The following is a 69,167-nucleotide window of genomic DNA, read 5'->3' as shown; positions in this document are numbered from 1 at the left end:
TGCTCAAGGCTAGCACTCTACCACTTGAACCACAGTGCCACTTCCAGTTTTCTAGTGGTTAATTGGAGATAAGAGTCTCACGGACTTTCCTGCTTGGGCTGGCTTTGAACCACGATCCTCAAATCTCAGCCTCCTGAGTTATTAGGATTATAGGCATGAATCACCAGTGCCTAGCTTGCTATTGATTTTGAAACAGTCTCACTGTATATTTGAGGCCAGCCTAGAACTTAGTGTATAGCCCAGGCTGACCTTGATCTTGTGATCCTTTTGTGATTCTTCTGTTTCAGCCACCCAAGTACTGGGATTAGTAGTTGGTGCTTCAATTAATGGTGTGACTATTTGTGTGTGTGTGTGTGTGTGTGTGTGTGTGTGTGTGTATGAGAGGGGGAGGAGAGAGTAAGAGCGTGTACTGGGGCTTGATCTCGGGGTTCTTGCTTAGTCTTTTTCACTCTAGGCTGGTGATTTACCACTTGAGCCACACCTCTGCTTCTTAAGTGAAGTTCTGCTTGTCCAATAGGTGCCATCCTAGCACCTCAAATACTGCTCAGGGTGTTTTGTTAGAAGTTGCACTTCTGCAGAATGTTAACAGAGAACAGTTATAACGTTTTTAAGGGAAAAAAAAGAACAGGTATTTCAAGAAAATTTATCAAAATCTACTAAAATAAATAAGAATGTAGAATACTGGCTCATGCCACTTGAAAGCCTGAGATCTAAGAATCCCAGTTCAAAGCCTGACTGGGTAGACAAATCCAAGAGACATTTACTTCCAATTAATCTGTGAGAAGCCAGAAGTGAAGTGGTAGAATGCCAGCCTTGAGGGGAAGAAAAAAAGCTAAGCAAGAGCATAAGACCCTGATTTCAAGCCTTAGTATCCACATAACCCCCTCCCCCCAATAACTTGTAAGTTATCCTCTAAGAGCTCATCTGCAAACAACTCCAGAGGAGAGCCAGTCTGTAGATAACAAAAAGCTTAAAATAGCAATGGTTATAATTTTGAACAATTTAGCAATTGGCAAGACAGTCTAGTGATTTCCATTGCATACAGCATTTTAGGATAGTAATTATGATCTAACAGCATTAGACAGTACCATCAAATGTTCTTTGCTATATTTCCGAAGATACATTTAAAATTTCAGTGTAAGAATGTTCTTGTTTACAGTGACCAACGTCTACCCCTTTTATTACCCAGCACTACAAGGACTGCGATGTTTGGGCATGTCTAAGTATCTCTGCTTAAAGATGAGTCATGGGCTGGGAGTGTGGCTTAGGGCTAGAGGGCTTTCTTAGCATGCATGAAGCCCTGGATTTGATTCATCAGTACCACATAAACAGAAAAAAGCTTGACACTACGGCTCATGTGGTAGAGTGCTAGCCTTGAGCAAAAGAAGCCCAGGGACAGTGCCTAGGCCCTGAGATCAAGCCCCAGGACTATCAAAATAAAAATGAGTCATGATAGCCATTAGGAGCCCGTGTACACAGGCTAACACTACTAATCAATTTTAATTTGAAGGGCAGCAGCTTTATAAAGCACTTTCCTAAGAACATCCAAAGGAGCTGGAAAGAGCATTACAGCTACACAGAGCCTTTTATATGTTCATTTAACATCTACTCTGTGTGTGTGTGTGTGTGTGTGAGAGAGAGAGAGAGAGAGACAGAGAGAGACAGAGAGAGACAGAGAGAGACAGAGACAGAGAGAGAGAGAGAGAGAGAGAGAGAGAAAGAGAGAGTGTGTTCTGGGGCTTGAACTGAGGGCCTGGGCACTGTCCCTTAGCTTTATTGTTCAAGGCTAAGACTTAACCATTTGAACCACAACTCCACTTCCAGCTGTTAGCTTGTAAATTGGAAATAAGAATCCCATGGGTCTTTCTGTCTGAGTTGGCTTCAGATTGTAAATCTCAGATCTCATCATCTTGAGTAGCTAGGATAACAGATATGAGCCACTGGTGCCTGGCTAGCTTTTACTTTTGAAGTGAAATTCAGAATATCTGTTTTTATAGATTAATAGGTATAGAGTTCTGACAAACAAAACAATGCCTTTAGCTCTCCTACAAGTTTAATGGACAGTGCCAGTTGCCCAAAAAGATGTATGAGAAATATTTCCTGATATACACTGTACATTTCATACACACACACACACACTTCACATATGTGTGTGTGTGTAAAATGAAACAATCATTTAGTCAGAGCAAATAGTAGATGGATGTGTGTGTGTGTGTGTGTGTGTGTGTGTGTGTGTGTGTTTGCTTGAACTCAGGTGAGTTCTGTTGCTCAAGATTGGCACTCTGCCACCTGAACTGCAGCTCCACTGTTGGCTTTTTGGTAGTTAATTGAGCAAGAGTCTCCTGGACTCTTAGCTAGGATTACAGGTGTGAGCCACTGGCACTTTGGCTTGTGCAATATTTTTAAGGAAGTCTTGCTGCTATAAACACAGATTCAAGTTAAGAGTCTTAACTTAGGTTAAGACTCAGAAAGAAAAAAACATGTTGTACATTGAAAAGAGACTAAGCATTTTTAGGTTTAAAATTGGAAGAATTAGGCCTATAATTAGCTTTTCAGAAGGCTGAGATCTGAGGATCAAGGTTGGAAGCCAGCCCACCTTGAGCAAAAAAGCTAACGGAGAGCATGAGGCTCTGAGTTCAAGACCCAGAATCGGCACACACACACACACACACACACACACACACACACACACACACACACACACACACACACACACACACACACATACACTTTAGGGAAGAGGATTTATCTCCCTCTTGGATAAGGGAACTATTTTGTTTCTGTCTAGAGTTGGAGCTTTTGTATTAGGAGGTAGTAGAGAGTTAACACCAAGCTCTTTTGGATTGGTCATCTTTTGCATTCCTGGGGGTACTCTGTGTTCTGGACCTGGGAGACTGCAAAGGGCTGTGGTTTGTGGTGGTGGGCAGTCCCAGGCTGACTGGTCTGAATGGTTATGGAAGGATGAATCTTTGAGATAATTAAGCAGTATGTCAGGAATCTGCCCCACCCACACAACACCCCAGAACCTGAAGTCTCTCAAAGCAGTGGTAGAGGTCATTTTCTTTTGATTTTTTTTAAAAAAAGATAACTTATAATTATGCAAGTATGCATGCATGTGCTTTCTTTTTTAAGAAAATAGAATGGTACAGATAAAGCAAATTCTCTTTCTTCCCTCTACGCCTGTTCCTGTTTTTAGCTGGAGTGTATACACAGGCACATTCTGCTCACCACAAAGGCTTATCCTCATTCCCACGGCAAACCCAAATCAGTGCTGCAGGCTTGCCTGACTTCATTATTCTGCCACCCATCTTTGGCCAGTGGCCAATTCCTCCCCAGCCCAATCCTATAAAAAAAAAAATCTGGAGGAGAAACGCTCTGTTGTGGGCCCAAAATTCCTCTCTATGATGCTGTGGCGACCAGCTAGGCATTTGTCCGGAGTTTCCGGCAGTCTTTGTGTCAGGCTTGTGGGTCAGCGGAGGGGGTGAAACTTCTCACAGACATGATTTGGCGAGGCTGCTCTGGACTACGTCCTCCTGGAATAAGGACCTCTGAGCTTGGTTAAGGAGCAAGAATAGTAATACATACCTCGCTGCATTATTTTGAGAATAATGAGATACTATCTATGAAAGCTGTGTATAGGAAGAAAAATTCAGAAGAGATATTTTGGCCCTGTTCCAGTGGCTCATGCCTGTAATCCTAGTCACTCTGGAGGCTGAGATCTACCAGCCCGGACAGAAAAATACATAAAACTCTTTTATCTCCAATTGAGCAGCAAAAAGCTGGAAGTGGAGGTATGGCTCAAGTGATAGAGCATCAGCCTTGAGAGAAAAGGGAGAGCATGAGGCCCTAAGTTCAATCAAATTCTTGTACTGACATTCAAAAAAGTTCCAATAGTTTCCTTGAGAAGGATTTTATTTAGTCTTTATTCTTTCAAGGATTGATTGTTAGGCTAAGGAAAATGATGTAACAGCAAAGATATTCCATTTCCCAGACAAAAATGGCACGGTGGGATTACATATACTTCTGCTGGCTATGTGGTCACAGTAGGGCCTGAGTTCTGAGAGACACGATCATAGAGAGATTGCAGCCTTGGGAGTACAACGTGTGTGAGTGGGAGTTTGATTTTCAGACCACATGCAATTGCATCAAATGACTAGCCTCTGGACAGAGTTCAAGCCTGGGGATATGTGTGATCGTGTTTGGGTCAGATTCCAGGCCTGGCTGGGCAGCAATGTCAGGGAATGTCCTGACCAGTTCCTGCTTAGTTGGCAAGCAAAGGAGAGGAACCTTGTCATTAAACTCATGAGCAAGAAACTGCAACTCCATGGCGTTCTGTCAACGCTGGTGGTCACCAGTACTTTTCCCTTCCTTTCGTTTCTCAGAGTCACAGTCTCCAATTTTTTTTCCTGGTCGGTTGTGGGGCTTGAACTCAAGGCCTGGGTGCTGTCCTTGATCTCTCTTTTTTTTTTTTTTTTGGGTCCGGTCGTGGGGCCTGAACTCTGGGCCTGGGCGCTGTCCCTCAGCTCTTCAGCTCAAGGCTAACACTCTACCATGTGAGCCACAGCGCCACTTCCGGCTTTTTTCTTTTTGCTTATGTGGTGCTGAGGAATCGAACCCAGGGCCTCATGCATGCAAGGCAAGCGCTCTACCACCGAGCCACCTTCCCAGCCCTCCCTGATCTCTTTTGCTCAAGCCTAGCCACAGTGACTTCCAGATTCAGTCTTTTTTTCCTGGGTAAAGCACCTGGTCACCAAATGTCAAAGGACATTTAAGGGTCAAGATAGAGAGAGGGGCTCTCTCTCTTTCACAGAAGTGTTTGTTTTTGCTTTTATGTGTTTGTTTATTCATTCTTGCAGGGCTGGGATTGAACTCAGGGTGAGTGTTCTCCCTCTGGGCCACACCCACAGCCCATCTAGATCTTACTAACCAGTACAGCCACGAGGTTGTTTATTAATCTCCTAGGACACAAGATAAAGAAATCACTATGTATATTGTCATTTTTTTATTAATTTTTTTTCAGATTCAGAGGATCTTTTTACTGTCAGAAATGTGAAGCCGGGGACTTAGTGTGTTATTAAATCATTGTAGTAAGCAGTCACTTGGGCTCTGTGTGTGTGTGTGTGTGTGTGTGTGTGTATGTTTGCATGTGCATGTGCACGTACGTGCCAATCTGGGCTTGGACTCAGGGCTTCAGGCTTTTGGACCTGCCCCTTAGCATTTTTTTTTTCATTCAAGGCTGTCACTCTACCACTTGAGCCACATCTCCACTTCTGGCTTTTTGCCAATAAATTAGCAATAAATGAGAGTCTCATGGACTTTGTTGCCTATGCTGGCTTTGAATTGTGATCCTTACATCTCAACCTGGGCAAAAATGTGAGCTGAGAGCCACTGGTGCCCAGACTCATGACTTTTTTTTTTTTTTAAGATTCCTAAAACTTCTAGAAAGAACAACCAAGTCACCTGACTAGAACTTAATAACACTGGCACTACAAGAAAATAGACCAATTAATGCCTTGAAGATTCAAGTGCATTGTGTAAGTTTGGGACTTAAATGTTTCCCAAGGGTTCATATATGGAAGCCTTGATCCCCAGCTGCTGGCCCTGCTAGGCGGTGGTAAAACCTGGAAGAAGCAGGAAGTTAGGTCAGCAATGCGGCCTGAATGGTTCAGGTTGAAGAGTGAAAAATGGCTAAAGGAGAGAGTTATTTACTTTGAGCTATTAGAGAGGGGAAGTAATACATAATATATTTTACCATGACAGACTATTTGAGAAAGAATAGTAGTGGGAATAAATATCAGTTACTGAAAAAAGTTGGGGGATCTGGCCCCTCCTTGGTTTCCCTTTGCTTTTTGGCTGCCATGAAGTGAGCAACTTTGCTCTTCTATGATGCTCTATCTCTCCACAAGCCCTAAAGCGATAGAACTGACTATGGACTGGACTCCTCTGAATTGTGAGCCAAAATAAGTTGGTTAGCTCAGATATTTTGTCATAGCAATGGAAACATACCATGATTTTTCATCTAGAATTCTATATCTATGCAAACTATCACACTGGCCTCATATATTCTTTCAGAAAGCTACTGCAGGATATATCCCATCAAGACAAGGGAATAAAGCAAGAAAGGGAGAGGATCCAAGAGTCAAGAGAGCCAAGAGAGGAGGGAGACAAAGGGAATTTCCAAGATGACAGCAAAAGATAGAGATTGTAGTCTCCCTGAATTCCAGGATGACTGCAAGCAGGTCTAGAGAACTAGGGGTTCTGATGAAAGCTACATGGAAGGTTCTAGAGAGAATTCTTTATGTGTATTTAGACAAGGAGAGTGAGATAGTCTGTGCTTGGCTATGTGGATATTTATAGTGAGAGATTGTATGAGAATGCGAGACTAATTGGAATAAAGATTAGGTACTTGAAAAAATTAAGCAAAAAAGCTGGGCACTTTTGGCTCATGCCTGTAATCCTAGCTACTCAGGAGGCTGAGATCGGAAGGTCATTGTTCATTTTTGCTAACTAGCAAAAAGCCTGAAGTGGAGGTGCAGCTCAAGCGATAAAGCACCAACCAGCCTTGAGTGAAAAAGCCAAGTAAAAACATGAGGCCTATAGTTCAAGCCCCTAGGACTGATACACTAACAAAAAAAATTAAATTAAATTAAAATTTAAAAAACAAAGCAGAGTCAGGAGCCAGTGGTTAATGTCTGTAATCCTAGCTACTCAGGAGGCTGAGATCTGAGGATCACTGTTCAAAACAAGCCTGGGCAGGAAAGTACGTGAGACTCTTATCTCCAATAAACCACCAGAAAACCAGAAGTGGCGCTGTGGTATTCCACTAGCCCTGAGCTGAAGAGCTGAGGGACAGAGCCCAGGCCCAGAGTTCAAGCCCCGTGACTGACAGAAAAAAAAAAAGAACAAAATAAACAAATTTAAAAAATCAAGCAGAAGCACCAAGGGAGAAAAAAGCTAAAAAGCAAATGAACAAACTTAATTATAGCACCCAATAACTCATTGTTCTAACCATTTAGATTCCATTTTAACTAAACACATTGCTAAGCAATATTGAGCAGATATGAGTGAAAAGAAAGAAGAACGGCATAGAACTAACTATTTATCTTTTTGTGAGGAGAGGTCAACTGATTGCTTCTGAATTTGGGAAATCCCAAATTGTAGTTTGTTCTATTTAGAAGTATGGAGGTAAATACTGGGTGAAAATGCTGGAAAGGGATGTTGCAAGTGTTTGCCATTGGGAAGAGGTGGGGGAGGTAGAATTAGTCATTTGTTGTTGAAATCATGGTTAGTACCATTCAACATCTTCCTCTGGGTCCTTCAGATCATTGCAACTCTCACATGTGAGCCAATGGGGTAGAGTAAGCAGAAGAGACAGCAGACAGGCCTGATGACCACTATTGCCAGTCACAAGGGAAATGTTATTAAGGGAATGAGTTATTCCTCCTTCATTCTGTGTACACTAGCATGTCACGATGCTGACTGCAAGTGAGGCCAAGCAGACTGGGCTACAAAGGCCTATTCCCTTCAACACAGACCGGTTGGCAGGAAGAATTGCCAGAGTTAGCAAGAAATTCTACCCTGTAATCCTTCCTACTCAGGAGGCTGAGATCTGAGGATTTGAAGCCAGCCTGGGCAGAAATGTCCCTGAGATTCTTACCTGCAATTAATTACCAAAAAGCTAGAAGTGAAGGTATGACTCAAGTGATAGAGTGCCAATCTTGAGCAAGTAAAACTGAGCAAGAGCATGAGGTCCTGAGTTCAAGGCCCACTACTATTGGCACAAAAAGGGGAGTGTGGAAGAAGAAATTCTGGGCTGTGTCATTGACAATACTCAAATTTATATGCAATCCAAACCTCTACCTCCCTCTTTCCCTTCTTTTGCCACCACGTGTCCAGGAATTAGCCTCAACAGCGACCTTTTGGAGTAGTAATACGTCATTTTAGGTGTGAGAAAACTTTCCCTTCTGTTTGTATAATTTCCTTTCTGTTGCAACTCCCCCTTGATTGTTCTTGTCCAGGTTCTGTACAGGTCACTGCCCTGTTTTAGTTAAAATTAAGCAAAAGTAGACTTAGATCTTATAAATGACAACTGGAATTTTAGTGATATATTTCCCGCTATCTGTGAATTTTTATTCTAATTTATCTAAGCTGAGACAAGAACTTTTTCTGTTTCTACGTTTGACCTTAGTCAAAAGGAGAGTTCTTAGCAAAATAAAGATTAATAAACTTTGCCAGAGAACCACACACACATCCAGGTACAGAGAACAAAAAAAGGGTTATTGCCGGGAAAGCGGGCTGGCAAGACTCCTTCTCACAAGGGAGGAATGAGAAGAAGCACCCGCTATTGTCTGGGGTGACCTATATAACCTAGGAGGTTTAGGAGGGGCTAGAAGGGGCTAGGAGGCAGAGACCCTGGCATGGCTGTGTGAGCCAGGGGCTTCATCATGGCAGACTAGGATTTATGGCTGCTGTCCAAATAGTAGATAAGGGGTCCTGCAGCTGTCCAGACCTGAAGGTCTCTCTAAGGGGCTCTTGCTGCCTTATATGGTGGTAGCTGCCCAGAGAAGTGCCATCCCAAGGTAAAGGGGGTTGGAAGTTGATTATTTACTGCCTTTACTAAATGGGCCTAGTGCTGCCTAGGAAGGGAGCATGCTAAGCTGTGGAGAAGGGAAGGAGTGGACTAAGCTATGGGAAGGGACTCAGTTCACTAACAAGAGTAGTGATTGTTCTACTTTTATTTGAAAAGAAATGGTGCTAGCAATCAATTGTTGGATACTGGTAAGAATAAGAATGAAAATGAAGATCTAGAATGAATGTCCAAAGCCAGCCTGTGCAGATAAATCTAAGAGACTATTGTCTCCAATTAACCAACTAGAAATAGAAAGTGCAGGTTTTGGCCCAACCTTGAGGGAAAAAGTCAAGTACAAGAGGCTCTGGGCTGGGAATGTGGCTTAGTGGTAGAGTACTTGCCTAGTATGCATGAAGCCCAGGGTTCAATTCCTCAGTACCACATAAACAGAAAAATCTGGAAGTGATGCTGTGGCTTAAATGGTAGAGTGCTAGTCTTGAGCAATACAGGCTCAGGGGACAGTGCCCAGACCCTGAGTTCAAGCCCCAGGACTGGCCAAAAAAAAAAGAGAGGCCCTGAATTCAAGTTCCAGTATTGGCATATCAATCAATCAAGCAAGCAAGCAAGCAATCTCATAAATTTGAACTTTTTAAAATGTAAGTAAAAATATTAAAAAATTTAAATGTTAAAACCAAAGAAATGCCGGGCGCTGGTGGCTCACGCCTGTAATCCTAGCTACTCAGGAGGCTGAGATCTGAGGATCGCGGTTCAAAGCCAGCCCGGGCAGGAGAGACCGTGAGACTCCTATCTCCAATAAACCACCAGAAAACCGGAAGTGGCGCTGTAGCTCAAGTGGTAGAGCGCTCGCCTTGAGCTGAAGAGCTGAGGGACAGCGCCCAGGCCCAGAGTTCAAGCCCCACGACCGACAAAAAAAAAAAAAAAACCAAAGAAATATAGTGAATATCCATTTTTCTATTACTCAGCTTTAAAAATAAGATATTAGAAATAAGTTTCTGTTCTCCAATTCAGTTTCCCTACTTCCCCATATATAACTACTTTCCTGAATTTAGGGCTTATTATTTATTTACATCTTTTAAAATTTATTACATATGTGTGCACCCATAAATAATATATAGTTTTTGCATGTTGTTTGATAGCTAACACATGGAAGCAACTCAAGTGTTCATCAGAGGAATGGTAAAGGCCAGTGGTATGTGACTATCACGGGATGTTACCCTGCTTTTAAAAGGAACGAAAGGGCTGGGAAGGTGGCTCAGTGGTAGAGTGCTTGCCTAGTATGCATGAAGCCCTGGGCTCGATTCCTCAATACCACATAAAAAGAAAAGGGCAGAAGTAGTGCTGTGCTCAGGTGGTAGGGCACATCTGCTGGACACTTGAGTTGCTTCCATGTGTTAGCTATCATAAATAGTGCTACTGTGAACATGGCTATGAGAATAGTTCTTTGAGGTATTGCCTCAAAAAGTGAAATATACCCCCAAAAGTGAAATTACTTGATTATGGGGTAAGTATAAGATTTTTTTTGGGGGGGGGTTGGGTTGTGGGGCCTGAACTCTGAGCCTGGGTGCTGTCCTTCAGCTCTTCAGCTCAAGGCTAGCGCTCTACTACTTGAGCCACAGTGCCATTTCCGGCTTTTTTCTTTTTTCTTATGTGGTGCTGAGGAATCGAACCCAGGGCCTCATGCATGCAAGGCAAGCGCTCTACCACTGAGCCACCTTCCCAGCCCCAAAGATTTTTGAAGAATGGCCATACAATTTTCCATAGTGACCCTTTTTTACCTTTTGCCATCAAGAGCACACAAAGAAGCTAAGTGCTTGGTAGCTCACACCTGAAATCTTAGCTATTCAAGAGGCTGAGATGATATAATCATTAAAAGCCTTTACAAAAGCTGGGCACTGATGGCTCACGCTATAATTCTATCTACTCAGGAGGCTGAGATCTGAGGATCGCATTACAAAGCCAGCACAGGGAAAAAGTCTCTGAGACTCTTATCTCCAATTAATCACCAGAAAACTGGAAGTGGTACTGTGGCTCAAAGTAGTAGAATGCTAGCCAAGCAGAAGTGCTCAGGGACAGTGTCCAGGCCCTGAGTTCAAGCCCCATGACCTACAAAAAGGTAAAAAATAAAAAACAAATTTTAAAAGCCTTTATATAGGCTGGGAAGGTGGCTCAGTGGTAGAGCGCTTGCTTTACCTGCATGAGGCCCCTGGGTTCGATTCCTCAGCACCACATAAGCAGAAAAAGCCGGAAGTGGCACTGTGGTTCAAGTGCTAGCCTTGAGCTGAAGAGATGAGGGACAACACCCAGGCCCAGAGTTCAGGCCCCATGATAGAAAAAAAAAAATTGTAGAGGCTTTGAACCAGCCAAAGGAGAAAAATGTGGAGATGACAGCCAAGATTTAAAAAAAAAAAGCCTTTACACAGAAACTATTACATAGTAAAATACTAATATTAATAGAAATACAGGAAAATTTGATAGAAAGGCAAACACAGGAACTTCTCAGACTGAGAAAGTGACAGTTTTACATGGCATTTTTAACAATGATGTGAAATATGCTGTTAAAATGTTCACATTTTAGTCTGGCACTGGTTATTCACACCTTTAATCCTAGCTACTTAGAAGGTTGAGATTTCAGGATCATGGTTCAAAGCCAGCCAGGTAGACAAATCAGAGAGACTTTTATTTCCAATAAACCAGCAACAAGCTGGAGGTATGGCTCAAGTGATAAGGCCCAGCCTTGAGGGAAAAAGCCAAGTGAGATTACAAGGTCCTGAGTTCAAGCCCAGTGCTGGCACAAAATGTACACATTTTTGTTGTTGTTGTTGTTGATTATGAGTCTTGAACTCAGGGCCAGAGTGCTATACCTGAGCTCTTTTGCTCAAGGCTAGCACTTTACCTCTTGAGCCACAGTGCCACTTCTGGTTTTTTGGTGGTTTATTGGAGATAAGAGTCTCATAGATTTTGCTGCCTGAGCTGGCTCAGATCTCAGCCTCTTGAGTAGCTATGATTACAGGCATGAGCTATCAATGCCCAGGTCACATTTTTTTTGATGGTCCCCCATATGAATATTTTTAATCTTTTTTTTTTTTTTTGTCAGTTGTGGTGTTTGAACTCTGGGCCTGGGCGCTGTCCCTGAGCTCTTCAGCTCAAGGCAACCAGTCTACCACTTGAGCCACAGCTCCACTTCTGGTTTTCTAGTGGTTAACTGGAGCTAAGAGACTCACGGGGCAGGTGGTGGTGGCTCACTCCTGTAATCCTAGCTACTCAGGAGGCTGAGATTTGAGGATCACGGTTCAAAGCCAGCCCTGGCAGGAAAGTCCATGAGACTCTTATCTCCAATAAACCACTCAGAAAACTGGAAGTGGCGAAATGGCTCAAGTGGTAGAGTGCTCGCCTTGAGCTGAAGAGCTGAGGGACAGCACCCAAGCCCAGAGTTCAAGCCCCATGACTGACAAAAAAAAAGAGTTGCATGGGCTGGCTTTCAATGGTGATCCTCATATCTAAGCCTCCAGAGTAGCTAGGATTACAGGTGTGAACCACCAGCAACCGGCTTTTCATCTTTTTAATTGATGGATATATCTAGAAAAGAATAAAAATAAGACCTAATGAGAGAATTACATGTCACTTAACAAGAAGGAACTATGATAAAGAATGTGTGGCCAATTCAGGCCATAATCACTATTTGGGGACACCAAATGTTTAGACCCAGAATTAATCTAGGAAACAGATGAAAGTGACATTGCAATTTAGACATTGTTTATGATACAAAGAAAGTTGCTTCCCTTAAAAGCACACAGTAAGAACTCTTGGGTAGCAGAAGCGGCTGGCTGCATGGCAGTGAAAGAGGGGTGACAGTGAAGATGGAGTTAGTGCTGGAGTTGCAGCCGGATGGGGTGCAGGCAGCAGATCTCCCCAGAAGGTCAGTGGAATTCCTAGAGACCATGAGGCAGTGCCCAGTTGCAGGGCCTCAGCCTCACCGCTGCCTTGGTGGCCACACAGCTACTCCTAGGGCAGTGGAAGCATCTTGGCTGTTACTGTGCTTGTTTATAAATGCTTCCTGCCGATCTGCAACATCAGTGATGCCACTGGCATTATGGGCTACATAGCCATCTTTTTAACCCTCTATGACCTTACTTTATTATTCAAGATCAAGCCAGAAGGAACTAAGGACATTGGCCTCTCCCTCTCTCTCTTTCCCTCTCCCTCCCCCTTCATCTCTGTGCATGAACTGAGGCTTGAACTCAGGCACTCTCCCTTAGCTGGCACTCTACCACTTGAGCTACAGTCTACTTCTGGATTTTTTTTGGCTAAGTGGACATAAGAGTCTCATCGACTTTTCTTAGTGGGTTGACTCTGAACTACAATTCTCATCTCTCAGCCTCCTGAGTAACTAGGATTACAGGTGTGAGCCACCAGTGCCTGGTGACATGTCTCTCTTCTACAGCTTCTACTACAAAGTTCCTGAGTGGGACATTGCAGCCAAGTGTGCACACTACATGGCATCTGCCATTGGGCTGTGGTGTCTGTGTGTGCGTTTGTACATATGTGTGCGCACGTGTGCATGCAAGCACTTTGAGTCAGTAGCAGATCTCAGTGGAAATCAATGAAGAGGGCAGCATGGAGAACACCAATAAGCAGTTCTCCAATCACACGTCAATGAGTTCTGAATCTACCCTGGTGGAAGAAGCTGAGGCCTCCCTATGGCAGAACAGACAGACCTGAAGATGGTGGTCTACAGTCCCTGGCAGAGGCCCCACCTCACATATGGACAATTACTGGATTGGCTTCCTCACTTGGTAGCTTAGCAGTATTGTCATTTGCTGGTATAAGACATCACCTGCGTCCTGGGCTGGGAATAGTCAGGAGGAGCATCAGTGGGGAGCCTACCCCACTCCTGGCTGCCCACAAAGACTTCTCAGGTGGGAAAGACACCAGAGAGTGTGGGGGCCATCGAAGATTTCTCCAGGTGTGTCTGGGTTGGGGAGAGATGTGGTAGAAAACCATCTTTTTATTTATTTATTTTTTTTTGTCGGTCCTGGTGCTTGAACTCTGGGCCTGGGCGTTGTCCCTCAGCTCTTCAACTCAAGGCGAGCGCTCTACCACTTGAGCTACAGCGCCACTAGAAAACCATCTTTTTAAAAGAATTGCTTTTTTCTTGCGCCAGTTCTACGACTTGTTCTCAGGGTTTTGTGTTTTTGCTTGGCTTTTTTTGCTCAAGGCAAAAGTTCTACCGTTTTAAGCCACAGCTTCACTTCCAGCTTTTTGGTGGTTGAATGGAGATAAAGAGTCTCATGAACTTTTCTGCCCGAACTGGCTTCAAACTGTGATCCTCAGATCTCAACCTCCTCAATAGCTAAGATTATAGGCATGAGCCACTGGCACCTGGCATAGAAAACTACTCTTTTTAAATTTTTAAAATTTCTTTTGTTACTGTAATGGTAATATACAAAGGGATTACACTACATAAGTCAGGTAATAAGTACATTTCTTTGTGGGCAATGTCACCCCTTCCCTCACTCTCTCCCAGTTAGAAAACCATTCCTGATGAATATAGTTTAAAATCTTTTTTACTATGAAATACAGGAGTTGCTCCCTTCCCCATTCCTTTTCCTTTCCCTCTCTTCCTTCCTTTTTCCCCCCTTCCCTCTTCAAGACTCCAGCCTGGTGCACATAGTGTGTAAGACCTGAAGAACTCAGACTGGTGCCACAGATAATTACCAAGGGGTTGAATTGCTTTCCCTCCTCTGTCTGGGACATAGGGTGGCTGTTGTGTCTGATTGTCTCCTCCAGCACAAGGTTGGTTGAAGCAAGTGGATCTCAGTGACTTTCTCAACAAGGGAAGCCCTGGGGCTGCAGACTTAATTGACAACACGTTTTGAGACAAACACAGAATCAGCTGATTCTTCCAGGCGGATCACCTGACCACAAGCCAGGCTGTCCAAAGTGAATCACCAGCAGCAAAACACACCATCCTGTTCGTTCATCCAGGGCCTGCTCTCTCGTCTCTGAAATTTTTTATTTTATTTTAAAATACAATTTATGTTCATGTTCAAAAATTCTTTCTAGCCGGGTGCCAGTGGCTTATGCCTGTAATCCTAGCTACTCAGGAGGCTGAATTCTGAGCATCACGGTTCAAAGCCAGCCTGGGCAGGAAAGGCCATGAGACTCCAATTAACCACTTAGAAAACTGGAAGTGGCGCTGTGGCTCAAGTGGTAGAGTGCTCACCTTGAGCTGAAGAGCTGAAGGACAGCGCCCAGGCCCAGAGTTCAAGCCCCACAACTGACAAAAAAAAAAAAAAAAAAAATTCATTCCAATGTTTGAATTCTTCCTTTGAGAATACTATTTTTTTTGGGGGGTGTGGGGGGGGAGTCCGGTCGTGGGGCCTGAACTCTGGGCTTGGGCGCTGTCCCTCAGCTCTTCAGCTTAAGGCTAGCGCTCTACCACTTGAGCCACAGCGCCACTTTTGGCTTTTTTCTTTTTGCTTATGTGGTGCTGAGGAATCGAACCCAGGGCCCCAGGCATGCAAGGCGAGGACTCTACCACTGAGCCACCTTCCCACCCCCGAGAATACTTTTTAAAAGCTAAGAAATCAACTACAGAGATCAGCTTGATAGGTTCCTGAAACCTCTAGACCCAGAGACACAATATACCTTACATATTTTATAGCCAGATGCAAATGGGTCTATAAGCCTTATTATATAAGAGGATAGGATCTAGAGGATTGTAGTCCAGGCCAACAATATCACTATCTATCTATCTATCTATCTATCTATCTATCTATCATACATACATTCATACATACATACATACATACATTTTATGTTATCAATGCAAGATATAAATTAACATACTACTTTCATTACCTCATTCACTATAACGCACAGTAAGATGTGGCTAAATTATGCAGTTGGAGTAGGCAGAGCAGTCTTTCAGCAAATTGTGGTACAGGCATAAATTGAAGTAAAGTGTTTAGTGGAATAAATAACTCATATGGGGGCTAGGAATGTGGCTTAGTGGTAGAGTGCTAGCCTTAAGCAAAAGCAGCTCAGGACAGTACCCAGGCACTGAATTCAAGCCCCAGGACTGGGGGAAAAACTCATAAAAAATAACTTAGAAGTCATGATCCAACTTTCTCTTATGTCTTCAGCTCATTCAGTGAAAGAAAAATATCTACATTTTTAAAACCTGACTGATCTGCAGTGGAATAGGCATTGGATTGTTCTGTTGCTTTTACCTCATTGTTTCTATACAAGAGAGGTTCTCTTTCTAGGTCCTGTCAGTCCGTTCTTTTATTTCCCTCATGCTAATAACTAATGATCTTATCATTGGTGTGGGTGGGGGGGGGGGGGAACTAGGGCTTAAACTCTGGGCCTCACATTCTTACTTGGCCTTTTTGCTCAAGGTGAGTGTTCTATCCCTTGAGCAACAGTTCCACTTATGTCTTTATGGAAGTTAATTGGGGATAAGAGTCTTGACTTTCCTGTGGTACAGTGGCCTGTGATCCTCAGATCTCAGTCTCCTGACTGGCTAGGATTACAGGCGTGAGCCACCAGCACCTGGCTAAGTAACACCTCCTTGAAAGCAGTTGTCTTGTGTCCTGAGTTGGTTTACTGGTGTTCATCTATATATCCCTGAGGAGCCAGGCGCTGGTGGCTCATGCCTGTAATCCTAGTACTCTGGAGGCTGAATTCTGAGGATCACAGTTCAAAGCCAGCCAAGGCAGGAAAGTCTGTGAGACTCTTATCTCCAATTAACCACTAGAAAACCAGAAGTGGCACTGTGGCTCAAATGGTAGAGTGCTTGCCTTGAGCTGAAGAGTTGAGGGACAGCACCCAGGCCCAGAGTTTAAACCCTGTGACTGACAAAAGAGAAAAAAAAAATCCCAGAGGAAATGCTCGAAGTTCACACTCTGGATCAGGTACCATAAAACTGCTGGCTTGGCATAAGACCAACATTAAATAAAAATCATATCAATGAATGTGTAGACACAAATTGTGCCAAGGGGGTCTTGGGCAAAGGGGAGAGGGTAATTCAGGGTTATAGGAATGCATAAAGGTGGAAACTGCCTGCGAGGAGTGGAAGAATGTCCTTGGGGACACTTTACAGGCTGTGATTGATTTGACTTGCGCTAGGTTTTAGGGGCTGAGGCACATATAATTACAGTAGTTCCTCTCTGTTGAGGTGGGGTGGGGAGACTGGGAGTATCTGTAGACTCACAAGTCACTTCCGTGGTGTGTTATTTATGCTTGCAATGTCTATACGGTCAGCACTTTAATTCATTTCTACATTACCTATATCTAATATGAACAATAGGTAGTTATCTGGATTGTTCCAGGCATAAAAATAAGTCTGAACGTGTAAAATACAGCAACAATGTAATGTTTTGTTTTGTTTTTCACTTGAACCACATCACTGCTTCCAGCTTTTGGTTGGTTCATTGGAGGCACTAAGTCTCCTGGATTTGACTGCCTAGGCAAATGCTTAGATCCCCGCGTCCAGAGCAGCGAGGATTGCAGGCGTGAGCGGCCAGCGTCTGCTGCGGTCAAGGTTCTGATGACCATTGGGGGTAGGGAGGGACTCTGGGGCTCACTGAGGAGCGGGCTGTGGAGGGTCGCGCGTGGGGAGTGGGACTCCCCAAGGCAGCTGCGAAGGCGGCCATGCTGCAGGAAGAAGTGCGGAGTGGCGCTGTGGCAGTCTTTGCTCTCTTCGGTCCCCAGTGCCCCCCGGACGGGGTTTAGCTGACAGCGGGCGGGAACGGTGGTCCCTCCAGGGTGGCCTCGGTTGCGCCCCCTCCCCTCCAGGACCCCATTTCCTCCGGCTTCGGGCCGTGCTTGGCGCGGGCCTCGGCGGGCTGCCCCGGTGGGTGTCCGCGGGAGGGCGGAAGCCGTCCGGGCTGCGCTGGCCGGTGGCCTCTCCCCTCCCTCTGCCCCCCCCCCCGCCCGGCCCGGCCCGCCGATCGCGCGCGCCCAGCGCGTGAGTGGAAGTCGGCGGAGCCGGCGGTATGGGCGGACGCGGTGCGGGGGGCGCAGCGGCGTCCATCGCCCCCGCTCACCCGGGGTCTGGGTAGAAAGGGGTGGAAGAGGAGAGACAGTGCAGAGAGCGCAGAGACTCGGAGGACGCCGGTGGACGTTTCATCTGTGACCCCGTCGGGGCCGGGGAAGAGCAGGTGCAGAGGCCGTAGGGGCGGCGCGCCCAAGCTGGCGGGATGGAGGAGTCCCGGGCTGGAGGGACCCAAGGTCCGGGACTGAGGACCAGCACGGGCGGTCACCTCCCCCCCGGCCGGGAGCCAGGCCCCCGCCGACCCCCGAGGGTGGCCCCGCCCCGGGCCGGGAGGGCGCCCCGAGGGGGGGCGGAGCTGTCGCCGCCCTCCCTCCCCCAACCCCGCGGCTCTTTCTTAAGCCCAGAGTCGGCGTCCTTAGCCCTTAGCCGAGGGCCACTCGTCCCTGGCTCTGGTCTCCTCCCCGCGGCGCGATGCCCTCATTGCTGAAGTACGTGTGCAAGCTGAAGACCGTGCTGATCTTGTTCTGCACCCCCATCCTGTTGCTGCCACTCATCTTGGTGGTCCCAGGAAAGGTCAGTCGCGCTCAGGACGGCCGGGTGGAACCCTGGCGCCCCACGACGTCCAGTAACGGGTCCTCAATGTCCAGTAACGGGCGTGGAGCAGGAACGCACGGATGCGCGGTGGGACGGCTCCCGCGGGGGCCCTGAGCACTCCGCGGCTGCGGGCCTGGCTGGGAATCCTGGGGTGCGGGGTGCACTGTCCCGGGGCTCACAGTCTCAGCATGTAAGAACGGTCCTGGCAAGCACGGAGATCTAGACGTGTGCCCCGAGCGTTACCACTCAGACCCCAGGCACAGATCAAGCTCTGACTGGGCCTCTTCCCCAGCCCCGTGCCCGCCTCCCACACCAGGTCAGGGACATGCAGGGAAAGGTGATCACCTGTGGCGATCCTGAGTCTCAGTTTCTCCAGCTAGAATCCTCCTTTCTTTCCAACTCAGAAACGAGCTGAAGCACATAAGAATTCAAACTCAGGATTCTATTCCTGTGTCGGGCTGAAAGGCTGGTATGGCTGGATCTGAGCTGCCGGCTGACGGGAGATGGTACATGTTCCCAGAGCTCACGCCTTGGGTGGCAAGATCCTGGCTTGCCATGCCCTGGCCTCCTGGCTCCTGGGAGGGAGGAGAGAATGAATGGCTTTGGCTGCTGGGCTGGGGCAGACTGGACACTCTGGCCTGGACTGTGCTGTGCTGTATACAGCCAGTTTGGCAAGGCCTGAGCCTTTGAAGTCTTTTGTGGCTGCTGGCTGCTGGCTGCTCCTTGCTCACTCCTGCGTTCAACCTCTTTCACCCTCCGCCCAGACAGGAAACCTCAGATCATACCTCCTTTCCCCAGGCAGGTTTGGGGAACAGAGAAACCCTTGAAGGGGACATTCTGAGAGCAGTCCTGCAAGAGAGGGCTACACTGGCATGCCAGGAAGCCAGCCTTTGAGATGACCAGACTTTACCATTCACACGGTCTCAGGATTCTTGCCAGGACCCAAGCGCTCTAATCTATACATGGGATGATCTGTACATGGGTTGAGACTTGGGGATGGGAGGGGTTCTCTGATGAGCTGAGCTGAGCAGAGTTCCCAGCAGGTCCAGTGGGGGTGCTTCTTCATCACCCTGAGATTTGAATCTGTCCTGTCATTGGGAGGGAGCCAGGTGAGAGCTGTGATTTCAGCTCCCCTGGCAGGGAACAATGTACCTTGTAATCATTAAAGTCATTTGGTTGACCTTTCTGCTCCCAGTGTAACTGAGACCCCTGCTCTTTCCCTGACACACATGTGTATGTGTACACACAAGAACTAGGTTACCAACCCAGATTATTAAGCTTCCCTGGGAATGATGAGGGTCAAGAGAGGGAAGAGAAGATCCAATGAGAGTCTTCCCAGAGACAATGCTCCAGCACTTTCCCCCAGAGTTCAGAGTAGTTAAGGACCCTGGTCCTTAACTTTCTGGGTTTCCCCGTCCCCCTTGTACTTCTGTTTTGGTCAGTACTGATGATCTCCCAGTCTCCTAAATTCCTTGCATGGAGAAGGAAAATCCAGAGGTGTACAGCAGAGTCAGGGAAGTCAACAGGAATGTGGCAGCCAGTTTGTCATTGTCACCAAGGATGGGAGTTTAAGGATACTGCCTACCCTCCATACTGTCCTGGCCATGCCTCTCCAGGCTTTTTTTCTTTTTTTTTTTCCTTTTTTTTTTGTTGGTCATGGGCTTGAACTCTGGGCCTGAGCTCTTCAGTTCAAGGCGAGCACTCTACCAGTTGAGCCACAGAGCCACTTCCAGCTTTCTGGTGGTTTATTGGCGATAAGAGTCTTATGGACTTTCCTGCCCAGGCTGGCTTTGAACCATGGTCCTCAGAATTCAGCCTCCTGAGTAGCTAGGATTACAGGCATGAGCCACCAGTGCCACGCCAGATGTTTTTCTTTACCTCCATCTATCCTACTTGTGATCTGGCCTCATCTCGCTTAACCTTTACTACCCTATCTCTAGTTCTCTCTTTCTCTTAAAATCATTAAAATAGAATAAGTGATAAATTCATTGTGTTATTTATTTTCTTAAATTGTAAACATGTGTGTGTGTATGTGTGTGTGTGTTGTGTGTGTGTGTGTGTGCGTGTGTGTGCCAGTACTGGGGCTTGAACTCAGGGCCTCATGTTCTTGCTCAGCTTCTCCACTCTTTAAGGCTAGTACTCTACCACTTGAGCCACAGCTCCCTTTCTGGATTTTTTTCTGGTTAATTGAAGAGTCTTATGACTTCTCTGCTGGGCTGGTTTTGAACTGTGACCCTCAGATCTTAGCCTCCTGAGTGCCTAGGATGACAGGTTTGAGCCACCAGCAGCAGGCTACTTAATTTTTATTTAAAAGTTGCTGATAGCTGGGTGCCAGTGGCTCACGCCTGTCTCCAATTAGCTGCTCAGAAAATCAGAAGTGGCACCCACGTTGTGGTTCAAGCGGTAGAGCATTAGCCTTGAGCTGAAGAGCTCAGGGACAGCTCCCTGGCCCAGAGTTCAAGCCCCACGACCAGCAACAACAAAAAAAGTTGCTCAAGACTTTGTGAGTTCCTCAAAATCTTCAAATTATAGACTATCACATGAATTAGCTCAGAGCAGAGCTAAGGACGGCAGCAGGAAAGGTAACTTATCAATGATATTATTGCATAGACACAGATTGATTTTCAGTAGTACTATTCAAAAATTCTCTCCAGTGCACTCTTATTCCCTGGAGGGGATCTCCCACTTCCCATCAGCTGATCTCCATGGCGTACCACAGCGACTTTGTGCCAGCAGCCATCCTAGGGGTAGAAGGAAAAGTTTCTCTCTGTCCTCAGAAGGTTTGTAGGTAAGAACTGTTCATAGATGAGGAAGAAGAAAGCTGAACAAGTCTATTATGGGATGGGAACAACCAGATTATAATTATCCAGGAGCACAGCACAAAGCTGAAGCTTCTATGCCGTTTTTCAAAGGAAAGATGTTGAGGAGTGGGGGGGGAATAGCAAAGCCTCTTTTTTATATGCGTGTGTGCCTGTACTGGGGCTTGAACTTGGGGCCTGGGTATTCTCCCACAGCAATTTCCACTCAAAGCTGGTGCTCTACCATTTGAATCACAGCTTCACTTCTAGCTTTTTGCTGAGTATTTGGAAATAAGAGTCTTGTGACTTTTCTGCTGGGTTGGCTTCAAACGACCACCTTCATATCTTAGCTCCCTGAGAGTACCTAGGGTTTCAGACATGAACCATTGGCTGGTGAAGAATGTACATCTTGTCACACTTTTTTTTTTTTTTTGTCAGTCGTGGGGCTTGAACTCTGGGCCTGGGCGCTGTCTCTGAGCTCTTCAGCTCAAGGCTAGTGTTCACTCAAGCCACAGAGCCACTTCTGGTTTTCTGAGTAGTTTATTGGAGATAAGAGTCTTATGGAGTTTCCTCCCTGGGCTGGCTTTGAACTGTGATCCTCAGAGCTCAGCCTCCTGAGTAGCTAGGATTACAGGCGTGAGCCACCAACACCCAGCCCCATGTCGTACTGTCTTATGCGTTCTCTATGGTAGTGATAAACAGGGCCAGGGGATAGTGACCAGGAATGGTTTTCTCAGCACAGTAATCCAAGCTGAACTCAGACAATGCCAGCTGATTTTTCATTTTTATTTTTTGTCAATCGTGGGGCTTGAACTTGGGGCTTGTATATGAGCTCTTTCACTCAAGGCTGGTGCTCTACCACTTTGAGCCTCAGCTTTACTTCCAGGTTTCTGGTGGTTAATTGGAGATTAGAGTCTCACAGAGTTTTCTGCTCACACTGGCTTTGAACTGCAATCAGACCACCAGCACCTGGACAGCTGATTGTTAAGTGCTGGCTGTATGTTGGGACTATGCTGGATGTCGAGGACAGGAGACTCTACAAATGCTATTCGTACCCTCTGGTGGCACACTGGCAGTGGTGGTGGAGGGAGACAGTCCAGGAAACAGTGACAATTCGTTGTGTTCATAGCTAGGGCACTCTGAGGACAGTCACAGACCAGACTGGGAGGAAAGGGAGGAGAGCAAAGAGGACTCTGAGCCAAGGCTTACCTCCCAGGCTAGGTAAGAGGAGACTGTGACAGGGAAGTACTTTGGAGCCACTGGGACCCTGAGTGGGAGTGGGCCAAGAGCACTGGGCTGCAGGGGCCAGCAGGGTCTGGTCTATGGTGCAGGGTCTTGCAATTACTGCAAAGGCAATGAATTTGGTCCTAAAGGCAATGCAGCATCCTTCCTTCCTTTCTTCCTTCCTTCCTTCCTTTCTTCCTTCCTTCCTTCCTTTCCTTTCTTTCCTTCCTTCCTTCCTTTTTTTGTCAGTGGTGGGGCCTGCATTCTGGGCCTGGGCTCAAGGTTAGCACTCTACCACTTGCACCACAGCACCACTTCCGGCTTTTTCTGCTTATGTGGTGCTGAGGAATTGAGCCTAGGGCCTCATACATGCAAGGCAAGCACTCTACTACTGAGCCACCTTCCCAGCCCAATGGCAGGATTCTTAAATTAGGAGTGGTATGATCAGATTTGCAGAATAGAAAGAGAGAAGTTGACTTGGGAGGATGGAAGCAAAAGATCAAATTAGAAGACAGTTACTAGGATTCAGGCAAGAGAAGATACAACGGCCTTGGGGGGTTATCAGCATACAAATTCTCTACAAATGTGAAGGTCTTAATTGGCTTTATTTAATTGTATCATTACAAGAGTTTGAATTCAGGTACTTGGGCTTGGAGTCAGGTCCAGGGTACTGTCCTTTAGCTCAAGGCTAGTGCTCTACCACTTGAGCTACAGCTCTACTTCTAGCCTTTCGCTAGTTAATTGGAGATGAGATGCGCAGGCTGGCTATGAAACACAACCCTCCTGTGTAGCTAGGATTACAGATATGAGCCACCAGAGCCTGGCAAATGGTTCTCTGTCTGCCTGTTTTCTTTCCTTCCTTCCTTCCTTCCTTCCTTCCTTCCTTCCTTCCTTCCTTCCTTCCTTCCTTCCTTCCTTCCTTCCTCCCTCCCTCCCTCCCTCCCTCTCTTCTTCCTTCCTCCCTCCCTTCTTTCCTTCCCTCCTTCCTTCCTTCCTTCCTTCTTTCCCTCCTTCCTTCCTTCCCTCCTTTCTTCTTCTCTCTCTTTCTCTGTCTCTTTCTTCTTTTTTCCTTCCTTCTCTCCTTCCTTCTTTCAAGGTTGGCACTCTACCACTTGAACTCTATTTCTTGGCTTTACTTTTGGCTCTAGATTTCAGCAACATATCCTGCTATTTAGTTTCCATAATTATTTCAATAATCTGAATACAATAAGTTTGTAGACAAAATGGCAGGAAAATAAAATAAAACCAAAAAAACCCCAAAATGAATTGGTCATTTAGAGGAGGCATTCCTTTTAAGGTGGGGACATGGAGCCAGGAAAATGGAAAAATACTGGTTAACTTCAGGGATACTCTTTCATAAGAACTAAAGCAGGAAGATCATCATTGTGATTGGGATTGAAGCTGGTCTGTTTAGACAATGTGATTCTTAATGTTTTTTCCTAATTTCTCCAGAAGGCCAGATAACAACTCACATTGGGTATGGTGACAGGGAACCTTAGCATGACCGACTCTAGTTTGATTCTTGTCTTTTTTGGGGGAGCCTGGTGCAGGTATCTGGTCTAAAATTATGGTCCTCTGAGGCAGGATAGTAAAGGTAAGGTGACAGGGGAGTTAGAAAATATATAAAAAGTTAAATTGGATTGGGAACCTTAGGACCATTAAAATAAGGCTGGAAAAAATCACTATGACTGTACTTTGAATCAACTGTTCAAAAATGAATTCTTTCCAAGGCCCTCTGTTTTCTTCTAGATATTAAATGAGAAGCCATGCCTTAGGGGAATAATGAGACTAAGACAGAAAATTGCCTAGTTTTTGTAAACCTGTGCCTGAGTGTCTAAAAAAGGATCCGAGCCAGGCTCCTGTGGCTCGTGCCTGTAATCTTAGCTACTCAGGAGGCTACCATCTGAGGATCACGATTCAAGACCATACCAATTTGAAGCCAGCCTTGGCAGACAAATCCATGAAACCCTGTTGTCCACTTAACCAGCAAAAAGCCGGAAGTGGGGATATGGCTCAAATGGTAGAGCACTAGCCTTGAGTGGAAAAGAAGAGCATCAGGCAGAACTAGCACAAAAATAAAACAGATAAAAAAGATCAAACGCACATGGTTCAATAACCTTTGATTAATTATAAGGCTAACCCACTCAGACTTGAGTGAATGTATTTAAACATGATAATTGGGAAGTTGATAGGAACCACATGCTGGGTTCTGGTGGCTCATGCCTGTAATCCTAGCTACTCAGAAGGCTGAGATCTGAGGATCACGGTTCAAAGGCAGCCGAGGCAAGGAACCTCCACGAGACTCTTATCTCCAATAAACCACTCAGAAAACCGGAAGTGGCACTGTGGTTCAAGTGGTAGAGTGTTAGCCTTGAGCTGAAGAGGTCAAGGACAGCGCCCAGGTCCAGAGTTCAAGCCTCACAACTGACATAAAAGAAAGAAAATTTAAATTGTTACTAGAAAGGTGCTGTACAGAGGGGTTACAATTTCATAAGTCACGTATAGGAGTACATTTCTTTTTGGACAATGTCACTCCTTTCCTTGCTCTCTCCCAGTTTTCCCCTCCTACCTTCACCCACAAGTTGTACAGTTCATTTCAACATAGTGTCCAGTCAGTACCACTGTTGCATTTGTTCACCCTTTGACTCTCCATTTCTTTTTTCTTTTTTTTTGCCAGTCCTGGGGCTTGACTCAGGACCTATGCACTGTCCCTGAGCTTCTTTTGCTCAAAACTAGTACTCTTATCACTTGAGTCACAGTGCCACTTCCAGCTTTTTCTGTGTATGTGGTACCGAGGAGTTGAACTCAGGGCTTCATGCATGCAAGGCAAGCACTCTATCACTAAGCCACATTCCCAGCCCCTCTCCCTCCATTTCTTTGCCTCCTTTGCCCTCCCACAGATGAACAAATGAACAAAAAAGACAAAAACAGAAACAAAAGCACCCTCTTCTATCCACATCCTGGAGTTCATTTTGAGAAATATTATTTTGTATGATCAGATGCACATAGGCATTGTGCCTTTGTGTTCCTCTCCTAAGAGTATCTTCTTTTGGTGTCTCTGTGTGGGAATGCCTAGAGTCCTGTACAATTTATCATGTCCTTGTGTATTTTAGATCTGGCTTCTGCATATGAGAGGAAACACAAGCTGTTTATCTCTCTAAATATTTTCCACATCTTAATAGGTGACAAGATTGAGGGCCGAGGTGACTTTTTAATCTATTCCAAGTGTCACAGTGGTTAAAGAACCAGGCGCTTCCTTAGATGACCAGCTCGGTCTCACTCCAGAGCTAAGACACTGATGGCTGAGTGATGAGAACAGACAGTTCACACAGGATCAAATTCAAGTAAAAGCTAGAGCCTTTTGTGGCTGGAGAGATACTGGCAAAACCACTGGGCATAGGTGCACCCAAATAAAACTAGAAAACCATAGTACCACTCAGTGGTGGTGATTTTCTGTCTGAGTTGGTTATGGGGATGGAGAGCGTTTGAGCAGCCCTCTGAGAAAGAAATAAGGTCTAGGTATGAAGAGTCTGAGGACATGCTTCAGAGAAGAAAGCATACTCTCACTCCTACAGCTGCAAGCAAAGAAGTGGTATGGTCAGTCTGTCTTACAGAAGACTTGCAGCTTTCCAGACAGCCAGAGTAACACTCTTGTAACTGTAGGAAGAAGTGACTATGGCAGAGTGGAGAAAAGGAGACAGGGTTGAAAGAGATCATAAAAAAGACTGTACTCTGTTTGCAAAATGAAGAGGAATAGTGCTTTCTTTGTGTGTGTGGGGGGGTATGTATGCATGTCCATATTGAGGCTGGGGCTTGAATGTAGGGGCCCAGGTGCTGTCCCTTAGTTTTTTTTTTATTCAAGACTGATATTCTATCATTTGAACTGTTAACCTCCATTTCCAGCTGTTTGGTTGGTATGGGAGATAAGAGTCTCATGGGCTTTCCTGCTTGGGCTGGCTTAGAACTTTGGTCCTTTGATCTCCAGACTCCCGAGCTTGAGCCACCAGTGTCTGGTTTTTCCTTCTGGGACAGGGTCTCACAATATATTCTAAGCTGGCCTAGAACTTGATGTGTAGCTCAGATTGGCAGTGAACTTGCCATCCTTTTGTCTCATCCTCCTGAATGCTGGGATTACAAGCATGTAGCATATATCCCTATTCCTGGCTGAAAGTGGCACTTCTCCCCCCCCTCCCCCCCCCCTTTCTTTTCTGCTCAAGGTTGGCACTCTATCACTTGAGCATATTTCCACATCTAGCATTTTGCTAGTTAATTGGAGGTAAGAGGCTGTCTCAATCCTCCTATCTCAGCCTTTGGAATAGCTAAGATTACAGGTGTGAGCCACCAGTGCCTGGCTAGAATTGTACTTCTTTGCAAAATGTTTTTTTTTTTTTTTTTGGTCAGTCATAGGGCTTGAATTCTGGGCCTGAGCACCATCCCTGAGCTCTTCAGCTCAATATGAGTGCTCTACCACTTGAGCCACAGTGCCACTTCCAGTTTTCTGGTGGTTCATTGAAGTTAAGATTCTCACAGACTTTCCTGCCTGAGCTGGCTTTGAACCATGATCCTCAGATCTCAGCCTCCTTAAGTAGCTAGGATTACAGGTGTGAGCCACGGCACCCAGCTGCAAAGTGTTTTTGCATAATTTTCAGAGTAGCTCACTCAAAAATGGCATTTTATTGTTTCCCTCCTTTTCTTCTTCTTCTTCCTCCTCCTCCTTTTCCTTTTCCTTCTTTTTTCCCCCTTTCCTTCTCTCCCCTTTCCTCTTCCCTTCTTCTTTTTACAGGTGACTTAATTCAAGGTTTGGAAGATACAAGAAGTTACCTGGGACCACAGAGCTGGGAAAGGGAGGGAGAGGAAAGTTGGGAGTGGGAACAGGAGTCTTGTGACTGATTGTTGGCCCTCCTAGATGGCTTGAGCCTGGTTTGCTCTAGTGGCAAACTATCCTGGCTGCCCTCCTGTGATGTGACAAAGGGGCTTGTGTCTGCAGGCTGTCAGATGTGCCTATGTCATCCTCCTCATGGCCATCTACTGGTGCACGGACGTCATCCCCATGGCCATCACCTCTCTCTTGCCTGCCTTGCTCTTTCCACTCCTGAAGATAATGGGCTCCAAGCAGGTGAGCAGACCCGAGGCATGGGGAGGGGAGGAGGTGACTTCTGGGTCTCCTGTGAGCACCTGTTCCTTCTTTAGGCCCCTCCCTGAGTGTCCTAGCTTCCTATGAAGGTGGTCACACAAGCCCCACTAGTAGATTCTTCTGGGTATGACATAGTCAACTCCAGGCTGTTCTTGAAATCAGCATGTGGTCAGCTTGCCAATCTCCAGGGCCTTGAGTGGAACCAGGCGCATGCTGATCGAGCCTTCCTGCTGCCATGCAGGTGTGTGTCCAGTATATGACAGACACCAACATGTTGTTCGTGGGCAGTATGATTGTGGCCGTGGCTGTGGAGCGCTGGAATCTGCACAAGAGGATTGCTCTGAAAACATTGCTCATAGTGGGAGCCAGGCCCACACGGTAATTATGCCTTTTCTTTGGCCATATGGCTCTGTGTGGCCTCAGGGCTGAGAGCTTATGACACCCGCTAGGCCACCCGCAGGGAGCAGGGCTGGTCCTAGGGTGGGTACGTTTCAGGCTAAGTTGGCAGGCCCAGGTGTCCAAGGGAACAGTAGGTGGACAGCCACAGTGGGTGGAGGTTTTCTGCATGTGGAAGAGACTGTCTGGAAAGAATTGTATACAGGCTCATGCCTGTAATCCTAGCAATTTAGAAGGCTGATATCTGAGGACTGGTGTCCAGAACCAGACCAGGCAGGCAAGTCTGTGAGATTATTTCCAATTAACCACGTAAAAAGCTTCAAGTAGAGCTACTGTTCAACTGCTAGAATGCCCGCCTTGAGTGAAAGGCTAAGGGACAGTGCCTAGGCCCCAAGTTTAATCCTCTAGAACTGGCACCATAAAACACAAGGAAACTGTAATTGCCAATTGGAAACCCTCATCTTGAACTTGCAAAGGGTAGGCCTGGCTCCCAGTTGTTCTGAGGAAATGAGGCAGTTGTGAGGAGGGGGTGTGCTCTAACTCTCCCTTTCCTCCCTCCTCACAGTCTGATGATGGGCTTCATGGGTGTCACAGCCTTCCTGTCTATGTGGATCAGCAACACGGCAACCACAGCCATGATGGTGCCCATTTTAGAGGCCATGCTGAGGCAGATGGAAATGACAACTGCAGCTGTAGAGAAGCCAACCGAGATGGAGGAAAGGGGCAGAGGCAGTGAGTTGCCAGGCCTTGGGCACAGCTTTTGTCTCTGTGGCTGGTCAAATGTTTTGTCTGTTTTCTTTTCCCTCCCTGACTCTTGTAGTCTTTTCTTAAACAGGCAAAGAGAACAATGTTTACAAAATACTGTTGTCACCAGTTTTGAAAATGCTATCATTGATCCAGGCACCTGTGGCTCACATCTGTAATCCTAGCTACTCTGGAGACTGAGATCTGAGGACAGAGGTTCAAAGCCAACATGGGCAGAAAAGTCCAGGAGACTTCTCTCCCATGAATGAGCAAATAGTCAGAAGTGGAGATATGTCTCAAGTGGTAGAAGTGCCAGCCTTGAGCAAAAAAACTAAGCAAAAGTGTCCTGGCCCTGTATTCAAGCCCCAGTACCAGCACACACACACACACACACACACACTTGCATTGTATAAAAGTCGGATCTTTAGTAAAACTTATTCTACTGCATTTCCATTCATAAACTCATGCAAGTGCACACACATGTGCATGTGTATGTGTGTGTGTGTGTGTGTGTGTGTGTGTACATGTGTGTACTGTACTGGTCTGAGACTTGAACTCACAGCCAGAGTATTGTCCTGACATTTTTTGCTCAAAACTGGAACTCTACTACTTGAGCAACAGCTCCACTTCTGGCTTTTCAGAGGTTAATTGAACATGAAAGTCTCACAGACTCTTTGAACCGTGATCATCAGATCTCAGACTCAAGTAGTTAGGATAACAGGCATCAAACACTGGGGTCTGGCTAGCACAGGCATCTTTTGAACACCTATTGGGAGTGACCCTGTGTGCTTCTTGTCCTGTTCCACTCCTGCCATCTTCAGAGAGGCCTTTTCTGACTTTCTTCTACCAGCCAGATACCCCCTGCCAGATACCAGATCTTAGACTTGGTGTCCTGTGCCTATTTTTCCCATTAGGCACAGAGCTCAGGGGCCAAGAGCACGATCTGTACAGGACCCTGCACAGAACAACTGAGAGCCCATGATTTCTAAGCCCCGGTGGCTCATGTTTGTAATCTTAGCTGTTCAGGAGGTTAAGTTGTGAGGCTTGAGATTCAAAGCCAGCCTGAGCAGAAAGTCCATGGGACTCTTATCTCCAATTAATCAGCAAAAGACTGGAAAGTGGAATTGTAGCTCAAGTGGTAGAGTGTCAGCTTTGAGGAAAAAAAGTTAAGTAAGAATGTTCTGGCCCTAAATTCAAGTCCTAGTACACACACACACACACACACACACACACGATGGATTAACAGTCCTGGGTTCTCACTAGACACACTCTAGCCACTGAGTCATGGAAACCAGTGCGGTAGGACTGCACACATGAATAGGCTCTTGTACAGATTGTCTGATTCTGGGGAAGCATTGACAAGTCATAAGCTACTCCTCAAGGCAGCTCAGAAAGAGAGAGAGCTTCACGGGAAGAGGGGCATTTGATATGGCTTCGATGTCCCCTAGGAAAGAAGGGACATATGTTTTAAGTTGCTGGATTTGAAGGGATCTTGGAAGAACCTTAGGGAATATGCTTGGGAAGGGACTAGAAAGACAAATGGAGCTTGTTCTTCACTTGGGGCTGGAGGCTGAAGAATGCACTCTCCCTGCCAGGGAGGGAATCTTGTCTTCAGGATCTGGAGCTGGCCAACTGGCTCAACTAGTAACTCTTTACTTGCCACAGGGAAGCAAGATAGCCACTCTGCAGAGAAGGCAATGTCCACGGAGAAAAAGAATATGTACAAGGCCTTGAACCTGTCTGTGTGCTACGCAGCCAGCATTGGGGGAACAGCCACGCTGACGGGGACGGGACCCAACGTGGTGCTTCTGGGCCAGATGCAGGAGTGAGTTGTGGCATACCTTCAAGGGGGAAAAAAAGTTGGCCTTGGGCTGGTGGGACCTACATACTTCTTTTCAGTGGGGTCCTGGAGCTGGCAGCCTGGCTCTGGGTGTAAAGATGTACCTCATACAGCCTGGGTCCTGGCACTCTGGGCACCATTGAGAAGCACTCAGAGAACCAGGGACCTGAGGCCAAAGGAGCTCATTCATGAGCATTGTAGGCAGCCTCTGCCTTGGCTCAGCGATTCCAGCCCAGACACATAGAGTGGATTGAGCATTGACCTCAAGTCAGAGATGACAGAAATGATAGAGTAGCCACTGATGCCTTGGTTAAAGATTATAGAAAATAGGGATAGGAACATGGGCTAGTGGTAGAGTGCTTGCCTAGCATGCATGAAACCCTGGGTTTCCTCAGTACCACATAAAAAGAAAAAGCTGGTAGTAGTACTGTGGCTCAAGTGGTAGAGCTAGCCTTGAGCAAAAGAAACTCAGGGGCAGTGCCTAAGCCCTGAGTTCAAGTCCCAGAACTGGCAAAAAAAAAAAAAAAAAGATTGTAGAAAATAGACATTTTTTAAAAAGTCCCAACCCAAGCTCATTAACATGGCTTGTTAATAGCTATCAATTAGCTGGGTGCTGATGGCTCACACCTATAACCCTAGCTACTCAGGAGGCTGAGATCTGAGGATCACAGTTCAAAGCCAGTGGGACAGGAAAGTCCGTGTAAGACTCTTCTCTCCAATAAACTACCAGAAAACTGGAAGTGGTGCTGTGGCTCAAGTGGTAGAGCACTCACCTTGAGCTGGAGATATGAGGGACAATGCCCAGGCCCAGAGTTCAAGCCCCACAACTGACCAAAAAAAATAGCTATCAATCTTTCTCTGAGTCTGATGCAGGTGAATTATACCTGTGAGGCTGAGATCTGAGGATCACAGTTCAAAGCCAACCTTGGCAAGAAAGTTCATGAGACTCTCATCCTAAATGAACTATCAAAAGGCCAGAAGTGGAATTGTGGCCCAATTGATAAAGCACCAGCCTTGGGCAGAAAAGCTATGGGACAGTGCCCCATAAATTATCCTATGATGTTAGGGGATGGGAAGGGGGAAAAATTATCCTATGATGTGAAAGAGGAGAATTGTCATTCACTCTTGTCTCATTCCAGCCCTTGAGGTAATAGATCCCTGTGAAGCCTGGGGTAGACCAGAAGGACAGTTTGGACTACAAAGGGACAGGGCCATAGGGTGCCATGTCTGGGCTCAGCTTTTTGCTGGATGGGGCTGGGGCTGTGACAGTTAGAGAAACCCTGAGGTTCTTCTGGTCTCCTGAAGGTGCCAGATACCAGGGAGCTCCAGACAGATCGGGTAAATAAATGTGTTTAAATGAGGTCTGTACAAATTTCAGTGGTTAGGAAAAAAAATAAAGTGGTGCCTGTCCTGTGCAGACAAAGATTCTGGGCAGGGCTGGTACAAGAGCTGGGGGTGGAAAGGACAGGCCTGCAGCCCAGCAAACCAGAAACTCCAAGTGTGGCAACCAGAATATGCTTTGGTCTTTTCTGTAATGATATCCTTGGGTTTTCCCTTTAAATTCCTCTATGGAAAGCAGCCCATCTAGCTGGGATGAGCAGCTTATGCTGGCAATCCTCGTTATCTAGGAGGCTGAGATGTGAGGATCCAGGTACCAAGGAAACATGAATAGGAAAGTCAGTAAGAGCTCCCACTGATCATCAAAAAGCCAGAAGTGGAGCTGTGGCGCAAGTGGTAGAGTGCCAGCATGGAGTGGAAAAAGAAAAGGGACAGTGACAGTCCCCAGGTCCTGAGTTCAAGCCCTCATACTGGCCCCAGAAAAAGCAGGTGGGCTGCTCTGGGTTTGCATTGACAGCTTTGAGCTAAAGCAGCAGCCCTGGGGGCTAGCAGAGACCCGAGGGGAGGCCTGGGTGCACCTTGCAATCCCATCCTGGGTGAGTTTTGAGCTTTGTCTTCAGGATGAGGATTTCCAGAAGCATTGATGGCTCCCCCTTTTCCCCCCTCCCCATCCCCCCCCCCCCACAGAGTCAGCCAAATGGCAGATACATGTGTGATGGGCACTTTCCTAAGAAGAAGAGCTACGCGTTTCATGAAATTCTCTGGGAGATCTGTATCCCACGAAAGGGTTATGTAGTTATGCCTTCGACTTCTCTTGGGTCACAGCCATATTCTGGGGTCACAGCTGGATATTGGGAGTACTTGGCTCTGATGAGAACCACCTCTCAGGGTGGTGAGCATCAGGGTGGAGGTTCAGGCCAGCGTCTCTCCTTGCAGATTATTTCCTAATAGCAAAGATGTCTTGAACTTTGCCTCATGGTTCGCATTTGCCTTCCCCAACATGCTGCTCATGCTGTCGTGCAGCTGGCTGTGGCTCTACATCTTTTACATGAGATCTAGGTAAGTATGAGCTGCCCTGTCCCTGCAGAAATCCTCAGTCTTTGGCCAGTCTGTAAAGCTCTTCTATCCAGCTCTGACTTTCTCTCAGACCCAGCTTTAATTCCTGCCCTCCAATTCCCAATACCCCAGGACTTGCCTGGACGACCATTTCCTGCCTTCTAACTGTACAACTTCTTATCCTTAAAGGCCAGGTCAAGAACTACTTTCCAAACTATCTCATCCCTAACCTTCTCTCCTCTTGGTGCCATCTCAGAAGACCGATGTTCTCCTCTGAGTTGCTCCTGGGCCTATCATAGTCCAGTACCTTGACACCTGTCTTGTGGTCCAGTGCAACCCTTTTCCCTTGACCAGCTTTTCTAAGACCTCTCTGCCCCTGCCCCTGGCATGTCTACTAGGTCAGAGAGAAAGAACAAGTGTGCCATCAATGTGGGTTGAAGCAATTAGAAGTGTTGCAAGTGAACAATGATGGATAAATGTCTTGTTGGCCACATGGGTTCATTAGGTCAGGCAACAGCAGCCCTGATATTGTCCAAGTCAGTCCAAAGTCAAGCCATGACCAAGGGCCTGAGGGTTTCCAGCAGGATGCATCCTGCAATGTTTGCCTTCCTTCCTGTTCCCAGCACCCTATCAAATTCACCCAGAGTCACCCTTGATAGAAGTCAGACTTTGGATGTGGGGTAGACAAATACCTTTTTAAAAAGAGTTGTAGCTAAGCACCAGTTGCTCACACCTGTAATCATAGCTACTCAGGAGGCTGAGATCTGAGGATCACGGTTCAAAGTCAACCCAAGCAGGAAACATTTGTGAGACTTTTATCTCCAATTAACCACTAAAAAGCTGAAAGTGGAGCTGTGGCTCAATTGATAGGGCTCACCAGCCTTGAGTGAAAAAGCTAAGGGACAGCACCCAGACCCTGAGTTCAAGCCTCAGTACCTGCACACACATAAACAAATGTTATTTTTAAACGCATAGATTTGTCTGTCACAAAGGTGATTGTGCTGCACCAGGATGGAAAGTATTCAACCAGGAGTGGAGGGTGTGTGTGTCATGCCTCATTTCCCAGGGAGCTGGAGTGGAGAAAAACCAGGGGAGTTGCAGAAGTACCTATGAACACCTGCCATTTCATAGGAGGTGGAAATATCAGTTTTGTTCTGGAGGAGGAACTGGTTTGAACACTGCCATTAAAAAAAACAGCTGTAGCCGGACATTGGTGGCTCACACCTGTAATCCTAACTACTCAGGAGGCTGAGATCTGAGGATCACGGTTCAAAGACAGCCTGGGCAGGAAAGTCTGTAACACTCTTATCTCCAATTGACCACCAGAAAACTGGGAAGTGGTATTGTGGCTCAAGTGGTAGAGTGTTCACCTTGAGCTGAAGAGTTCAGGGACAGCGCCTGGGCCCAGATCTCAAGCCCCATGAATGACAAAAATAAAAAACAAACAAACAAAGACAGCTGTATAACTGAATGCTGATGGTTAATACCTGTCAACATAGCTACGTGGGAGGCTGAGATTGGGAGGGATACAGTGTGAGGCCAGCCCCTTTCTCAACGGAGAGCATGACAAGGTGGTAAGCACCTGTTATCCTAGCTGTCTTGGGAACCTATCAGTAGATCTTGTACCTAGGTATGTGCATGGGGAGAAAGCCCATCTAAAAAATAACCAGTGAAAAGCAGAGCTAGAGGCATGGCTCAGTGGAGAGAGTACCTGTTTGATAAGCATCCTTAGTTCAAACTCCAGACCAGTCTGCTGCAGGTGGGCCTCTGGATCTTTGTTTTAATCAGTTGTGGGGCTTGAACTCAGGGCCGAGGTGCTGTCTCTGAGCTTTTTCACTCAGGGCTAGTGCTCTTTCACTTTGAGCTACAGGGTCATTTCTGGTTTTCTAGTGGTTAATTGGAGATAAGAGTCTCACAGACTTTCTTCCCAGGATGGCTTTGAACCATGATCCTCAAATCTCAGCCTCCTGAGTAGCTATGATTACAGGAGTGAGCCATAGGTGTACAGCTCTCTGTGTCTTTTTAAGTAACAATGACTGGCAATTTATTAAGCTTATTATGTAGTAAGCACTGTACTCTACATTGAGATATTTATTTACTTATTTTTATGCTGGGACTGGGGCTTGAACTCCCTGGGCTTTTTCACTCAAGGCTGAAACTCTACCCCTTGAGCCCCAGCTCTACTTCTGGCTTTTTGGTGGTTAACTGGAGATAAAAGTCACCTGGGCTAGTTTTGAACCATGATGATCCTCACCCTCTTGAGTAACTAGGATTACAGGACTGAGCCACCAGCATCCTATACTTAGGAACTTGAACTTGAAAGCAGCCTGTGATGTATGTACTACTCTTGTTATTCTTGCTCTTTACAGACAAGGCAACTGAAGCCTGGAAAGGTTCTGGGGCCTACACAGGGTTAATAAATAGCATGGGGGTGAAGGCATGAGGTTAGAGCCAAGACATTTCTGCTCCAGAACCTGTGTCCCACAATCCTCATTTCACCCATCGTCATCTAGGGAGGCTAAGGGTTATTTGTTAGACAGACCAGGTGCATTCACACTAGTTGTGGCTTCAGGGTTTCCCGAAAGTCTGAAGGCCAAGTAAAAAGAGGGAACTGGCTGGACAAGATAGCCACAAGGGCAAGTGGAGCTGTGGCTTAAGTGCTTGATCACTAGCCTTTAGCAAAAAGAGCTAAGGGACAGCACCCAGTCCTACTACTGGCTGGCACATGTATGTACACACACACACACACACACACACACACACACACACACACACACACACACACACACACACACACTAAAAGACCACAAGGACATCATCAGCCTTCTACCGTGCAGCCAAGGTTAGATACCAAGCTCCTGAAAACTCAGCCAAGAACCAGCAGCTGTGGTTCCTGTGCCCAGCACAGCCCACATCAGCTCCCCTGGACTATCAGGGAGCCATGCCTCCATGGAACTTGGAGAGCCTGGCAGGGCAGCTGCCTGCCCCACATCTGCTGGATATGCCATTGTAGCTCAGAAGCAGAACAGAGCATGGCTCACACATAGCCTCATTTCAGTTCCAGACCTGGAAGGTCGGGGATAGCATTTAACACTCCAGTGAAATATGGACCATTCCAAGGCCTACCATATGCCAGGACTTGATGATCTGCTCCATCTCCTGATGGTGCCTCCTAAACACCATCACCCGAGTCCAAGGAGCACATGTCTGCCCACAAGGGAGCACCCCTGCTTGCATTGTGTTTGCTCTCCCATCCTTTATTCTGATGGTGTGGAGAGCCATGTCAAGGCCTTGACTGCTGGCCCAGTCTGTAAAAACTGTGTCTTGACTTCTAACCCAATCCAGAAAAATTGTGTCTTGGCTTCCAACCCAGTCTGGAAGAAATGTATTTATGAATAGGTTCCTAGACTACATTTGGCCAAGAGGGCCAGAGATCCCCGCTTCAGATGACCTAGGATGACATGGGAGACACCAACAACCCACACCCAGAATGAGGCAAGTGTTCTTCCTGCTGGCTCTTGCCAACTCCTGCCATGGGGGAGACACACGGGGGCTCTGGGACCCCCCTTCTGCTCTGCCTGACTCTACAGCAAGCCCAGGGCAAGTCCTCTGATGCATTCAAGTGATGGCCATTAGGATGCAGGAGGACACTTTGGTCCCCACACAAACTCCAGGCCCCCCATTTGCCAACTGGATCCATTGGCCAGTGTGCTGCCTGATGACATGGCAGTCACCAGGTGAAATGAACCCAGGAATGAGAGAGAAACTGTTCAGTGCCATGAGTGATGGCATTATGAGGGCACCCATGGGAACCAGTATTGACCACCACACAGCCATGGCAGCTTGTGTCATTGCTGCTATGCCGAGGATGCAGCACCAGCACCAGACAAGCTGGGACTCACACGGCCTGTTCCACCTGAGCAGATGGGACCAAGGAAGAGGTCTTTCTCTGCCTTGGATGGCTCCAGAGTCTGTGCTGTTTGAGGCCCTGCCCTGCTGCCAGTCATCTAGGAGATCTCCTCTTCCTCTTCTTTCTCCTCTTTTTCTTAATCTTTTTCCTTCTCCTCTTCTTCCTCCTCCCTCCTCCCTCCTCCTGCTCCTCTTCCTCCTCCTCCTCCTCCTTCTTTGTTTTGATTCCAGTACTGGGGCTGGGTGCTGCTCTTTAGCTTTCTGCTCAAGGCTGGTGTTCTATCACTTGAGCCATGCCTCTGGGGTGTGTGTGTGTGTGTGTGTGTGTGTGTGTGTGTGTGTGTGTGTGTGTGTGTGTGTGTGTGTGTGTGTGTGTGTGTGTGTGTGTGTGTGTGTGTGTGTGTGTGTGTGTGTGTGTGTGTGTGTGTGTGTGTGTGTGTAATTAGAGATTAAGAATCTCTACTTGGGGCTGGCTTTGAACTGGGCTTTTCAGATCTTAGCCTCCCTAGAAGCTAGGATTACAGGCATGAACCACTAGCACATGGTCATCTTAGAAACTTTAAGGGCTGTGCAGGGGCATAGGGCTCAGGTTTCCTGGTGAATGAGGACCTTGATATCCCATACCGGAAGGGCCTTGCCCACACCTAGGATGTGGGCATACAGTTCTACCATGTAGCCTCATTTCCTGACCCCTGCATACCCAGGATTCTGATGCCACCATGCTGCCATTTCCCTGTGTCAATGATGACAAGGAACATGGCTCTGGAAATCAGCCCCTGTTCCCCATTCCATTTGCCCCAGTCTTCCTGTACATTTTGTCTTTTACCCTGGAAGGGCTAAAATTTTGCAGGCTGGGCTCCATGACTTGGGAGCAGCCTGTCTCTGGGTTGACCAGTAGGGTGATGGACCTCTTTTGCTAGTGATGATGCCTTGATTCTGTTTGTTTCTGTATCTATGTCTTCCTGCCCATTTCCCTGTTCAGCTCAGCCTCTTATCCTCCCACAAAACCTCCCTCGGCCTGCCTCTTATCCCTGATACCTGGCTGATCTCTTCTGGGAATACCCCTAGTTCTGGAAGCACCCTGGTACCATCCATGCGACCGTCAGCCAGCTCTATTGTTTCAGACATGGTGCCATCAAAGGGAAGAGGACGAAGGAGGGCGAAACAGCAGCCTACCTTGTGCTAGAGGAGGAGTACCGTAAACTGGGGGCCTTGTCCTTCCCCGAGGTCAGCGTGATGCTGTGCTTCCTCCTGCTCATCGTCCTGTGGTTCACCCGAGACCCTGGCTACATGAACGGCTGGCTGTCCATTGCTTGGATAGAAGGGGAGAAGAAGTGAGTTATTTGTGTAGCCAGAGTCCCAGACTTAGCTCTCTGAGACAGGTGGGAAGGGAAGGCCAAGTTGGGCTCTTTGGAGCTGGGTTTTAGAGAATGTCCTGCTGACTTTATGACTTTTGTTTGTTTGTTTGTCCTGGGGCTTGAACTCAGGGCCTGGGCACTGTCCTCGAGCTTCTTTTGCTCAAGGCTAGCACTCTACCACTTGAGACACAGAGCCACTTCCAGCTTTTTCTGTTTATGTGGTACTGAGGAATCAAATCCAGGGCTTCATGCATGCTAGGCAAGCACTTTACCACTAAGCCACATTGCCAGCCCATGACTTTTTTTTTTCAATGTTGAGCATCAAATCCAGGTCCTTGCAACATGCTAGACAGGTCCTCTAGCACTGAGCTATCTACCCCAGCCTTTATGACCCTATTTTTTTCCCCCTAATATTCATGATGAGACTGCAGGCAGATGTAGTTGATTGTGTGGTACCCTCTTCTCTCCAAAACAACTGAGCAGAAAAGGCTCAGCAAGTATCATGGCCAGAGCCCTCTTGCAGGGTTCATAGTCTAAGAGTCTACTGCTCTTAGTTTCTCCCTTACTATCATTTGTGTGTGTGTGTGTGTGTGTGTGTGTGTGTGTGTGTGTGTGCGCGCACGCGCACTGGTACTGGGGCTTGAACTTAGGGCAAGGATGTTTTCCCTTAGGTTTTTTTTTTCTCTCAAGACTAGTGCTCTACCACTTGAGCTATACCTCCACGTCCAACTTTTTGCTGCTTAATTGGAGACACAAGTCTCATGGACTTTCTTGCCTGGGCTGGCTTCAAACCTCAATCCTCAGATCTCAACCTTTTTTTTTTTTTGGTCAGTTGTGGGGCTTAAACTCTGGGCCTGCGCACTGACATCTCAAACTTCTAAGTAGCTAAGATTGTAGGCCTGAACCACCAGCCCTAGTGGATATTTCTTTTTGTAGGAGCATTTAGACACAAAGGTGCTAGAGTTAGGCTGGGTGTGTTGAGTGATTTTTCTAAATTCCTCTGTGCTTTTTCCTGCCTAGGTATTGCACAGATGCCACAGCAGCTGTCTTTGTGGCTGTCTTGCTATTTGTTTTTCCTTCAAAGATGCCCAATTTTAACATCTTCAACAAGTCTGAAGCAGGTGAGGCTCCTGGCCTTCCCTCGAGAAGAGTCCTCATAAAGAGGACTGATGTATGGAAGAACACCAGGAGATGACTATTTTCAGCCCAGTGGTGATGTATTTAGAGCAAGTTCTCTTCCTTTTTAGACAATTGGATTCGTGCCTATAGTACAGCAGGGACAGAGTGTGTTTCAATTTTCCCATCATGACATAAATATTTTTCTCCCTCTCCTGTTTTGTTTTGTTTTTGGGTCCGGTCATGGGGCCTGAACTCTGGGCCTGGGAGCTATCCCTCAGCTCTTCAGCTCAAGGCTAGCGCTCTACCACTTGAGCCACAGCACCACTTCCGGCTTTTTTCTTTTTGCTTATGTGGTGCTGAGGAATCGAACCCAGGGCCTCAAGCATGCAAGGCAAGTGCTCTACCACTGAGCCACCTTCCCAGCCCCCCCTCTCCTGTTTTTAATATGCATGTGTATTATATACTTATAAGTAAAGAAGTTTGAGGCCCCCCCTTTTTTTCCCCTTGCAATCTCGATTGCCTTGATTGGTAGAGGCTGTGTTTTTTGTTTTTTTTGTTTGTTTGTTTTTTGGTTTTTGTCAGTCGTGGTGCTGTCCCTCAGCTCTTCAGCTCAAGGCGAGTGCTCTATTACTTGAGCCACAGCGCCACTTCCGGATTTCTGGTGGTGAATTGGAAATAAGAGTCTCACAGCCTTTCCTGCCCAGGCTGGCTTTGAACTGTAATCCTCAGATCTCTGCCTCCTGAGTAGCTAGGATTATAGGCATGAGCCATCGGTACCCAGCTAGAGGCTTGTTCTTTAACACTTGAGCCACACCTCCAGCTGGAATTTTTACTAATTATTTTGGAGATGGAGTCTTATAGACTTTTCTGCCTGGGGTAGCCTCAAACCATGATCCTTCAGTTCTCAGCTTCCTGAGTAGCAAGAATTTCCAGGTGTGAGCCACTGGTGCTTGGCTTATTGTTTTGCCTTTTGTTTTGTTTTGTTTTGTCGGTCATGGGGCTTGAATTCTGTGCCTGAGTATTGTCCCTCAGCTTTTCAGCTCAAGGCTAGCACTTTACTACTTGAGCCACAGTGCCACTTTCAGTTTTCTGGTGGTTAATTGGAGATAAGGGTCTCATGGACTTTCCTGCTTGGACTGACTTTGAACTGTGATACTCAGATCTCAGCCCCTGACTAGCTAAGATTTCAGATATAGCCACCAGTGCCTGGCTATTTATTTTTTTCTTCAACTCTAATAGCATCGTATTACGTGGAGAGGCTTGTGACCATTTTTCCTGCTATGAAATATTTTGGTTGCTTCTGGGCACAAATTTCAATTCCAAGTTATAATGCTCTCAGCAGATGAGGTAACAGCCGGCAGTGGGTACAATAGTGACTGTAAAGCTTAGCCACTGTAGAAGTATGGGCTGGAACTTCATTAACGCTATTGATTTTATTTCCCCTTGGTGCTATCTTTTTTTGTTTTCTCATCCTGCTCTGAATTATGTGGTTGTGCTTTTTCTTCTCAGACAAGAAAACCCCATTTTACCCCCCAGCACTGCTGGATTGGAAAGGGGCGCAGCAGAAAATCCCTTGGGGCATTGTGCTGCTCCTTGGGGGTGGATTTGCTCTGGCAAAAGGATGTGAGGTAACTTCCCCAGCCAGGACCCTCTTCCAAAGCTGCCATATCCTCCTCCCCCAGGGCTTACCCCTGGGCTGTCCATGGCCACCGAACTGCATGTTCTTTGAGGACAGAGCTCTGTTTTGTCATTGAAGATCCCTGAAGCACAAACAGTGCCTGGAAGGGAGAGAGCACTGGCAAGTGATTGAAGGCATGTGTGGAGAAGGGGCGAGGCAGGAGAGGTGGGGGACACTGTGTGCCGTTCATACATCCCATCCATTCAATGTATCAATTCATCCAGCTATTTCATCTTTCTATCCACCCATGCATCCATCTACCCATCCATCCATTCATCCATACTTCTTTTATCTGTCTACCCACCCACCTACCCATCCATCCATTAGCCCACCCTTCTATCTTTTCTCCTTTCCTCCCTCTTTCTCTCCCTCCTTCCCTTCCTCTTTCCTTTGTGGTCCATGATAATGACCTCTGCTTTGATCTGTACTGGGCCTAGACAATCTTTCTTTCAAGTCCACAGGAGTATTTTCACCATTTTCTTTGGTTCTCTAATGGCCTCAGAATTTCAGAATATTTCTTTAGTATCAGAGGAGGAGACAGCCTCGGGGCTGATACTCATAACTTTCTATATTTCCCTTCTTTCTTCATGGGGAAGAAAGGAGACTTCTTAGTACCGTTATCATCCAACCATCCATCATCTATTCATCCATTTATTTCATCGATCTATCCCTTCCTTCCTTCCTTCCATCCATTTACCATCATCTGTCTATCCCATGCATCCATCATCCATCCATGCATCCATCATTCCCCTCATGCATCCATTTCTTCCTTCCATCCAGCCACTCATCTCTCTCTCTGTCCATCCATTTCATGCATCTGTCCACCCCATTCATACATCCCATCCATTCAATGTATCAATTCATCTAGCTATTTCATCTATCCATCCACCTACCCATCCATCCGTTCACCCATACTTCTTTTATCTGTCCACCCTCCCACCTACCCATCCATCCATTAGCCCACCCTTCTATCTTTTCTTCTTTCCTCCCTCTTTTTCTCCCTCCTTCCCTTCCTCCTTCCTTCTTTCCTTCCTTCCTCAGAATATAAGAGCTTTCATCTATCTTGTGTTCATTATTTCATCAAAGCTAGGACAGAGCCTAGTGCATAGTGGATGTATACATAATTTCTTCTGTGGTGCTGTGTTTCAAACCCAAGATCTCAACATGCTAGGCAAGCATGGTATTTTCACTCCAGTACCATTTTTTGAATGAACAAATCCATCCATGTAGTCATTCATGCATCAACTTACTCATTTCTCCATCTAGCATATTTTTCCATGCATCATATGTTTCTATTATGTCCCTAGTGTTAGGCTAGACACAGATTTTATTTTAATTTAATTTAATTTTATTTTTACCAGTACTAGGGCTTGAACTCATGACCTCTCACTGTCTCTGGGCTGCTTTTGCTCAAGGCTAGCACTCTACCACTTGAGACACAGAGCCACTTCCAGTCTTTTTCTGTTTATATGGTACTGACGAATCAAAACCAGGTCTTCATGAATGCTAGGCAAGCACTCTACCACTAAGCCACATTCCTAGTTCCAGACACAGAGATTTTAGAGATTGAGACATGGCTCTTGTTTTTGAGGACTTTTGGCCTAGGAAGGAGATGTATCTGGAAGGAAATTTCCAGGAAGAAGTGACACCAGAGCAAGGGGAAAGTATTAAGGTAGTATGTCGCTGAGGCATAGTGAAGCTGATGAGACCACCACAGACATTTCTCTGAGGGCCTTGTTGCTGGAGAGTAGGTATGGACCTGATTCTGGAGACCATTGGGAGCCATTAAAGGGCAGAGGCCCAAAAATGACTAGGTCAGACCTGCACCTGAGAATAATCACTCTAGTTCCTAGAATAGAGGCCTGGGGCTGGCAGGGATGGGAGGGGGAGAAGAAAGTGAATGCTTGCTTGTCTTCTTCATCTTACTCAGTCTCAGAATGTTGGGTTCTACAGGCTGTCCTCTCCTTAGCACCTGCTACCCCTCCCCACCTTCCCCACCTTCGCCTCCTACCTTCTTTTTTACTCTGTTCAGCTTCTTTGACTTTTCCACAAATTTCATGCCAATACTGGAGCTTGAAATCAGGGCCCGAGAGCTGTTCCTGAGCTTTTTTTTTTTTTTTTTTCTCAAAGCAAGCACTCTATCACTTGAACCATTTCTCCATTTCTGGCTTTTTCCTGATTCAGTGTAGATAAGAGTCTCATGGACTTTCCTGCCTGGCTGGCTTCTAACTTAAATCCTCAGATCTCAGCCTCCTGAGTAGCTAGGATTACAAGTGTGAGCCACGGCACCCAGCTTTTCCTCTCTTTTAAATATCACTGGTTCTCCAGGGCTCTTCCTGTGCCCAACGGCCTGCTTAACTTTTAGTCTCTCTTAGGACAAGCTCTTCTCAGCATAAAATCTCACGTGTAAATCTTCCATTTGGGCCCCACATCATTCCTCCTAAGTTTCAGTAACTATGGGAGAATGAGAGGAGATGATGATGAGGGCTATTTGGAGTGACTTGGCAACCAGCTGGGGGAGGGGGGGAGGGGGGAGAGGGGGAGGGGGAAGAGGAGGAGGAGGAGGAGGAGGAGGAAGAGGAGGAGGAGGAAGAAGAAGAAGAAGAAGAAGAAGAATATAATCCTCCAGGGAATAATACGTGCAAGAGAGAAAGGGCTGAGCAGAGAGCAGGCTGGACCCTTTACCCTACCTCCTCCCCCGCCCTCCTGGGAGAAACTGCCAGCTGAAACAACATCCCTCCTGTGTGTCCAGACCTCAGGCCTCTCTGAGTGGATGGGGAAGCAGCTGGAACCCGTGGGGGTACTGTCTCCAACCCTCATCACCTTGGTCTTGGCATTACTCGTGGCCATGTGTACTGAATGCACAAGCAACGTGGCCACCACCACCCTGTTCCTACCCATCTTCGCCTCCATGGTAAGTGGCCCTGTGCTGGGGAGGGGGAAGATGTCAACCTTGCGTCCATGTCCTGGGTACCCTAGAATGGCAGTAAAATTGGCTCTGGCTGGTGGTCTTGGGTACCCCTGCTCTCTGATCCCCCAGTCCTTGCTGCTTTTCCAGTTCTTTCTTGGTGGCCCCACTACTGTCAAAGAACTAAACATGGACTAGAGTTAATGTAAAATCAAAATGGATTGTTTTCCAAGCTGGGGAGCCTTGTGCAGAGGAGGAAGGGCCCATACTCTGGTTGCTGAGTGTGCCACTAAGGGTGCTGGGGCCACCCACCCATTGGGAGCCACAACCTCAGACTTGTTTGTACCTCTTTACTTGGCAATTTCCTGTCTGAGACTGTATCTTAGGAAAATAATTAGTGAAGCCTACACACATATACAGCAAAGACTTACTTTTTAAAAAATATACTCTTAAGAATAACAGACTGGCGGAACAAATCATCTGTTCATGTGTGATACCAACAGAGCAAAGAATCTTGCTTTTCACTGGGCATGGCAGTGCATGCCTGTAATACCAGCACTCTATTGCTTCAAGTAGAAGGGCAGAGCATTCAAGACTAGGACCCCAAGAAGAGGAAGGGGAGGTAGAGCTTTGGTTGGAAATGGGAAAGAATATTCTGGAAAGATGGAGCATCTCTGTGGAAGCGGTGGAAAGCTTCTGTAGCTTACAGCAGGGTTGCAGTAGAGGGACTGGTTGCCTGGTTGTCTTGCTAGAGGGGACAGATGGGGAGAGACAGCAGAGCACAGAAACAAGTCAGTTTCCATCTAGCTATTTGGGTGGCCATATGCATAAAGAGCAAATCTAGAGGCAGGCTCTGGTGATGCTCACCTATAATCTATAATCTACTCAGAAGGCTGTGATCTGAGGATCACAGTTTAAAGCCAAGCCCAGGCAGGAAAATCCATTTGATTGTTTTTCTTCAATTAACCAGCAAAACGCCAAAAGTGAAGATGTGGCTTAGGTGGCAGAGCACCAGCCTTGAATGGTGAAACTAAGGGACTGTGTCCAGATCCTGAGTTTAAGTCCAAGTATCAACAATGCACGCTCAACAAAACAGCCCTTGGGTGCTTGAGATAGGAGGATAAAGAATTCAAGACTATACAACGAGGGTGGGAATTTGGCTCAATGGTAGAGTGCTTGTCTAGTATGCATGAAGCCCAGGGTTCAATTCCTCTGTACCACAGAAACAGTAGCTGGAAGTGATACTGTGGTTTAAGTGGTAGAGTGCTAGCCTGGAGCACATAGAGGCTCAGAGACAGAGCCCAGGCCCCTAAGTTCAAGCCCCAGGACCAGAAAGGGAAGAAAAAAACTATACAGCAAGACTCAAAGGAAAAAGGGAAGAAATTAAAAAAAAAAAAACAACAAGGAAAATCAGGCTTGATGTTGTAAAGATTTTTAAAAGTCACAGCTTGCAAGTATGTTGGCAAAATGAGAACATGTTTGTGCTGTTATTCCAGCTGAAACGGTAATATAAGCCGGGCGCTGGTGGCTCACGCCTGTAATCCTAGCTACTCAGGAGGCTGAGACCTGAGGCTCCCAGTTCAAAGCCAGCCCGGGCAGGAGAGACCGTGAGACTCCTATCTCCAATAAACCACCAGAAAACCGGAAGTGACACTGTGGCTCAAGTGGTAGAACATTAGCCTTGAGCTGAAGAGCTGAGGAACAGTACCCAGGCCCAGAGTTCAAGCCCCACGATCAACACAAAAAAAAAGAAAGAAAAGAAAAAGTAATATATTCGCACTGCCTTAAAAACAAGTCTGTTGACACAAAGAAACACAGACACACTAATCCTCCAGACTGCTCTCCAGAGATGACCTGTTACTAATTTCTCAGGGATCTAGTACACATTCACACTCTCTGGTTAAAGGGATGATTCTGTGGATGCTACCAAGTTCTTCTTTATAGCTGCATAATATTCCATTTTTATAGATGCCTTTTTTGTGTGTATGCCAAAACTGGGGCACCAGGCCTGAGTGCTATCCCTTATTAGTGCTGTACCATTTGAGCCACAGCTTGATGTATGGCTTTTTGGTTAATTGGCAAGAAGAGTCTGCGTGGGCTGGTTTAGAACTGCTATCCTCAAATACCAGCCTCCTGAGGAGATAGGAATACAGGTAAGGAGGTAGAGTTGCCAGCACCCAGCCAATATACCACTGGGTCTTATTTCCTGTATTTTGCTGTTACATTGTTTTAAGTGAACATTTGCTTATGTGTTGGACCTCTTTTCCATGGAAATATGCACGCAAACGATGCATTGTGTTTTACAAATTATTTATTCATTCATCTATTCAACAAATATCTAATGAGTACCTGGTCTGTGTTCATAGAGTGCACTGAGCTTTAAATGTAGAATGGAAAAAAAGGTGAATACTGAATTCTAGATGCAAATGAACACAAATGTAAATAAAAACGCATCCACTCATACAGACGAGCATAGAGGAGAAGATTAGGCCCACCCTCTAAGAGGCTTCCTCATTGTGATTGACAGACAGACTGAAAGACAGATTGCAAGATTCAGCGCAACTGAGCAATTTGGTATGCTGTCTGACACATAGAAAGTGCTCCCAAAATTGACTTTGAAGCTGGATGCTGGTGGCTTATGCCTGTAATCATAGCTTCTAAACAGGCTAAGATATGAGGATTATGGCTCAAAGCCAGCCTAGACAGAAAAGTCTGAGACTCTTATTGTCAACAAATCACCAAAAAGACAGAAGTAGATCTGTGGCTGAAGTGGTAGAACACCAGTCTGGAGTGAGAAAGCCAAGGACAGAACCAGCCCTGAGTTCAAACCCCAGCACCAGCACCAAAAAGAAAAATAAAAAAAGAAGCAATACATTAAATCAATTGAGGGGGAAAGCCTCTCAGGGAAGGAAGGTTTGTGCGCAGCCTTTAGTGTGCCACAGTTAACCGTTAGAGAAGTGACAAAAGGAGGAGAGAGGCTGGGCTGGAACATAACCTGGGCCCTGGGGGAAGGCCCTTCAGAATGTGGCAGGAGCCTCTGTGTCCTGTGTCTTCCTGCAGGCTCGCTCCATTGGCATCAATCCACTGGTGGTCATGCTACCCTGCACACTGAGCGCATCCTTTGCCTTCATGCTGCCTGTGGCCACCCCACCAAATGCTATCGTGTTCTCCTACGGACATGTCCGGGTTTCTGACATGGTAATAGTGCTGCTTTCATTCACTCCTACCAGAGCATGCAGCTCCCCGGGGCAAGGGACACCCTATGTATGAATGTGACATATGGCTTATAGGAGGATAGTGTGTGTGTGTGTGTGTGTGCTGGAGCTAGGGCTTAAACTCAGGACCTTGCACTATTGCTTAGATTTTTCACTAAAGGTTAGTGCTCTGCCACTTGAGCCATACCTTCACTTTCAGCTTTTTGATGATTATTTAGAAGAGATAAGTCTCTCTGATTTGTCTGCCTTTGAACCATGATCCTCTGATCTCAGCCTCCAGACTAGCTCCAGACTAGCTCATTACAGGAATGAGCCACTGGCACCTGGCTATTGCTTACCTTTATCATGCAAACTTCCCAAGGTGTTCTGATATAGAGGTGGGTAAAAAAAACAAAAACAAAAAAACAGTCCCACCTGAAGAACCCCGGTGAGCACTTCAGTCAGGAGCAGGGGTCTTACATGGCTATTGTGGACTTGCCCATCTAGCCTGCACCCTGAGGATGGGAAGAAGGGAGATGGCTTGCAGAGGTGTCAAAGAGGTGAGTGCAATAAACCAGGCCCTACTGGCTCTTGCCTGAAAGCCAGATACTCAGGAGACTGAGATCTGAGGATCACAGTTCAAAGCTAGCCTGGGCAATTAGGCTCATGAGACTCTTATCTCCAATTAACCACCAAAAAGCCAGAAGTAGAGCTGTGGCTCAAGTAGTAGAGCACCAGCCTTGAGTGAGAAAGCTAAGAAAGAAGGTGAGGTCCTGAGTTTGAGCCCTAATACCAGCAGGCATATGTGTATGCATACACACACACACACACACACACACACACACACACACACGAAGTAGGTGCCAGGAATGGGTGGACTGCCTGAAAGAAGAGAAGCACGGGTCGTCACTGTAATTTGCTTTACGTCTGGTTTGTTTTTTGTTGGGAGGAGGACGGATCTACTGCTCTGGGTCAGAAACAAGGCAACTCATGTGAGCAAGACACCAGAAACAAAGGTCCCTACCTTGAAACAGCCAGGGGCCAGTGAGCTCCTCGGGCATTTTCACCAGGAAGGTATATCCCAGAAACCATTTCTTGCCACCCTGATTCAGATGATTCAAGAAATGATTATTGAGCATTATGGAAGAAAGAGCAGTCAACAGAAAGATGTAAAGAAGGAAGCTGGGCATTGGTGGCTCATGCCTTGTAATCCTAACTACTTAAGAGGTTAAGATCTGAGGATAAAGGTTTAAAGCTAGCCTAGGCAGGAAAGTCTGTGAGATCTGTATCTCCAATACCCAGCAAAATGCCAGAACTATAGGTGTGACTCACGTGATATAGTACCAGCCTTGAGAGAAGCCTAATGAGAGGATGAGGCCATGAGTTCAAGCCCTAGTAGCAGCGTGTGTGCGTGCGCGCGCACGCATGCGTGTGTGCATGCACGCATGCACACACACACACACACACACACAGAAGAAGGTTACAATGAAGCAGCCGTGTGTTGAGATGACTCAGTGGGCTGATCACCAGACCTGAAGTCATATCTCAGGCTCTGCTGAGGTTTCTCTAGTGGCTACTGATGGATTCCTACTGCCTCCCCAAGGTCATTGTCCAGTGCTATAATGGAAACAGCTGTTTTCTGCAGCCTTCTTCCCAGGATGCTTTGTGCACCGATGACACATGGTGCATCATTTTTTGGGGACAAAAGTCCAGCACAGAGCTGTCAAGGTCCTCTGTCCCCCTCTCCAAGAAGGCTAGCTCCTCGTGTGCCATGCCCTTGTCATGGCAACAGCCAATTTGTGGCCACCATCTCTGACCCTGTGTTTATTTTCCAGATGAAAACCGGAGTCATGATGAATATAATTGGAATCTTCTGTGTGCTTTTGTCTGTCAACACCTGGGGACGGCCCATATTTGACTTGAGTCACTTTCCTGAGTGGGCTAATTTGACATCCACTGACACTTAGAAAGAGCTGCAAGACCCCGAGTGTGGCTCCTACTCTCCTGAAAACTATGAACATTTAGCACAGCTTGCACAGAACACTGGGGACACCCCCGTAGGATCCAATGACACCCACACCCCACCAATACCCAGCCAGTCTGGGATGCCTTTGCCTTCCGGCCTGGTTTCAAGAGATGATAAAGGGTGACTGGAGAGAAGGCTTGGAAGCAAAGGCGGCCCCCTCAAGGGCTCTGCTATCATCTCTGGGATGAGCAAGTAGTAGAAGAACCAAGATGCAGGCTCTTAAACTGTTGGCCCATGCTGAGCTCAGGCTCTTATCTGCTTAGTCCCAGACAGTCCTGGGATGCGACCTGAGAAGACAGACAGCCAGCACCTGGACCTTCTCCAGCTGTCTCAGACTTTCTCTGTCACCCTGAAGGAGCCAGGACAGAATGTCTGGTCTTGGGCAGGCTCCCCATATTGAAGTGGTAGTGGGAGCCTGTCAGGGCCTCCTGCAGACTTGTGTAGCACCAGCAGCACGGCAAAGGTCAAGCGACTTGAGGATGCTATCTGCTTCCCTTCTGCAGCTCACCCTCGGCTGCCCTATCTCTGCCTTCCCTCATTCTACGCTCATTAACAATCTGGATGCTTTCCCCTACTCTCCAGTGAGCCTCTCACTTCCTAGGTGCCTTTTGTCCAGGCCAGCAGCTGTTCAAGCTCCCCGGCCCCAGGCCCTTTCCTCCCAAGGAAGTCAGTTTGGCTCTTCTAGGAGATGTGTTTCATGCCTTCCCTAAACTCAAATCACACTCCCAATGGTGGGCAGTGGCGGCTCACTTGTCTTTTGTGGCCATGCCAAATGGCCACAAAGCGTGGCTGAGGAGTGGAGCTTTCGGTCCCTCAGCTGTCAGGCCCTTCTGTGAGTTTCCTGGGCACTGCCCCCAGAATGTCTGTGGGAATCCTCGGGACCCTGAAGAGACCAAAACAGACAAGGAGAACAGCAAAGACTGTGTATCTGTTTCTTGGAGAGAGATGACTCCTGACCACACTGCCCAAGGCTTTGCCCTAGTGAAGTGTTGTTCTGTCTGCCATGGAAAGGGCCACTGTGCTTGAGCTGTCTCTGCTTTTCTGCTGTGACACTGCGTGTGCGCACGCATGTGTATGTGTGCGCGCGCATGCGTATGTGAGTATGTGTGTGCATGTGCAGGCATGCATGTGTGTGGTATGCTCAGAGGTGGGGTGCCTCTTGTACCTATGAATCTGCTGGCTATTCCATCTTTGCAGTAACTCTGAAACAAGCAGTTGATATCATCCTTTGTTGTCCTTGAAGCAAAACAAAGCTCAGAGTGGCCAAGTGATGGGTCCTATGTCACACATCAAGTGAATGAGAGTCTGTGGTTTGAATAAAGCTTTTCCAACTCCACATCCATTGCTCTATCAGCTAGCCATTTGGGACCATCACCATGCAGAGTTGGTAGGGAAAGGTGGGAGACCCACAACAAGCCCACCCCAGAAAGAACCATGAGTTCCTTCCTTGTTGTCTGCTCTGAGGTGAGTTCAGGACCATGTTGAATTAGAGTTGGTCCTTTGCCCTGAGACATAATGCATTTTGGTTGGGAGAGAGTTATGGAAATGGTGACTGCAACGTAATGGTTGCTGCCGCCTCATGACCCATCTCTATACCCCACCCCACTCCGGGAGTGAGGGCTTGGGCTGTGCCCTGTAGCTGGCCCAGAGCAGGCCACCCTAAGTGTGACTTATAAATAAATGAGTTATCTATCAGGTCAGCTGGTGAAGATATGACTCCCAGGTGATGGAGACGGCCCATGTGTGGAGAAAGGACTTGGTGGGGTGCGTTTAGCTGTACCTGGATTGAGGGCAGACAGGAAGCAGGACCAGTGGTAGGATGACCTGACCAATGGCTATCTCTAACCAGCAATCTCTTGCAGTTGGCTGGTCCCACTCGCCTGTGTGGCTGGTCCTTGGGAGGAAAGCTTTTGGCTACAAATAAGAGAATGCTTAGGGTCTAAGAGTGGCTTAAACTATAAGACTAATATTTTCTTAACAAGTCAAAGTAGATGGCTTCCAAGGATTTGGACTCCATTATTCAATGGCGATGTTCAGAGGATCACATTTTTCCCCTCTTGGTGGGGCCTCAGGCTACATACATATCTGGGTTCCTTCTAGGCAGGAAGAAAGGGGTGCAGGGTGTAGGTTTGATGTACCAAAGTGCATCCTTCCCATTCATTCATTAGGAAAGTAAACTTTACACAGACCCTGTGGAGCTGTCCCTTACTGGTTAGAACAGGCCCACCCACCCACCATCCTTTAACCAATCACTGACAAAGAGACTTAGGATACTGTTAGAGTACCATGAGACTGGTTGGGTTGACAACAGAAGATTCCATCACACAATGTGGACTCTTGACAGGAAGCATGGTGGGGACGTGGGCAGATGCGGTTGGGTAGCCACTAAACAGGGTCTTGAGTGATTCCATTTTCACCAAATCCAACAGAAACATGTGGCTAGTAAGCAAATGAAGTTCTCAAGAGCTTCAGCAGTGCCTCTACTTCCTAAAGGCTAGCCTCCTCTGACGGGCCCCCTGGATGGGAGGCGTGGGACCATGTCTGAACTACGGTCCTTGCATGTGACATTGAGCAAGTCATCCGACTCCTGGGTCTCAGTTTTCCCCCATTAAGGGCCCCAGGAAAGCCACAAGACCACGGATCCCCTTGCCCCAGGTGACCCTTATCTTTCCCCACCACTGTCACCCCATGCCCAACCCCAGGCATTCCCAGTTCAAAACAGGTCCCCTCTCCTATCTGGGGCATGGCAAGTTGGCATCAGGCCATTTTGGGCTTTTCTTCACTGGGACTTAAACTCAGAACATCAAGCTCTTGCTTAGCTTTTTCACTCAAGGCTAGCACGCTACTACCTGAGCCACAGCTCCAGTTCCTGTCTTCAAATTTTTAGAAATAGGTTGTATCTGGATCAGCCATTTGAACCCAAGGTTAGCTGAATGCATTATTTTGATCAGGTCGCTGCTAATATTTTTGCCCCAAGGATTCTATATATCCCAAAGGCCAAGTTCCCAGGCTCTTTACCCCTTTATTCCCAAGCTCAAAGTTCCAAAAGGCAGAGAAGATTCCCCTTCCCTGAGTGTCCTGGACTGAGTGGCATCTGCCTGGGACAAGTGATGTCTCCCCTCCTTCCCAGGCCTCCAACCCACAAAGGCTTCTGCTCAAGGCTCCATGCAAGACATCAGCTTGCTAGCAGACTACAATTCACGAAATGGAGAAAGATATTCCTGTTTGTGGAAATAAAGATTGATTACTGGATTGGTTACTAAAACTGCATCTGCCTGTCCCAGCCTTCAACTAAGAGTTTCTTCTTTCAGGAAGTCTCTCTTTAGTCTCACAGAATCTCAAGAACTTGGCTCCCAACCTACCAGGCAAGCATTTGATCTCTTCATTTTAAAAATAAAGATTTACCTACTGCTGGCGGCTCATACTGTAATCCTTGCTACTCAGGAGACTGAGAGCTGAAGATCGCAGTTTGAAGCCAGTCTAGGCAGAGAAGTCCACAAGACTCTTATCTCCAATTAACCAGCAAAAATCCAGAAGCTGTGGCTCAGGTGGCAGAACACCAGCCTTGAACAGAAAAAGCCAAGTAAGAGAGTGAGCCCCTGAGTTCAAACCCCACAGAAGAAGAACAAAAAAGTTGCACCCAGATAAATCGTGTACAGCATGGACGAGCTTTTCTATACTGTAACCAGAAGCATTTGTGTCAAGTCAAAATCTTCGCAGTTACATTTTCTGCTCATTTTGCTTGTTCCTTTCCAGGCAGGGCTCAGGTGCTCACTTTCCTATATTAGAATATCTTCTCTGATATTCTATATTTCTATATTTCTTCGAAATGCCCTCTTCCAAGCAGAACCACAGGCCACCTCTTGGCGCCAGCTCTCTAGGGTAGGAAGATTCAAATTCAATGTCAGAATGTCCTATTATATACATATGAGTATAATACAGGAAATTCCAACAATATAAAAGGTACTGAGATGCATTTTTCCAATCTCAGACCTTGAGTCTCTCTGGCCCTGCCCAGAAAGGCAACTGCTGTCAATAGCTTCTTACATATATCCTTTTTCCTCCCCAAATCGTTTTGTTATTATAAAGGTGATATACAGAGCAGTTACAGTTATATAAATCAAGAGTATATTTCTTTTTGGACAGAGTTACCCCTTCCCTCACTCTCTCCCAGTTTTTCCCTCTCATCCCACCCACATGTTGTATAGTTCATTTTCAACATAGTGTCCAGTGAGTAGCACTGATGCATCTGTTCACCCTTTGTCCCTCCATTACTGTGCCTCCCCTTATACTCCTAAAGACGATAAATGAACATATAGAACAAGAAGAAATGAGAAGAAAAACAACAAAAGAAAAAAACTTGCTTTCATTTCCTTAATTTCAATAAATATTATTTTGTATGATCAGATGTGCATAGGCACTGTACCTTTAGGTTCTTCTCCTAAGAGTATCTTCCTTTAGTCTGAATGAATGCCTAGAGACCTGTATAATTTATTATGTCCCAGCATTTCAGATTTTGTTTCTGTATATGTTCTTTTTTTTGGGGGGAGGGGTCCGGTCGTGGGGCCTGAACTCTGGGCCTGAGCGCTGTCCCTCAGCTTTTCAGCTCAAGGCTAGTGCTCTACCACTTGAGCCACAGCACCCCTTCTGGCTTTTTCTGCGTATGTGGTGCTGAGGAATTGACCCCAGGGCCTCATGCATGCAAGGCAGGCGCTCTACCACTGAGCCACCTTGCCAGCCCCTCTGTATATGTTCTTACATATAATCTAGGAAATATTATAAGCCCGGCGCTGGTGGCTCACGCCTGTAATCCTAGCTACTCAGGAAGCAGAGATCTGAGGTCATGGTTCAAAACCAGCCCAGGCAGAAAAGTCTGTGAGACTTTTTTTTTGTCGCTGTTGGGGCTTGAATTCTGGGCCTGGGTGCTATCCCTGCGCTCTTCAGCTCAAGGCGAGTGCTCTACCACTTGAGCCACTTCCAGTTTTCTGGTGGTTAATTGGAGATGAGTCTCACAGACTTTTCTGCCTGTGATCCTCAGATCTCAGCCTCCTCAGTAGCTAGGATTACAGGCGTGAACCATCGGCGCCCTCTGTGAGACTCTTATTTCCAATAAACCACCAGAAAACTGGAAGTGGCACTGTGTCTCAAGTGGTAGAGTACTACCCTTGAGCTGAAGAGCTAAGGGACAGTGCCCAAGGCCAGAGTTCAAGCCCTATGACCAACCCCCACCCTCCCACAAAAGACTATATATGTATACAAGATTATATAATATATATCTAGATCCTTTATTAAACATGGAAATGTGTATATTCTGCCCTAGTACTGCTCTCCCCAATACTTTATCTAACCAGGAGCTAGTGGCTCATGCCTGTAATTCTAGCCACTCAGGAAGCTGGAGGATCATGGTTTAAGACCAGTCTGGGCAGAAAAGATATTCCATCTCCAGTAAAGTTCCAAAATGCCTGGCTGGAGGCATGGATCCTTGGTAATAGAGTACCATCCATGAGCAAAAAAATACTCCAGAAAGAGAGCAAGGTTCTCAGTTCAAGTCATAGTTCAAGAAAAAATTAGACATCATTCTCATTCAAAACATATCAAGTTTGGTTTGTGTTTTTCTTTTCAACAGCTAATTTTATTTTTAAATTGAGATGAAATCAAATGTAGTATATAATTCCATAATTCTGAGAAAAACATATATCATGTAAGCAGCACATCAAACGTAAGCAGCAAATCAAAATCCTTTCTCCCGGTGTTCTCTCGACCCCTTCCAGCAATCAGTTCCTTCTGCAGGCAAGCAGGTCTGATTTCAGTTAGTGTAGAAATCAGATCACACAACACATACTCATGACTTAATTTATTTGCTTCAGAAACCACTTTTGAGATTCATTACTTTTGCTGTGTGTGTATCTGTTTATTGTTGCCTTAAATAGTGTACCATTGTACAAATATAACTCAATTTGTCTATTCGCTGGTTGGTGGACATTTGAGCTGGTCCAGTTTGAGGATATTATGAATTAAAGCTATTTTAAAGGTCTCTTTTGTAGGCATGTGTTTCCATTTTTCTTGGATAAATGCCTGAGTAAGGTTTAGGTTTTTTTTTTTTTTAAGAAAAAACTGCTGGTATCTCATTTTTCAGTATATACTACAAAACAAAAGGCTCCTACTCACAGACATTTAGATTGCTGCTAGGTTGCCACTGTGTCAAATTCAAGTCTGTGCATTTGTGTCCTGCACACATCAAGGGATGTATGTATTGTGCTAGAACAGATATTGCCAAATAGCTTTTCAAGAGGCTATGCCAATGTATATTCTCAAAAGGTGTGCAAGGACACTTTGTACATCTGACTTGTGTGTGTAAATAAATATATGTGTACCAGTGCTTGAACTCGGGGCTTCACACTCTCAACTTGCCTTTTTCATTCAAGGCTGGCACTCTTATCACTTGAGCTATACTTCTACTTCCCACTTTTTGCTGATTAACTGAAGGTAAGAGCCTCAGAGACTTTCCTGCCTGTGCTGGTTTTGAATGTTAATCCTCAGATCTCAGCCTTCTGAGGAGCTAGGATACCAGGTGTGAGCCACCAGCACCTAGCTTCATCTGACTTTTGAGAAGGTTATCTCCATGGTTTCATATTTCTTTTGCATTGTTTGTGTATTTATTGATAGTATTGGGGCTCCATGAATATGAGACATGCACTGTACCATCCATCTGATTTGTTTTATTTATTTATTTCCAGTCCTGGGGCTTGAACTCAGGGCCTAGGCATTGTCCTGGAGCCTCTTTCGCTCAAGGATAGCACTCTACCACTTGAGCCACAGCACCATTTCTGGCTTTTATGTGGTGCTGAGGAATCAAACCAGGCTTCATGCATGTTAGGCAAGCACTCTACTACTAAAGCTACATTCCCAGGCATCTGTTATTTCTTTTAATTGAGAACACTTTTTTCACATGTTCATAATCCATTGGTGTATTTTTTTCTGTGACTATCCCTTTTGCCTGTTTTCCCAAGAGTTAACTCATCTTCATTTGTAAGAACTCTTTATATACTAAAGAAATTAGGCATTTGTCATAAAGGCTTTTATATATCAGATCTGCTGAGGATACTATCCTTTTCTTTATTTTTCTCCCAAGCTACTCTTACATATTTTTCCATAAGAATTTCTGAATCAGCTTTTCCAGTTCCAAAATCTCTGGCTTTCTGGATGGCGATGGCCTCCGTGGTTTTCTGTCCCATCCCTTTGTCCCTCACTCCCTCCAGGGTTTCCTCACTGATACTTTGAACCTAAGATTTCTTTGTTGTAAGGGGCTGTTCTGAGCACTGTAGGATACTCAACAGCATCCTGGCTTCTATTCACTCTTTGCCAGCTGCAGCCCTTTCTCCCTCTCCAGTATTTTCTAGACATCACCAGATGTCTAGAAAATGGCAAAATTGTCCATGATGGAGAGCCACTGACTCGCTCTGATCTAGCTGCACTGGCTTTTTCCCTACCTAGAGTACAGAACCTTCTGTCCTTTACTTCCTAGCCTCAGCTTTTAGCTTGGATACTCTTTTTTTTTGGGGGGGGGTCCAGTCGTGGGGCCTGCACTCTGGGCCTGGGTGCTGTCCCTCAGTTCTTCAGCTCAAGGCTAGCACTCTACCACTTGAGCCACAGCGCCACTTCTGGCTTTTTTCTTATGTGGTGCTAAGGAATCGATCCCAGGGCCTCGAGCATGCAAGGCAAGTGCTCTACCATTGAGCCACCTTCCCAGCCCCTTAGCTTGGATACTCTTAGGTTGTATTAAATTACAGCATCTTCACCTGCCTCCTGCTTTCCATACTACCCTTTGCTTTCCTCTACTAGACTTTTCATCTTCTAACATACTATGGTTGCCAGGAACCAGTGGCTCACACCTGTAATCCTAACTACTCAGGAAACTCAGATAAGAGGATCACAGTTTTAAATCCAAAAGTCTGTGGCTCTTCAATTAAACAGCAAAAAGCCAGAAGAGGAACTATGGCTAAGCTATGGCTAAGTGGTAGAGCACAATCTCTGAGTAAAAACCTAAAGGATAGTGAGTAGGCCCTGAGTTCAAGTCCCAGTACCAACACACACGCACACACATACACACACAAATATTGTGACAATTACTAACTTCCTTCTGTATTTTGTTTCTCCACCTCTAAGAATATAGTCCTATAGGTATTCACCTGTGGATCCCTCATGTTTAGAACATAGCTGCTACCCAAGAGCTACACAATAAACATTGGATGAATGAATGTGTCAGTTTGGCTGGGAATGTAGCTTTAGTAGTAGAGTGCTTGCCTAGCATGCATGAAGCCCTGGTTTGATTCCACAGCACTACATAAAAGCCAGAAATGGTGCTGTGGCTCAAGTGGTAGAGTGCTATCCTTGAGCCATAGCTCCACTTCTGGCTTTTGGTAGTTAATTGGAGATGAGTCTCATAAACTTTTCTGCTCAGGCTGGCTTTGAACCACAATCTTCTGATCTCAGCTTCCTGAGTAGCTAGGATGACAGGCATGAGCCACTGGCACCTGGTTGGCACTTTTCCTTATATTACATATTTTCTTTCATCTCCTCCCTTAATGTTTTGTAAAACCTAGGGCTTTGTGAATGTTTGGCAAACACTGTACAAGGGAACTCCATCCCTGGCCCTATAATATTTTGAAATTTCTTACAAATAAGAAATTTGACATTAGCCGGGCGCTGGTGGCTCACACCTGTAATCCTAGCTACTCAGGAGGCTGAGATCTGAGGATCTCGGTTCAAAGCCAGCCCGGGCAGGAGAGACCGTGAGACTCCTATCTCTAATAAACCACCAGAAAACCGGAAGTGGCGCTGTAGCTCAAGTGGTAGAGTGCTCGCCTTGAGCTGAAGAGCTGAGGGACAGCGCCCAGGCCCAGAGTTCAAGCCCCATGACCAACAAAAAAAAAAAAAAAAAAGAAATTTGACATATTTTAAGAGCAAGCAGCAGCCTAGCCTGATTTTCTCTGTTTGTTGCTTTGAGGTGCTAAACTGCCTCACTCACAGGGCTAGGGATGGGCTGTGTCCTGAGGTCAGGCCTCTGTGACTCTCCTGGCAAGGTGGCCCTCAGTGTCTGAGGACCCTGTTGCCCCTCCTCCCTGTCACCTGGCTCACAACTTTTCTCAGCTGATAGGACATTAAGGTCCCCATCTCTCCTCCTTCCTCAGGGAGCTCTAGGCAAAGACTTCATTCAGGAAAATCCCTCTGAGGCCTCCCCAGAGACCCAAGTGTGCACTCCCCTACCTCTGGGAGGGATTGTCTTGCTATTTATACCTTGGATCTTTCTTCTAACAAAGGTGCTCAGCCTAGAGGTCACTGGTACCTGTAATCCTGGCTACTCAATAGGCTGAGATTTGAGAATCTCAGTTCAAAGTCAGTGTCCAGGCAGCAAGCCTGTGAAATTCTTATCTCTAATTAACTCCCCACACAATAAGCCAGCAGGGGGGCTATGGCACTAGCCTTGAGCAAAAAAAAAAAAGCTCAGGGATAGTGCCCAGGCCCTGAGTTCTAGCCCTAGAATCAGCACCAAAAAATAAAAGAAAAAGAATTTTTTTTTCTTTTTTGCTGAGTCCTGTGAATTAGCTACTCTCTGAGTCCCCCAACTTTGTATCTAGGCCTTTGGACTGAGCTACTCTCTGCTGTGGTCCCTTTGCAATCATCTTGGACTCCTAGAAAGAGAAGATTTAGTGATGATCATGTTATGTGGAAGGCAAACTGCCACTCACACAAACAATGTCTCATTCTGATTATCTTAAACATCCCCAAACTCAGGATACCACCTTGTTCCTGTTCTGGTCCAGTAACAAAGTGACAAACAACTTCAGCACTCTTCCAAGGACAAAGACTGAGCTGATGGTCAACCAGGCTACACGGTTTTTACTCTGCATACCTTTCTCACCCCTTACCCCCAATTCTCCCTAGTTAACCTGAAGTCAATGTCTATATCTAGGAAGATCTACTAAAATGTTGTCTTCCCCTGGCTTCCATGTAAAAAAAGGTCTCTCTCTCTCTACCCCTCACCATGTCACTTTACTTGACATATGGGGACAAGTGGCCAGATTAACTTGGGACTCCTGGACTTTGGGTCTCGGTGGGGGAACCCCCCAAAAAAACCAGTTTCATAACCTGATGCCAGCCAGGGGCAGGAGTGAGACATTTTACAATCATTAAGTGCCAAAATGATTAAAGCAAGGTCACGTTTGTAGGGTGAGAGCAGGCCATTGGCCACTGGTGTGCAAATGCTGTGTCTTGTCCCGCCTGCCCCACCCTCAGCAGTCCTGCTCAAGGCCCAGGGACTTGGCAGGCGGCTGGGGATGTTTTGCTGGCTTGGCAGGCTCGGCTTGTAGCCTGCAGGGTGGCTGGGAGCAGGCTCCTGCCCACTGTTGGGCTGTGGCAGTGTCCTGCGGTTCACCACTTCATATTTATAGTTACAATGCCTCTCAGTGTACTGTCCCTGCGGTGGGAGTCCAGCTCTCTGGAAACCACCACTGTGCCTTGTTGGGGGCCTGCCCGAATGAGGGGCAGTGAAGGAAGGTTCAGAAGTTTCACTAGATGATGGGGTTTGCCTTGATCTCTTCCTAGAACCTCCCTGAGGCTGGAGGGAGCCATGAGCACACTGAGGGTCTATAGTTCCCTTCCCAAAGCTGGTATTCTGCTAGAAGCATGACCCTGAATTTGAGGGGGTGCGTGGAGATGGGAGTGAGTCCTGAGACTAGAGAGGGACAGGAATGATGGCAAAGGCCTCGGGGCTCTCATGGTGCCATGACCAATGCCATTTCTGATTCACTGGCTCGTTTTCTGCACATGGAGGGGAGGGGATGGTGCTGAGTTCTCATCTGACTGCTTACAGAAACAGGTAAGGTCATGAGGCCCCTGTGCTTTGAGGAATGCTGGTGAAAATCAGGAACTATCAACGTAATTGATGTCTAAAGCTGTTGTTTCCACATCTGGACTTCTTTTCGGCCACTGGGTTTCACAAGGAGCTGCCCTGTCTGAATGGCCAGCTCTGGGTCTCTTCTTCCTCAATGGGACTCGGACCATGTCTCAGTAGGTAAAACTCTCTTTAACTAAGGAGGAGTCTGAGGTTCCAGGATTACAGATGAGTCCTCTACGTGCTAACAACAAATCCTCTAATTTCTGGTGATGCCAGAACCAGGACAGTAACCCTGGTCCCAAAGACCCATGCCCTCCTGTGTGTTCTGTTGAGAGCAGAGGGGAGTCTGGCAAGACAAACAAGGTAAGAGACCCAACTGTTGAGGCTCTGCACCGCCCCCCACAGTCTAGAGCAGTCCCACCTGCGGCCCCTCTGCATCAAATCACCATGGCCCAGAACACACAGGCCCCTGATGTCACACAGTGGCCCATTGCCCCTGGAAGACTCACATGTGAACAGCAGGCTGATGGGGCCCCAGAGATGTGCACTGAACCAGACACCAGCCAGGGGCTAAAGGACATATGGAGAAGTCCATGTAGGCTGTGTAGAGCCTCTGATTGGGTCTGGTGATGGTCCACAGGCTGATCTTGAGGGTTGTGTTGCTTGCTCCTAGAGATACCTTATAAACCCCTGCACAACTTATCCCTCCTCCTGCCTAGCAGGAGCTCTGCTTATCTTTTTCTTCAATATATTTTTACTGTTTTACTTCTCCTTCTGTGTCCATGGACTTATCCTTTGAGACTATGGAGACGAAGGACCTGATCAAGGTGTTTCAGTAGTGTTTTGGTATCACTATGTTGCCTGCTCTGGGCAGAGGTGTCCTGCTGGCTTCACAGACCTGGGAGCAGCAGGCCCTGCTTCTTCCTGTGTTCTGACTGTGAGCCCACCCTTTCCGAATCAGTGAGGGACAGATCCTATCACAGACTGATGCTCTGGCAGCCCCCTCCAGCAGCTCTCCTCAGGGCCAACCTGGCTCTGACCTGCTCTTCCCCTGCTCTTGGGACAGGGAGGGAAGGAGGAAGGGGAAACATCTGGGGTCAGGCTTGAGACAGGCTCTTTGGATGTCTGGAAACGTATACCCAGCAATCTAAGGAAACCCCAGAGGGCAAATAGGTGGAGAAGGGAGGGCAGGTAAGGCCTTGATTGCTGGGTGGGGTGCCAAAAAGGTCTGTGGGAGGGCAGGACCCACCTTGAGGAGGTGAGGTTGTCCAACTTCCACGTAAAAATGGAGCAGAATGTGGTATAAATAGATCCCCAATTGGGTGTGTTTCTTTTTTAAATGATTTTATTTTAGAGATTTATTTCAGTGCTCCTTTTTGAAGCAAATAGTCACAGCCTGCCAGGCCTTGGCGGTTTTAGCCCAGGAACACAGGCAGCTGGTTGTTTCAGGCCACGGTGCACCTGATCCGGTTCTGTAGTGTGAGTGTGTGTGTGTGTGTGTGTGCGTGTAGGTACACACACACATGCGCACACACATGTACCAATATAGGAATATTTATGCGTGTTTTTGAAAGTGGATGTATGCAAGTGTGTGTGTGTGTGTGTTTGTGAGAGCCTAAGTGTGAGTATTTGCAACTGCAAAGAGCAGTATAGTTCTGCTTTTACTGAGTGTCTGCAGAGACTGGGGCCACAAAGAAGAAATCAGGCTCTGTCCTGCCCATAGGACATAACTCAGTGATCACCGTAGGTAGAAGTTGTTCAGGAGTGGCTGAGTTAACTCAGCTGTGTGAGCCATAATAAGTTCTAAGCAGAGTTTTGAAGACAATGTTTTAAACTTTCTTTTTTTTCTTGAAAAGATAGTTCTGAATATGTCCCACATGCATTGCATTGGCCTAGTAACAAACAGGCAGGATGCTCTCAGCCTTGAGCAGCCTAGTCCCAGATGGTGGTGCAGATGGTGACAAAATCCTAAGGGTAACAGGTATATGGACCAGGGGCCAGTGGCTCATACCTGTAATCCTAGTTATTCAGAGGCTGAGATCTGAGGATCAAGGTTCAAAGCCAGCCCAGGCAGAAAAGCCTGTGAATCTATCTCTAATTCACTACCAAAAAGTCAAAAGTGGGGTTATGGTTCAAGTGGTTGCACGGCAAGTCTTGAGCAAGAAAGCTCAGGGATAGCACCAAGCCTCAAGTGGAACCTGCTATGGTCCTGATCACCCCTATGGGAGGGCGATGTGAGGAGTAGAGGGGAAGGTGGGGGGGGGGTCCTTTGGCCAGAGCCAGGGCCTGCAGTTTGTGGGACAGTGAGAGCTATCCTCCCTCTCACACAGGGGTGCTGGGCTGGGTGTGGGAGGGCCCTCCTGTCTCCACCCTTGCTCTGCTTGATGTGCTCTCATTGGACCAGGAGGCAGTGTTCTCTGGTGGATCTGTAAGATGCAACTTAATTTTTTTGTTTTTTTGTTTTGTTTTGGTCAGTTGTGGGCGTGGGTCCTGAGCTCCTCTGCTCAAGGTTGGTGCTGTACCACTTTGAGTCACAGCTCCATGTCTGGTTTTCTTGGTGGTTAATTGGAGATAAAGGTCTCATGGACTTTCCTGCCCAGGCTGGCTTCCACCTGTGATCCTCAGATCCCAGCCTCCTGAGATTATGGTGTGAGCCACCAGTGCCTGGCTTAAAAGATGTTTTTGGTGGGACTGGTGAATTCACTCAAGTCCCCCAGGGGTCCATCAGTACCTTTGGATCTGAACTAGTCTCTACTATGGTCCTTTCATAGCCATTTTGTTTCCAGAAGAGAAGATTCAGAGATAATTATCTTGTGTAGAAGGCACACTGCCCCTCAAACAAGCAATGTTTCCTTCTTATTATCTTATTGAAGCAAACATTCAAAAATTTGAGACTACCTTGTTCTTGTCTGTACCAGGAAAAGAGTGATAGCAATTCTCTAGAACTCCTCTAAGGATCAAGACTGAGCTAAGGGTCAACCAGGCCATACCTGGGACCTGAGACCTGTGAACTTTCTCTCCGTCTGCTCCCGATTTTCTCTGCTTAACCTGACACCAATGTTGTACCTTAGAAGATGACTGAAGGTGTACTGGAGTACTGTCTTCCTAACAAATGTCCTTCCTCTGTCTTGTAACATGTCTGTATTTGGCATATGGCGGGACAAGTGGCTGGACTTATTGAATTCCTGAATTTAGGGTCTAAAAACCCTAATCTATTGGGAGAGGAGCCCTTAATTGTTCCTGGCATGACCAGTCACAGGCACTGTCCACATAAGCTGACTCCTTTGACTTTCCTTTCTCTTCTCTCTCTCTCTGTCTCTCTCTCTGTCTCTCTCTGTCTCCCTCCCTCTCTTTCTCTTTCTCTCTCTTCTGTTTGCTTTTTTCTCTTTCACCCCTTCCTCTCCCTTCTTCCCTCTCTCTTCCCCTTTCTTCCCTCCATCTCTTCCTCGATCCCTCTTTTGCTTCCTTCTTTCCTCTCTCCCTTTCTTTTGTTCTTTCTTACTTTTTCCCTCCCTCTCCCTCCTCTCTCCTTCTCTCCCTCCCTCCCTCCCTCCCTCCCACCCTCCCTCCTTCCCTCCTTTCCTTCTTCCTTCCTTCCTTCCTTCCTTCCTTCCTTCCTTCCTTCCTTCCTTCCTTCCTTCCTTCCTCTTTCTCTCCCTCCTTCCTACCCTCCCTACCTGTCTCTTCTGTTGCTGTTGTTCTGGACTAAGCCCCTTTATCTAATGCTGGTCTTTTTGTAACAACTATGTCAAGCATCCCGGGCTTGGCCCATCCACTCCCCAGAACCCAGGTCAGGGCTAAGGGGAGAACAGCATTCTTAAGTCTTTCAGAGGCTCTGAGAAGGGCCTGACCTAGACCAGCTCTCAGGCTAGTGTTCATCTTGGTCCTCTAGGGCCAGCTCAGACCCCAGGCTCACACTTTAGCATCCTTGATGTTCTCTACCATCAGGCCCACACCTTAACATCCCGCTGCTTCCAGGTCATCAGTGGTTGACTCAGAAACCTGGTGCTGACTTGGCCTTCCTGCAAGTTGCCCTGGGAGGGGCTCTGACAAGATGAGCCTTGTGAAAGGCCTGTTACCTGCCAGTGGTTGGCATCCAAAATAGAATCTTCAAGAGAAGCAAACCCTTTAATTCAGTGTGCCCCAACAGTGGGTCGGTGTGCGGATAACTATGATCTAACTGGTCTTGAGCTATAATTATGGAGTCAGAATAAAAAATTACAGGCATTATGTGGGCTTGTTTTAAATATAACGTAATCCATACCGTCCTCTCTCTTATTTGCTAGATTTGAGGTGAACGTCTTTGGCTGTTGGCACAGGTTTTGCCTGACGTGTAGCAGATAAAAATGGCCCTTTCCCAGTGAAGAGGACTTGGTGGGAGGCCTCCCCAACCCCTGGTGTTCCTGGCTGCCCCCGACCTGCCAAGGCATTGGTGCCAGTCCTTTCAATCAGTGCCATTAGCTGTGTATTATGGCTCCCTACTATCAAGTGTCTCCCTGTCAAATGTCTTCTGTAAGGCAGCTTCTCAAAAAAAAATACTTCTAGCTTTTTGCTGGTTAATTGGAGAACAGAGTCTCATATACTTTTCTGTCCTGGCTGGCTTCAAACCAGGATCCTCAGATCTCAGCCTTCTGAGTAGTTAGGATTACCAGCACCCATATGACCTTGATGTTTATGGTACCTCTCTTGTCTACAGGGTAACCCCAAATGTCAACTTCCTCAGTGATTTACAGCAGCTATAGAGGAGAGGTGGTGAATGGCCCCAGAGTGAGGGGGTACATCCAGTGTCCTTTGCTCCCTGGTCAAGAGAGCATGCTAAACCTCCCAATGTAGCAAGAGGCTCCATGCAATCAGTGTGAAAAGACACAATGTACAGTGGCCCACACAGACCCTCTTTCCTTCTTTCTTTCTTTCTTTCTTTCTTTCTTTCTTTCTCTCTCTCTCTCTCTCTCTCTCTCTTTCTTTCTTTCTTTCTTTCTTTCCTTCTTTCTTGTCATGTGGCTTGAACTCTGGGCCTGGGCACTTCCCTGAGCTCTCCAGCTCAAGGCAAGCATTCTTCCATTTAAGCCACAGCACCACTTCTGGTTTTCTGGTGGTTGATTGGAGATAAGAGTCTCATGGACTTTCCTGCCTAGACTGGCTTTAAACCGTGACCCTCAGATCTCAGCCTCCTGAGTAGCTAGGATTACAGGCGTGAGCCACTGGCCCCTGGCCAGGTCCTTTTTCTTCTCCAAACCTTCACTGAGCATTACTTAAAGGAGGGAGTAGACATAATGATTTTCAAATGAGACATGTTTTTAAAATGGTATTTCTTGGTGGAGTTGATATGTGGTGAGACAGGCACGTGTTAGTCTAACCTAGCAAACTAGAAATGCATATCCTGATCTTTAAAGGTATTTATGTCTCATGAGTAAGATGCTAAGCTAAGAGAAAAATCAAAACATTCCCCCTGTGCTGTATTTTTTTCTGGTGGCAATGCTAGGGCTTGAACTAAGGGCTTGGGTGCCATCCCTTTGCTTTTTTGTTCAATCAAGACTTGGCACTCTACCACTTGAGACACAGCCCCACTTCTGGCTTTTTGGCAGTTTATTAGAGATAAGAGTCTGATGGGCTTTCCTGCCAGAGCTAGCTTCAAATGGTGACCCTCAGATCTCAGTCTCCTGGCCAGATAGAATTATAGGCATGCAATGTATAAAAATATTTTTTAAGGTGTAAAGATGTTCAGCTTAGTGTTTTATATTCCTCAACATATAAATGCCCAGCATTTGGAGAACAGGATGTAATTAAGATATACCCTTTCCAAAGACTTTTTTTTTTTTGTCGGTCGGTCATGGGGCTTGAACTCTGGGCCTGGGCACTGTCCCTTACCTCTTCAGCTCAAGGCGAGTGCTCTACTGCTTGAGCCACAGCGCCACTTCTGGTTTTCTAGTGGTTTTATTGGAGATAAGAGTCTCATGGACTTTCCTGCCTGGGCTGGCTTTGAACCGTGATCCTCAGATCTCATCCTCCTGAGTAGCTAGGATTACAGGCGTGAGCCACTGGCTCCCCGCTTTTAGAGACTCTTATACAGTCATTAAAAATATTATTGAAGAATACTGTGCTATACAGAAATGTCTGTAATCTAAACAAAGAGGCTACATAATAGAACATGCTAAATGATACCAGAAATAATAAAAAAGCAGACGAGTCTAGAAAAGATGAGATGGAAATGTAATAGCTGTGCCCTTTGATGACAAGATAGGGATTAATATCTTCTTCTTGATAGCTTTTTTTACTTTTTCTTTTTCTTTTTTGTCAGTTGTGGAGCTTGAACTCTGGGCCTGGACACTGTCCCTGAGCTCTTCAGTTCAAGGTGAGTGCTTTACCACTTGAGCCACAGCACCACTTCTGGTTTTCTAGAGGTTTATTGGAGATAAGTTTCAGCCTTTCTTGTCCAGGCTGGCTTTGAACCATGATCCTTAGATCTCAGCCTCCTGAGTAGTTAGGATTATAGGCATGAGCTACTAGCACTCGCTTCTTGATAGTTTTTTAAAAAATATTTTCTAAACACCTTAAAAATGGACACATATGGGCTGGGAAGGTGGCTCAGTGGTAGAGCGCTTGCCTTGCATGCCTGAGGCCCTGGGTTCGATTCCTCAGCACCACATAAGCAAAAAGAAAAAAAGCTGGAAGTGGCACTGTGGCTCAAGTGGTAGAGTGCTAACCTTGAGCTGAAGAGCCGAGGGACAGCACCCAGGCCCAGAGTTCAGGCCCCATGACCGGATCCCCCCCCAAAAATGGACACATATTACATGTATAAATTTCTTTGAAGCTGAATGTCAAAAGTTAAATAAAAGCCAGGTACCAGTGGCTCAGGACTATAATCCTAGCTACTCAGGAGGCTGAGATCTGAGGATCGAGGTTCAAAGCCAGCCCAAACAAGAAAGTCTGTGAGAGTCTTATATCCAATTAATCACCAGAAAATTGGAAGTAGCACTGTGGCTCTAACTACAAACCTAAAAGTGGCTCTGGGGCCACTCAGGGTCTGAGACCTGAACTGTTCAGACCTGTCAACCTCGCAGTGCCAGCAGTACAGGGATAGCTTTGGAGCCACAGACTGTGTATCTGGGGCCAAGAGACTTTTATTTTATCTCTCTTTTCTTTTCTTTGTATTTCCTTCCTTCTCCCTTTCTTCCTTTCCTTCTCTTTCCTTTCTTTTCCTCCTTCTCTTTCTTTTTTCCTTCTTTCTTCCCTTCTCTTTCCCTCCCTCTCTCCCTTCTTCCCTCCTTGCCTCTCTCTCTCCCTCCCTGTCTCTCTTTCTTTTTTTCTTTTCTTTCATCAGTATTGGGGCTTGAACTCAGGGTCTGGCACTGTTATCCAGCTTTTTCATTCAAGACTGGTGCTCTACTACTTGAGCCATACCTCCACTTCTGCCTTTTTGGTAGTTAATTGGAGATAAGAGTCTCTTGGATTTGCATGCCTAGGCTGGCTTCAAACCTCAGGCCTTGGATCTCAGACTGCTAAGTAGCTAGGATTATAAGAGTGAGCCACCAGTGCCCAGCCCAAGTAAGTTTTCTGCTTGACAGATGCATTCTTTCTGCCACCTCAAGTAAGGGGTTCAACGAGTGGCAGACAGACAGAGCCACTGTCATCTCTGGGTGCCCCTACATTTCCAGCTGCCCAGGTAGGCACCCTTTATCTACCTTGAGGTGTCACTGAGGTGCAGCCTTGTTCCTCCCAGCTATTTCTTAGCTCTCAGAACCACTGGATCTGGGACTGGGATCAGAATCTAGAGGCCTAAGACCTGTTCCCAGGGCCTGCCCTGGAGCTTGTCAGGTCTTGGCCAGGACCTCCACAAACTGGCCACATAGTTGAGTAGTTAGGATTCAAACAAAGAATTGAGAGACAGAGAGAGAGAAAGGCTTAAAAGAACACAAGAGCCAGGCACTGGTGGCTCATGCCTGTAATCCTAGCTACTCAGGAAACTGAGTTCTGAAGATCACAGTTCAAAGCCAGCCCAGGCAGAAAAGTCCATGAGACTCTTATCTCCAATTAACCAGCAAAAACTCAAAAGTGGAGGTATGGCCTGAGTGGTAGAATACCAGCCTTGAGTGGAAAAAGATAAGGGAGAGCACTCTGACCCTGAGTTCAAGCCCCAGTACTGGTATGCGCGCACACACATGTGCACATGCGTGCACACACACACACACACACACACACACACAGTGGGGGACAGAGAGAAAGAATGCACATTAGTAAGCACAAGAATGGCAGTCAGCGCATTCAGTCAGAAATATGGAGAGATGCAAGTGGCGCTGTGGCTCAAGTGGTAGAGCGCTAGCCTTGAGCTGAGGACTGAGGGACAGTGCCCAGGCCCAGAGTTCAAGCCCCATGACCCACAAAAGAAAGAAAGAAAGAAAGAAATATGGAGAGACACAAGCCTAGAAACAGTGGCTGGAGGCAGTGGGAGGCCAATAACTTATGTTAGCACCTACAGATGGGTTCTTCTCACTATAATCAGAGAAGTGCAAATCAGAGCACCGAGGTGCCATTTTACACCTACTAAATTAGCTAAATTAGCAAAATTACCATGTCTCATGCTGCTGAGGCCAGCTTAAACATACTTTTAGTGGGAGTGTAAATTAGCACAGCCTTTTAGGGAAGAAATTGGGCAATAAGGTTCCAGAGACTTTAAAATGCTCACACCTTTTTAATGTGATAATTCCACTCATGGGAATGTGGCACAAGGAAGCAATTCAACAAAACAATAAAAGATTTTCCCATAAAGAAGACTGGCCCAGCTAGGTTTGGTGATTCACACCTGTAATCCTAGCACTGAGGAAGCTGACATCTAAGGATCAAAGTTCCAAGCCAGCCTGGGCAGGAAAGTCTCCAATTAATCACAACAAACAAACAGAACCCAACAATCACAATGATCAATAACAATAAAACCAGGAGGGTATGGCTCAAGTGGCAGAAACTTGCCTGGTGCTCTTTACCTCGGCCTATGAGCTACAGTATACTGCTACAAATATTTTTGAAAGCAGGAAATATAAGGGCTATAGAATAACATTTTAAGATTCTTGTGTAGAAACAAACAGAAAAGAAAGCATCAGTGTGCATTAAAATGACACACACTAGCTTTCCAGAAGTTCCAAGCAGTTTCAGTCTTGCTGATAAACACTCTTTGATTCCTGGCTGCCCACCCAGACACAGTCTTCTTGCAGAAAAGCCATGCCCTGCCGCTCCCTGTCTGGAGCGGTCTAATCCTCAGACCTCAGGCATCAGGCAGGTGTGCAGACGGCCTCAGAGCCTGCTCACCTGGCCACATTGTGTGGGTGGCCGAGAGGATTTTGAGGGGTGCTGGCTGAGTCACACTCACTGAGG

The 69,167-nt window shown here is 46.6% G+C and overlaps 1 protein-coding gene across 2 annotated transcripts; it reads left to right on the top strand.

The window, feature by feature from the left end:
- Positions 1-18,059: 18,059 nt before the first annotated feature.
- On the top strand, positions 18,060-48,845 carry Slc13a5 (solute carrier family 13 member 5). 2 transcript variants are annotated; one of them, XM_042680616.1, is made up of 14 exons: positions 18,060-18,161; positions 27,192-27,320; positions 27,580-27,716; positions 28,300-28,496; positions 30,153-30,303; positions 32,593-32,715; positions 33,992-34,008; positions 34,343-34,361; positions 37,770-37,955; positions 39,000-39,100; positions 40,608-40,726; positions 43,529-43,690; positions 46,745-46,882; positions 48,714-48,845. In XM_042680616.1, the coding sequence occupies exons 1-14, from the start codon at positions 18,060-18,062 to the stop codon at positions 48,843-48,845; spliced, it is 1,713 nt and encodes a 570-aa protein (XP_042536550.1). The 2 variants fall into 2 exon arrangements, with proteins under 2 accessions (XP_042536550.1, XP_042536551.1); XM_042680617.1 differs by lacking the exons at positions 33,992-34,008; positions 34,343-34,361; positions 37,770-37,955.
- Positions 48,846-69,167: the final 20,322 nt, after the last annotated feature.

The sequence above is a fragment of the Dipodomys spectabilis genome, unplaced genomic scaffold, assembly GCF_019054845.1.
Source record: "Dipodomys spectabilis isolate Male_0828 unplaced genomic scaffold, ASM1905484v1 ptg000062l, whole genome shotgun sequence".
Taxonomy (NCBI): Eukaryota; Metazoa; Chordata; class Mammalia; order Rodentia; family Heteromyidae; genus Dipodomys; species Dipodomys spectabilis.
The sequence above is the reverse complement of the archived record's forward strand: the minus strand, read 5'-3'. Positions and strand labels throughout refer to the sequence as shown.

Excerpts from the sequence above, each read along its gene's own strand:
- Slc13a5 (XM_042680616.1), top strand. The coding sequence starts at position 18,060 with ATGCCCTCATTGCTGAAGTACGTGTGCAAGCTGAAGACCGTGCTGATC. Across the intron at positions 30,304-32,592 it reads CTTCTGGGCCAGATGCAGGA|ATTATTTCCTAATAGCAAAG; the intron begins GTGAGTTGTGGC and ends CTCTCCTTGCAG. Across the intron at positions 43,691-46,744 it reads TACCCATCTTCGCCTCCATG|GCTCGCTCCATTGGCATCAA; the intron begins GTAAGTGGCCCT and ends GTCTTCCTGCAG.